At 43.6% G+C, this 72,089-nt stretch overlaps 1 protein-coding gene across 1 annotated transcript; it reads right to left on the bottom strand.

The window, feature by feature from the left end:
- Positions 1-37,671: 37,671 nt before the first annotated feature.
- Positions 37,672-69,937, bottom strand: LOC137342738 (YTH domain-containing family protein 2-like). Its single transcript, XM_068006904.1, has 5 exons — positions 69,516-69,937; positions 69,265-69,289; positions 66,149-66,228; positions 58,520-60,082; positions 37,672-38,572 (listed from the first exon to the last, which is right to left on the bottom strand). The coding sequence occupies exons 1-5, from the start codon at positions 69,540-69,542 to the stop codon at positions 38,549-38,551; spliced, it is 1,719 nt and encodes a 572-aa protein (XP_067863005.1). The 5' UTR covers positions 69,543-69,937; the 3' UTR covers positions 37,672-38,548.
- Between the last annotated feature and the right edge of the window lie 2,152 nt (positions 69,938-72,089).

Raw genomic sequence — 72,089 nt, 5'->3', positions numbered from 1 at the left:
TACTGCACATATGTGATGCATGCCCTGTGGCTGCAGCACAGGTGGTGGCAGGTTGAGTGAGGCTGGCCGTGAGGGAGATGCACGAGAGGGTGAGTATGGGATGGAGCAATGAGATTGTATGAGGATTGGGTTGCGTGTTAGTGGCAGGATGAGTACTGGCGAGGTGAGTAGGTGGAGGTAAGATGAGGATGGGGTTTGAGTGGGTATGAAGGGTGATATTACAGAATAGTGTTGGCGGTGCCGAAGGAGATGTGGGGTGGGGGCAGTGTTGTGGCAGACGGAGTGTAGGGGAAAGACTTCGTGTTCTCACTGCGGCTGACCTACTGTGGTCATTGCAGCGCCTCCTGCACTGTAAGCAGGTGGGCCATATGTTGGTGGCGCAGGTGACCCCCTCTGCCACCTCGAGCCAGGCCTTCTTGGTGGCAGAGGCAGGCCGCTTCCTCCCGCCTGCCGGGTGGAAGATCTGTGTCCTCCCCCTCCTCCTCACCCCATCTGATGATACCTGGGGTGAGGCATCATTAAACTGGGAGCAGCCTTCCCCCTGGGCTGCTCCATGCTGCAATTTGTTCCATTGGTTGCAGCATCTGTCAGTGGAGGACTGCCCCTTTAACTAGAGAGCCTCCAGCTGACAGATCGTACTGCGCATGCGCAGCCCGACCGACGCGCAGACCAGCGCCGTGGACCCCGGAGGAGCAGGTAATTGATTCCTATTAGTGGGTTGCCTGCTACGATCGCGCGGGCAACCCACTAATTTCGCCGAGCGTGTTGACCACGCTCCCGGAGGACCACCCGCTGGGAACCCGCAGGCCTGCTAAATTCGAGCCCTATGTGACTGGAATCTGTTGTTACAGTAAAGTGACAAAAAAAAACACAGCTCATCTCTTCCAAACAAAAACACAATTTGCCAAATTCAGAGACCCACCATGTATGTAGATCACCAAATGTTCACCTCAATGACAGTCATTACGGATTAATGAGAAAAAACAACCAGCAAAGTGGTTTTTATTTTTAATGAAAGGCACCCCCTCCTAATAAAAGAAAATGTATGTTTCAGATAGTTTCAGTAAATAACTCTTACCCTCCCCTCTAGGCTAGGGATAATGTTCATTGCCCTCAGTACCGGGTTAGGGAGGGGAAAATAGGCTGGGATTCCTACATCTGATCACTATGTTATTCCCTGTTGGCAAGTGCCAGTGTGTGGTTGTTGGGATCCTGCTGGGCTCCAATGCCCATGGTTGAATAGCCTACCAATACTCACTGTCTTGATTCCCATATGAAGACTGGCCTCTTGGGTGAGGCAGGGGGAGATGGCTGTCTATGTTAGTAGCACCAGTAACCAGCAAGAGTCAGCATCGCTGGTGGAGGAAAAATATTCTAAATGATTTTTCTGATTTTCCAGTAACAGTGAATTGATGGAATGTAGAAAGTGTTTCGTGACAGGTCATTTCACAACACACCCAGCCTTAAAAATGTAATGTAGGACTGAAACACGAGTTATTTGGCAGCGTGAGGGGGGAGAGAACATTAAACCGGTTGGGGAAGCTAGAAAGAAAATGGGAAAAGCAGAAGAAACACTTTTTGAACGGATCCGTACAGCAGACAGATCAATCAGAGATTTACACACAAAAAACTGAGAGGATTTAAAAATATCTCGTATACTTTAAAACACATTTCAATTACCCTAGATTGTATTTCTTTCTTTTTTCTCTCTGTTTTCTTTTAAAACTCTGCTGACATCAACAGAATGGCTTTGGGGAATTGCTCACAGAGCCTTCTCTATACTGGGCTTTGCACCATAACGAGCGGCCCAGCCCGATTCTCCCTGTTCCTGGTCAGAATTGCCCGGTGATTGCCTTTAATGCAAAGACTATTTCACCTCTTTCGTCAATAAGAACATAACACGATTTTAAACATTATAAAGAATTTCAGAGCTGCAAAGGAAGTGTCTTCATTTACCACTATATGTGAAAAAATGCAGTGTGGATTTTATTTCCGGGCAGAAGGGATGCTCCGAGTGTGGCTGCAGGAGGGAAACGCCAGGCTAGTTTTAAGTCTCGCATTCCTGAGCTCTATATTTTTTTCATTATTAATCTTTAACGATTATTTCTGTAAATTCCTCTGCAGTCCGTATATTTACTGACCCAGATCAACACATTCCCGTGAATCCAGACACCTTCTAACATCTCCGGGCGAGCAATGGATGAAAGTTAGAATCTAATGAGGTTCTAAAGGATTTATAGCCGCCTATATTTTAATCCTGTTTACATTCGTACCTCTCGTCTCTTCTTAAAACACCTGACATCTCGATCTAGTCAAACTGAATGCGAGTCAGGTGAGGTACCAGGAATAAGCGCGATTCTTCTAAACACAGGGAATGGACCAGTTTTTTTTAACATAAAAATCGAGTATAGTGCACAAGGAATTGAAAGGGTTAATTATAAACACGTTGCCCCCACCTCTGGGGAGTGGGAGAAAACAAAAAAAGGGAAATAAAGATTGTGGGACTGAGCTCGCCTATTTAATCATCGCCTCTCCCACAACCCCCTCTCTGTTTCTCTCCCTCTGCCCCCCGCCCCGTCTTTGTTCTGCGCTGAATCATTTCCTCTCTGCTCCTATCCTGACTCCAAAAAAAATGTTAAAGCTTTTACAATGCAAAAAAAAAATAAATAATTAAACCAGACCTTCGGAGCCTGGTCCCGTGCAATGCACTGCGGATAAACTGTCCGATTGTTAAAATAGCAGTTTAAAAAAATACTCCAAATGACGCCTTTTAGCCTGAAAGAACTTCGCCTCGTTTGCTTCAGATCCTGGCTGTAAGTAACATAAGTCTATTAAATATAAAAACGTTAAACTCTGGGATCGATAACGAACCCTCTTCTATGGAAGGTTTTTCTCTGCCTATAATCTACATTGTATGACTGTATTCCATCCTAAAGCAGTTAAGATTTGTAATAATCTAATCAACTCAGCCCCCTACTAAAAAAATCAGAAATTACCATAAGAAATGTTTTTTTGCAGATTTAACCAATTCATCGAAAAAGATTTTACAATGAGGGTTGTTTTTTTGCAAACCTAAAAAAAGGGAGATTTTTGGCTTAGAACTGATTTTTTTGTTTTAATTTTCTATATTTTCTTTTAAAGGCGAGAACCCAGCGGGGTTAAAGCCTGCGATGGAAAAATGCAGGAACTGAGCACCTTCTGTCGCAGTGGGAATACTTACCATTCAAAACAGATCGAGGTGCCTTTTGTCAGCTTGCAGTTGCTCATTTATTGCTCTGTATATTTAAGAAAGTTTTTAGGTTTCCTGAGCAGGCGAACAGTTGAAGGGAGAAACCGTCTCAATAACCCCCTCCCTCCCCCCAATAAAAAACTAGTTAATTTTTCCCAAAAAATGACGATATATGTGATAATTCCATCTTGTCCTTTTAATTCCATTCGCTCCTCGATCGAATTCGCTGGTGCGGTACAAGGTTTATCAGTTAAACCTTCGTTGATTTTGTTTAAATTCAGCGGTAGGATTCACTTTTCTTGGCTAAAGACCTGGATGACAGGCCAGGTTATAACAGGGAAAACATTTGTTTTACATATTCTGCCTTTGGGCCGAGTTTTAATCCCTTGCGGTCCGTCTCAAAACACCAAATCCAGTAAAAAAATATTCAATGCTTTATTTTTCCAAATTGTTTTGAAACTTCTCATCAGAATTTGGGCACTGAAATAATTTGAATGTGGATCAGGATACTTAAAAAGAGGGAAAATGTATTTTATTGTGTAAAAGTGTAACAGGATCCCATTATTCGGATGTAATTGTAACTGCGCCGCTTCCCGATGTTATAACTCAAACATTCTTCTAAATTTCCCCCCTTTCGGTTAGCATAGAATTTGCATCTGAAGGGATTCATCGACTCAACTCATTGGCGTTGACATCTTTTGATATAAAAGACAGACAACAATCTGAATCTGTAGGTCTGATTTTCATTATTTAGTACTGCTAGTTTTAAAACATAACCCAAAATATTGAACATAAAGTACATTCAAATACTGAAATCTTTAGGAATTTAAAGTTAGAGTGTTAAATAGAACGAATCACTATAAAGTATCTCATAAACTATTTGTTTTAATTTGTCCTTCTGATTTTGCGTCGTGATCTTATTTTCGTGAATTTATCAATAAGAGAAATATTTATACAGTTGGTGATTAAATAATTATTTGAATTATCTTCCTCCGATAAAATTAATATTGCCCAGTTCCCGGCTGAACAACAACCTATTTGCTGCAATTTCTTGTATGGTAAACAGGCGAAGCTGAGAAACGAGCAGAGATCTGCAGGTCCAGTACAACAGTCCTGCACGGCAGCGCTAGGAAAACCCTTGTCCTGCCAAAGAGGTGGAGGAGTTTGTGCCAGTTCTGCTGCAGCCCCACAAAGGCCATTCGGGGCACATTTTGGGAGATGAGGGGAAGGGAGGGGGCGCGGAGGAAATTTGGAACTCAGGAGTTGGACCATCTGGTGTCCCGGTGTCAGATTTGTAGAGGGCACGCGCCAGGCAGCTGACTGCAATTATCAGTCTTGTCTGAACAACTCCCCGCTCTTCCAGCAGTGAAAAGACCCTCAACCACCCAACCATTAACACCCCCCCTCCCATCACACACACACACATCAGACTTCTGACCCGAGCTCAACGCATCAATTTATGCAGATGGTGAGAGCAGGCGAAAGAATAAAAATAGGAACAAAAGCACAGTGGGGAGGTTGATAAGAGTGGAATAATTCAAAGAGGCCGCCCCATTGCTATGACCCGCAACAGACCGGACTGTAATCTCTGTTCCACCTCATCTGGACCGGGATCAGTGAAATGTCGAGAAAGAGAATAATAATAATAATCATAAATATTTGAATTTGGTGCATTTGAATGTCACCGTGGGCTGTTCCTCGTGAGGACATCGTGGGAAGTAAAAGGTCAGGTTTTCAATGTTTGAACTGTTCGATTTCTCAATTGGAAAATCTCGCTGTTTCTCCTTTTGATTATGCCCGGCAGCTCCCGGTAAAGTCTGCAGCCGCCTCCACTGCCGGTTAAAACGGGTTGAAAGGACTGCGCCGTTTGTAACTAAATGTTCTTTCTATTGAGCTCATGTAAGTTGGAGAAACTGTAATGTGACATTACTGAAATGAGAGGTCAGTGAGTCGCCCTTCAGTATCTCCATCAGACGATATAGAATCGTTAACCCGACCTCGGCCCGTGCTACTTTAAAACTGTACACTGGTGACATTTGGAGGAGGAAATGTCTTTCTTATATGGGTAGATTTAAAGGCACACAAGTTTAATCGAGACTCACCCTCATATTTTGAAAATATAGAATTATTGCTGTTCAGGAATATTCTACTTTGTTTTTTGCTAGATTTTTCATTTTTTAGATCTGTTTTGTGTGTTTAATGTCATACTGGTTAAAAATTTGTTGGACTTCTTTTAAGTATTTTTAAAATTCATTCTCGGGATGTGGGTGTCGCTGGCAAGGCCGGCAGTTATTGCCCACCCCGCCTTGCCCTGACAAGGTGGTGGTATCAAAGTTCTGTTTTTTTTAAATGATCCCGTTAATGATTCTGGTCCATAAGCTCCCAGTTGCAGGGAGAGTTTTATTGTACAGCAATTCTCTCTATCCACTTGGTACCGCTCAGTACCACGGACAGCGCACCGAGCCTCTCATAATTGGGACTCGGCTCTAATAATAATATAAATAGAACAAGTCCCGGGCAATCTGATCTATGGTCCTTCACGGGATTATACACTTAGGACTAAAAGCGGGGAAATGATACATTTGATAATCAAGTCGGAATGATGGATGTCTCTTCAGCACGAGAATAGAGTTAAAGAAATTAATTGTATCTATCGATCCCGCTTCATCTGCCTTTCTGAAAACCTCTCAAGGGCCGCGGGATAGATAGTTAATTTATAAAATTAATTGGCGTCAAGTCTATTCTGATTCCAATCAATCAAGATCCTGACACTTTGGTATATATCTATATATCCGATAGTGTACACACACATACACACACATGCGTGTACGGGGAGACAAGGATGCATGCGCAGTCTGTAGCTGCGAGGTGTTGGGCCCTTAAATGCTTAGTTGGAGGATTAAAGATAATCGTTTTTGTTTAAACCCCTTGGCTAAAAATTTCCTTTTAATTCTTCGTTAAAAATTGCAAAAGCAAATCTTTTCCAGCATCTTGCAGTTAAACCTTAAACAACAGAATATCTAAATTAGGGGTGTGCGTCCAAATCTGATTCTATACATCAACTGGATGGAAATATGTAAGGAACCTTACAACATCAGGTTATTTTACTATAATCTGGTGGTGTAAGAGTCCTTACATTTGTCCACCCCAGTCCATCACCATCATGGATGGGAATAAGTAGAACCGATCAGATAACGGGACATAAATCCCGAAGGAAGAGGGATATAACAGATTTTTAAAAGCAGTTTATATATAGGACTGATTTGCTTCCTAACCCCACTTAACTGGATAGATAGATATGTATATAAATAGATGGGACACCAAAGGAACAAACTCCTAAATATCCCAGTCAGAAACATCAGTCCCACCTATTTGTTCAGGGTGCGGTGATAACAACTGTTGGTTTTTTTGTCCCGCTGAATCCCTAACAATATTTGACCCTTTTTTGAGGGGTGAGGGGGGACATTATGATATTAGAAGCGACCAGACACTTTGAAAATTGTTGATGTGATGAGGAATTAGTTGCGGTGGGCTTTCAAAGGCGCCTTCTTATAGGTTAACCAAAAAAAAAAAATCTGGTGTTACTTAGTGTTAGTTGATTATTAAGACTGGCTCTGAACCCGCCGCAGTCCCGGGATAGAGAGGAAACAGTTTCTGTTAGGTTAGACTGGCCCTGCAAGAGGCAGCATTGGTGCTGACGTCAGGAGAGCCCAATAATCGGTTGGGGTAGAGTCCGATCCCACCAGCTGTGGTCCTGAGGCTAGGAATCAGGTTGCAGTGGGGCTGCGGTGCACAAACTGTGTCAAACCAGAGTGTGAGTGTGAGTGTGAGCTTAGTGTAAAGAGGACGCGTGCGACGGATGCTGAGGTCATAAGCTCTCCCCCCTTCCCTCCCGAAAAACAAAAATCCCCCAAAATATTACTCTTTAAATCCACATTTTTCACGCCGCCCGTTTAAACAGCAAATCAAAAATACCCCCTCGGCGCTTTGGATTGTTATCGATTTGGGAAAAGGCGCATTTTGGGGGCGGTTGTGGACTGAGGGGGAAATGGTGCATTTCTTAGCTCAACTTTTGGAGCGGGGGTTGGGGGGCGAGCGGCCGCCTGCCCTGGACCCAGTAATCGGTAACCGACAGAGTCACCGCCAGTTACTCTCCAATCTTTTGTTTGGTGTGTGTGTGTGTGTTTCTCTCTAGGATTTTGCGGATCCTATAAGACCAGATGGACCCGGGAGCCACCTGGGACGCTGCCCTAGTTTTAACGCCCTCCCTTTAAAGAGAGACGCACAGGAGGACAAGCACCCGAATATAGAGCTCCTCTCCCCGGAACGGAAAAGTCGTTCACCCGGATTTTTTTTTAAAAAAAGACATCGAAATCCGACTCGTTAGCAGCCGATTGATGTAAACCATCCCAAAGTGGGAGAGGCGCTTACAGCGAGAATGTGAAAGGAAAGGTCTCCGGCTGGTCATCAGCGAACAGGTAACAAAACAGGCAGACAAAACGGAGCAAAGAAGCGCAATATTTACAGCACTCGCGGACACAGAGCGGTTCACCGAGGGTGAGGGGGAAGGAGAAACAGAGAAATCGGTTCTCACTCTCCGTGTTCACGGCGGACCTTGATTTTAATATCATACAATTAAGGCACGCGGTGAATGCCAAGGGAGGAATCGAAAACCGACCTTGAAATAACACATTACTCTAAATAAAACAACTCTAAACTGCTGTCGCATCCGGTAAGGACATTATATGCAAAATATTATTCCCCAAAAGTATTATATTTTTATAGAATAGAGTGGAGACTGTTAGGCGTTAATTGTATTTGTGCATGAATAGCGAAAATGAATACATTGTAGATAAATATGCCCTGCCCTTGGTGAACTTTTAATCATATTAATTAATGCATTTTCTATACGGTTTGCAACCTTCTTGTGAGTGGATACAGGTTAGACTGAGTGCCCCAACACGCCTGCCTGAGGTACCAGGGTGCACTTCTGAGAGCACAGCGTAAAAGAGCAGATTCCCGAGGTTCAGTTGCCGGGCTGGGTCTGTTTGATATAAAGCGCTGTGTGGTAATCGGTGCCTCTCTGTATCCCTTTGGCTTTCCTTGAAGGAAGACGGAGCATGTTTTGCGGCCGGGATGGAGGCGCAGATCCGGGAGGGTAAAATCTCCCCACAGCCCCAGCCGGTTACACGGGATCTGCTCGGGAATTCTCAGACCAACAGCCGCAAGAGTCTGGCGATTTTAAGTGGAAATATTTATTAATGTAATAACTCTATTTAAATTACATACATGTAAAGAGAGATTTCATTAATGTACACCAAACATCTTTATATGGTCAGCCAGGGTTTATAATTAAAACAGTGCAGTAAAATAGAGAATTAATTTTGAAATCATGTCCTATATATATTAGTGCGGGTTTTATGTCTCAGGTAAAATGAACCGGGAAAATATTCGGCGGCTGCGCTCCTTCAAAGTTAATTTATCTGAAGGGATTTTGTTCCCGTGTGTTTAGAATTCATCCTGGGTCAGTGACAGACGGAAGCGCATCAATGACACACACACAGATACAGACACACACACACAGACACACACACACAGGTACAGACACACACACACACACACACAGATACAGACACACACACACACAGATACAGACACACACAGATACAGACACACAGCTACAGATACAGACACACACACAGATACAGACACACACACACAGATACAGACACACACACACACAGCTACAGATACAGACACACACAGACAGATACACACACACAGCTACAGATACAGACACACACACAGATACAGACACACAGCTACAGATACAGACACACACACAGATATAGACACACACACAGACAGATACACACACACAGCTACAGATACAGACACACAGCTACAGATACAGACACACACACAGATACAGACACACACACACAGATACAGACACACACACACACACACACAGATACAGACACACACACAGACAGATACACACACACAGATACAGACACACACACAGATACAGACACACACACACACAGATACAGACACACACACAGACACACACACACAGATACAGACACACACACACACAGATACAGACACACACACACACACACACTGAGTCAACTGCCAAAACAATGTCCACTTCACAATCTGAGTGCAGTTATTAAATGCATTTGTTAAATTCTCGGCCCAGGATCACTGCCCCGCCGCTCTGTTCACATATCTCCACACGCCAATTCATCACAACTTAACATTGTGAGTTAAGAAAATGGATTTGAATCGGATTTGCAATAATAATATTTTTAAATAATTTAAACCTGAAACAGAGAGGCTTGAATCGGTCACATGGTGGCGGGAGACCCTGGGGTCGTGGGTTTTTATTTCTATTTATTTCTATCCTCACACACACACACTGCACTGCACTGGCCAGATAATCAGACAAAACTAAAAGGAATCATTTAACAGGGAGATTATTTCCGTCCCAGATCAAGGATGGTTGTGAGCTAGTCACAGACATTTTCGAATTGTTAACGCTGTGTTTATAGAAATTTCTGAATAAACCTGGTGCAAATATTCTCAAATATACAAATTGAATCGTCACACAGTGGATACAAAGCGGCCCAAGTACAGCCGGGTCTGGCTCAGATTGGTACTGGGACAGAATCAGTGTCGGCAGACAGAGTATTGGGGGGGGGGGTGGAGAATTCCCATCTTCAAAATTACCTTATAATTTCGATTATGTTAAATGTATTTATGATTAAAATAATTGTACATGTCATTAATGTATAAATACCATATCCTGACTTGTCCTGGACGGACTGTGCCGGGTCCAGTCAAATCTCAGAACCAATTCATACAAGAATGAGATGTCCCGGGGCGAGGTTTTGCCTTCAGTGAGTGGATTTAAGTACAAGGAGGAAATTAGCATCGAACGAGGTATTAATATAGAGAATTTTGTCGATATACATGGAAAATGGCCTTGTACATATACTGTTTATTTGTTAATATTCAGTTATATTTTTGGAACGCTGTTGAATGGATTGGTCAGCCGGACCCGGGCGTAAATCGTTTCCGCTGGTTTCAAGTGTCCTTCAGAACCGCCTTCAATGACAAATCAAAGTTGAAGCTTTTGCGGCGGAATTATCCGACCTGAAATTTTTTATCTCATCGCACAGCGCAATTGGAGTTTTAACTCAAGAAGAGTTTACAGGATTTCCTCTATTGTGCACGGTTACATTCGTCGCAATATTAAATATCCATATACAGAGGAGCTTTACTAAAGTGAGCACGCGGGTAAGGACAACACCCAGCGCAAGAATAGGATGGTACAGGTTCCATCCTGGGATTGCTATTTGCTTTGACTGGGGTTTTGATTATTTTACAATTTGCCTCAAATTTAGCCCTAACCTTAACCCTAACCAGAGGTTTCACTTTCTACTAACCCCAACTCATCAGTAACTCCAGGTCAATCACTAACCTCAATCCAGTTAACATTCTTACTCTCACCACTAACCTCAATCCCACCATTAACCCAACCCCTTCACCTGCCCCAACCCCATCACTAACCCTAACCCCATCACTAACCCTAACCCCTTCACCTGCCCCGACCCCATCACTAACCCTAACCCCATCACTAACCCTAACCCCATCACTAGCCCCAATTCCGTCACTAACCCTAATTCCATTACTAACTCTTAACTCCATCATTAATCGCAATCCCATCACTAACCCTAACCCATTCAGTAATCTAAACCCTGATCCTCGCACAAATCCTAACACTGTTCCTCTAATCAAATGTTGGCCTATACTCCATATTATGTGGCTCTATATACAGAGTCCTGGTGAAACCTGCAGACTTGAACTGCTTATTGCGATTCACATTTTTTTTCAGGGAAAAAAATGCTACTTTAACACGCATAGCCCTGTTTACAAATCTTCTACATTTATCACTTTAATTTTATAGATCCCGACAAAAGCGGCGCCCAAACACCATTTCACACACTTTCCAGGTTGGACTCATCAATCCGGCCTCGCGATAAACCGACCTTCCATCTAAAGTGTGAGATCGGCCCCGCCAATCCAGTGACGCCCCCGGTTCATGGAAAAGCAACACGAGCAGGAAAAGTGTTATTTCTATTGAGCCGTGTTTGCAGACTGCTCCCGGATACAGCCAGATTGGAAGTTCTTTTTTTTTAGCGGAAACCCACACTATTTTGCGCAAGTGTTGCGCGCGGATCTCTGAGCTTTCGATACCCATTCATTATCCCAAACCATTTCAATACACTCCAGTATCTCGGGGTTACCGGACCCACCCCCATGCACTCAGCATACTTCTCTCTACATTTCACTACTGGAGTTTATCTGTACACTGACCGGTGTATTTCGGGATGTGTATTCCTTGTATCTGATCCACTTGGTTTCTCTTGGCTGTCACCTTTACGGCAATTACCCCAAAGACTCTCAGTACAGGGGTCGCCTCTCTATTCTGTTCCACCCGCTCCTCAGTCCCGACTTTCCCGCAAAAAGACCAGATCCGGACACCGTTCTACTCTGAGAGAAAAGGGAACGCAAATTACTATTTTATCAACAACAAAAAAATTCTAAACTCTAAGCATTGTTTCTTCAAACTGCCCTCCCCACTAAGGCGGGCCCCACCCAATGTGAATCTGATCGCCTTCATTCAGGGTTTTACAAAAATATTTTTTTGGGGTGGGGGAAGTAATGGTTTCAATAAATAGAGAAGGAGGGCAGCATAGAACCAGGAGGCATCAGAAACAAGCGACAGAAAAAAAATCAAATCAACGCATGACTGGGATTCTAGCGTCAGTTTTATGTTATAATCACAGGACATTCAGTGTGGCTGGTCTTACTGCAAGTTCCAATTTGTACAGAGCCTTCTCTAGGGAGTTATATTGGGAATCTTTGCTATTCTTGCGGCATAAGATTTCTTTCAGAACACAAAGAGTGAAAGGGGTACAGTAATGGATTTGGTTTAAATAAGATATTGAAGGGGTTCGTTTGTTTCTGGTGGAATGTTACCACAGGGGCGATTTCTGTACAGTTACATCACTAAAACTGGAACACAGGAACAGGAGGAGGCCATTCAGCCCCTCGAGCCTGTTCCGCCATTCAATCAGATTATGGCTGATCTGTATCTTAACTCCATTTACCCGCCTTTGCTCCATATCCCTTAATACCATCACCTAGCAAAATCTATCGACCTCAGTCTTGAAATTGAAACTGCACAGGAAGATTTCCTCCAGGGAAGTGCAAAGTTTCGCCAGAAATACCAGCAGAAAAAAAATCTTTACAAGTGCAATTCTCATGCTCCTAACACACACTGACTAGAGGAATTCTTCCATATGTTCTTTCAGAACACTTTTACAGTTTCGCTAGAAATAGACTACGGTGCCATGTTTCCAGCCATTAGTGAGTAAAGCTCTCCGCCAGCAGTTCCCACTGACCCAGGACCACAGGTATTAAAATACTTTACCCAAATATACCGAGTACTGATGGAAACAGATTATTAAAGCAATTCTGTGACTTTTTTCTTGGAGCCTCCCTAGACTGGAGTGTGTGTGTGTGTGTGTGTCAGAGGTTGGGTTATAACACTCTAGGCTGGCTCTGCAATCTTATCTAGTGAGGCTTCACGTCGCGAGAGGAGCCTGTTGGAATGATCTCGCATAGGACAAGGTTGGGCTAATGCCCATAATAGCTCCGTTATCACGTAGACCATGCAGAACAGGGTCTGTAGTATATCTTGATATATTTAGAAATGTTTAGTTCATAGATTACTAAATACAGGGCCACATACAGCAACTGGAATATATATCTATATTGTATATATATAGCATGCACTTATGTAACTGTCACATTTACTTCCTGTAGTACCTTTTGTGTAACACTTTCTTCATCACAAGTTATTGATAACACCCTTAATTGTTATAAGGGAGCCTACCCGTTGAGATCTGTGCATATCTACTAATATACTGGGCACATTTCCTGTCAAATTTCTCCATTATAAATTATAATGCTCCTATTTATAATGGAAACGGCCTATGTAAATTTGTCAAACTGCAATTACACCGTCCTGCCAGCAGCGGCACTGCAGCAGCACTACTGGTGGGAGGGTGTAATGACAGCGTGATGTTTACATAGGCAGTTTCCATTATAAAGGCATTTCCACACCATTCACCTGAGGAAGGAGGAAGCCTCGGAAAGCTTGTGGAATTTAAAATAAATTTGTTGGACTATAACTTGGTGTTGTAAAATTGTTTACAATTGTCAACCCCAGTCCATCACCGGCATCTCCACATCATTATAACGGTGGACATAGGGATTTATAATGGAAATATAAAAGTAAAGATGGAATGTATGACTTTAAAATGGGGACTGGTCCAACTATCTCCAGCCTCTAACCTTCCTTTACTTGAATATATATTGTACATATACAGAGAAAATGCTAATAAATAAACTATGAAAACCACGTTGCACATTCTGCTGCAGTTTCCTAGATACTTTTGTGCACTATATATCATAGTGTGAGGTAAATTCTTTTGTGTGGTACCAGATAAACGGAATGGCCAAGTATACATTTCTAAGTATAAATGTTAAATACTTTCGGTTGCCAAATAAAAGTCAGCGCATGCAGTTTTGTTACTTCTGTGTATTTTATTTCTGTTCTCTCCCTTGTTTTTGGATGTCAACTTCCATCAGTAACTGAATAAATGCATAAATATATGGCACTCGTGATGGAAAAGGGCTCCCGGAGGGTTCAAGCAGTCAAAGTCAGTTCACAGTCTGAGAATATCTGACTCGTTTATTTTTTTACATTTGCACATCCATCAATCGGGACGCGGGGGGGAGCGCTATTTTTCTCTCTCTTTTTTCCCTCTAGATTCACGTTTTATTCTACACCGTTCGGGTCCAAAGGGATCGCTGTTATTTTTTTATACACACAGAAACAGGTGCAGACAACAAACGCCAGGCGTTTCGCAATTCCCTCTCAAAGCTTTATTCGCCACGCTGGGTTATCCATATTTATAACGGCGGATGTGTCCTGGGGTTTCATGGACCATATCTGTGCTCATTCTCCGGGGAAGTGTCTGTCCCGTGGGATCAGTTTGAGCTTTGAGCTCAGAATCACATCAGAAACAGCTGCGTTTGAGCCGCAGTTAATTAAAATATATAACGTCGTCTTGAAAGTATATAATTTTTTTTATCATCAATAATCCTCCATTTCAAATTTTACTATTTTGTGGGAATAAAGCTTTAAAGCACTTTCTGAATGCTCCAGTCACCGGTGTGTGCTCGCGTTTGTTTGATTCCACATTTCAGGTTTTCATACTGTAATAAAGGACATTATAGGGACAGCTATAGAATCATAGAATGATACAACACAGAGGGAGGCCATTCGGCCCATCATGCCTGTGCTGGCTCTTTGAGACAGCAATCCAATTAGTCCCATTCCCCTGCTCTTTCCCCATTGCCCTGCAATTTTTCCCCCATTAAGTATTTATCCAATTCCCTTTTGAAAGTTATTATTGAATCTGCTTCCACCGCCCTTTCAGGCAGTGAATTCCAGATCAGAACAACTCGCTGCCTAAATAACTGTCTCCTCATCTCCCCTCTGGTTCTTTTGCCAATTACTTTCAATCTGTGTCCTCCGGTTACCGACCCACCAACAGGGGAAACAGTTTCTCCTTATTTACTCTATCAAAACCCCTCATGATTTTGAACACCTCTATTAAATCTCCTCTGAACCTTCTCTATTCTAAGGAGAACAACCCCAGCTTCTCCAATCTTTCCATATAACTGAATAGAAGGGTATTTCAGGAGAATGCACTGTCCTTTTCACAACACAGTGACAGGACTATCACCTATTGCCAACTCCTAAACCCAGCAGGTGTGATCAGGAATGGGATCGCGGTTGCAATTTTTGAAATTTGCCTTTCTGCTGATGAAAGTTCATGGAAAATTTTAAGAATTTATCTCTCTCCATTTCATAAGAACATAAGAACATAAGAAATAGGAGCAGGAGTAGGCCAATAGGCCCCTCGAGCCTGCTCCGCCATTCAATAAGATCATGGCTGATCTGATCCTAACCTCAAATCTAAATTCATGTCCAATTTCCTGCCCGCTCCCCGTAACCCCTAATTCCCTTTACTTCTAGGAAACTGTCTATTTCTGTTTTAAATTTATTTCATGGGACATTGAAGCAAATGGGATCAAATTGACTTCTGGTACTCATTGCGGCTTTGTGGAAATTCGCAGTGAAACACTGAACGGTCCTATCCTAAAACTGGATGGGTGGCAGCTCCAGACACTGGTGTTGCAAAACCCTCCCGGATTGTCCTGGAGTCTCCTGGAATTAAAGATTAATCTCCCGGACACTCCTGCGTGCAATCTGGGTGTAAAATCATCGAGACATTGTCTTGTCCTGTTTTGCTCCAGCCGGACTTGCAACAAACAACAGGGCTGCAACACTCCCGGGATGCAATGCAGCACTGGCCCATGTGCACCCTGGTAAAACCACGCAGTGGATAGAGTGGCTTCTGGAACGCAGAGGACTGTGGGTATTGTAGCCACCATTATTGACCGATTGCCATGCCAGCCAACCAATAGCGGGAGCATGGGGGCTCTGCACATGGAGGCTGGAGGTCATGTGATGAAACCTCCTGGAATACAATCCTACCAGAGCTGGTAACCCTATCTGGACACCAAGTGGGTCATGCAATGCCTGCTTATTTATCTAATGTTTCTGCATCTAGCTCACATGCATCACACTCTGGACCTCACACTCCGGACCTCACATTTTGTTACAGATGCAAAACAATCTTCAAAACAGAAGAGAAATCCAGTCATTGACCTGAAGCCTGAAATTAACCAGCACCTTCAAATCTGCAATCAAACTCTAATTGACCTTACCCTGTGTTTACTTAACGGCAATTAGTATTTGTGGCCTTAAGGGGACAAAACACCATCTTAGCTGAGGAAAAATACAGTGTGCATTTTATGGCATAACACACCTGTCCTTATATAACAGTTTAACCTCCAACTTATCTCAAGCCACACCAACCAAGATCCACTAGTAACACAGGAAAATACTCTGCAGATTACATTTAAACGTGAGATTGTTCCGTTAATAGTTCTGCAGCCATATTTTCCATGTATCTATATGCAAAGGGCAGCCAGCACTGAAAACTAGCTGAACTCCAAAGATATAGTTTCATGTATTTGACAATTTAGACTATGACTGCTATTATTTCACAGGTACCTGCTGGGTGATGTACCGGCTCACTTCGAGCAACAGGCAGCAGACTTGAGATATACTGGGGAAAGCAGAATCATAGGGTATGGCCATGTAGTGGGTATGTTGCTGAACTAGTAATCCAGAGGCCTGGGTTAATAATCCAGAGAACGTGAGTGCAAATCCCACCATGGCAGTTTGATAATTTTAATTCAGTTTTTAAAATTTGGCAATAAAAAAGCTGGCCTCAGTAAAAGTGACCATGAAACTGTCAGATTGTTGTAAAAAAAACCTGATACATTAATGTCCTTTAGGGAAGGAAACCTGCCGTCCTTACCCGGTCTGGGCCTATAGGTGACTCCAATCCCACACCAACGTGGTTGACTCTTAACTGCCCTCTGAAGTGACCCAGTAACCCACCCACCACATGGGACTGCAGCGGTTCAAGAAGAAGGCCCACCACCACCTTCTCAAGGGGCAACTAGGGATGGGCAATAAATGCCGGCCTTGCCAGTGACACCCACATCCCCAGAATGTATGTTAAAAAAAATCCTTTCTTAATCATACAGTGTAAAACTGAAATAAAGCAAATCTCCTTAACCAGGCCTCACTAGTCTTATTAAAATGCGAAGTGCCATCAATATGCTGACTTTGCACCCTTGTTATATGAAACATTCTGCCTCAATGTGAAGACCAAATTGCTTTGCTCTGGCACAAAATGTATAGCATAACAAGAGTGCATGAATGAGTCAGATAATATTTTTTTTAAAACTTAACAAGTTATGCTAAACCTTTATAAAACACTGGTTAGGCCCCAGCTGGAGTATTGTGGCCAATTCTGGGCACCACATTTTAGGAAGGATGTCAAGGCCTTAGACAGGGTGCAGAGGAGATTTACTAGAATGGTGCCACGGTTGAGGGACTTCAGTTATGTGGAGAGACTGGAGAAGCTGGGGTTGTTCTCCTTAGAGTAGAGAAGGTTAAGGGAAGATTTGATAGAGGTGTTCAAAATCACGAAGGGTTTTGATAGAGTAAATAAAGAGAAACTGTTTCCAGTGGCAGAAGGGTCAGTAACCAGAGGACACAGATTTAAGATAATTGGCAAAAGAACCAGAGGGGAGATGAGGGAAAAAATATTTGCGCAGCGAGTTGTTATGATCTGGAATGCGCTGCCTGAAAGGGCGGTGGAAGTAGATTCAATAATAACTTTCAAAAGGGAATTCAATAAACACTTGAAGGGGAAAATTTTGCAGGGCTATGGGGAAAGAGCAGGGGAGTGGGACTAATTGGATAGCTCTTTCAAAGACCCAGCATCGGCACGATGGGCTGAATGGCCTCCTTCTGTGCTGTATCATTCCATGATTCTAATTTCTGATGAAGGTACCCACCCAAAATATGAATCTGTCCTTTTTCTTTCAGATGCTCACTGATCTGCTGTGTAGTTCCAGCAATTTCTGCTTTTAGCTTAGATTTTAGTTTCTCTTTCTCCCGATCTGTAACAAGAGAGTTTACAAGGGGAGTTTTACCATTGAGAACTTTATCCTACAATTCCCCACTTCCTGTTCTTCCCTGAAGGTGTTGATTTATCCTGCTCCGCGGTTCTATGAGTACAAGGCCTCCCTGGTACCTCAGCTAATTGGCCATTCTTCCTGTGTGATCTTGCACAGCGAGTGTTGGTCTTGAGATAGGAAGCTATTTGTAAATAGAGGGCGTCACAGGCAAACTCAATCTTGTTCTCACCCGACACATGTGCACTTTCCACTGGTGAGGAGGGTCACTGGATCATTTACTCCTCCCTATCCCAGGGCTACTGAGACCCATTGTAGGGCCATTCTAGTCACACAGTTGGTCAGCTAACGCAACACAGATCAACACAAACCTCAAGCCTACCTGTATCACACTGGGCAGTGAATAACAATTTATTTTTATGAGATATTTAAGATCACCCTTGTTTCAGGAGTACTGAGGGGTGAGACTTACTGTTTAAGGGATACCAAGGGGACACTCGCTGGTTATACGTTACTGAGGAGGGACATTTTCTGTTTAAGGGGTACTAAGGGGGCACTCACTGGTTACAGGGTACGGGGGGGACACTTTCTGTTTAGAGGTCATCGAGGGCCACACTCGTTCTTTATGGGGTACCGATGGGCACACTCCCTCTCTCCTGGGTCTGTAAAGGGTCCTGATGGGAACATAGGAACAGGAGTTCGTTGAGACTGCTCCACCATTTTATTAGCCATGGCAGCTAATGGAAACACTTCAACCGTGCAAACAGCTGAGTGCAACATCTGCATTAATGTCAACACTCCCCATGGGTCAGCGGAATATCATAACAAGGACAGGCCGTCCATACACCCCAATACAAGTAAACTGCAAATATTCTATGATCAGATTCTACACACTGGCTAAGATATTATTCTAGTTGTTGCAAGAATTTCATAATCCAAAAACGTTTTGCAATAACACAAATAAAAGCACCTACTCTATCCCATCAGTGGAATCGGGCATTTTCTCTCCAAGTGCAGAATGGGCGGAATCTGTAATATAACAGGACCCAGGTGAAGCCAATCATGCAATAAACTTAAATGAGAAGATTAATATTCATAAAGCAGCAAGGCACAGCCTATTGGAATGCAATATTTATCCCCCAACCAACATCACTAAAACAGATTATCTGGTCATTATCACATTGCTGTTTGTGGGATCTTGCTGTGCGCAAATTGGCTGCTGCGTTTCCTACATTACAACAGTGACTACACTTCAAAAAGTACTTCATTGACTGTAAAGTGCTTTTGAGGTCACAGGTGCTATAGAAATGCAAGTCCTTTCGTTCTTTTACATTGACATATACTTCAATAATGAACTCAACAAACAGCCTAGCAACTGATACTGAACAAGTGCACTTTTTGCAAAATATATTCATGCATCAGTATGTTTTCTGTCTGTGTCATTTTACACTTGATATTTGTGCTGGGGAATGAGGGACTTTCCATTTCAAGCACTCCCAGTTCAGATCTAGCAGAGGTTAAGTGTGGAGTAAAGATCCCTCCACTCTGCCTCAAACTCAGAAGACGTCCCCACCACCCACACCCCTCCCCCACACAGTGCACTAGTGTAACAACAACTTGCATTTTTATAGCGTTCTTAACTTAGAAAATCATCCCAAAGTGCTTCATAGGGGCATAATCAAAAAACAGACACTGAGCCAGAAAGGATATTGGGAGAGGCAACCAAAAGTTTGGTCAAAGAGGGTTCTTTTTAGCAAAAACTTAAAGAAGGCGAGGAAGATTGAGAGGCAGAAGGGTTTAGGGAGAGAATTCCAGAGCATGGCAGCTGAAGGCACGGCCGCCAGTGGTGGGGTAAAGAGGATGGGGGATGCACAAGAGGTCAGAGTCAGAGGAATGGAGAGTTTGGTGGCGGGGGCAGGGGGGTGTTTTAGGGCTGAAGGAGGTTACAGAGATAGGGAGAGGTGAGGCCATGGAGGAATTTAAACACGAGGAAGAGAATTTTAAATTTAAGGCACTGGGGGACCGAGAGCCAATGGGCGGGGGTGATGGGTAAGCAGGACGGTGCGACATTGGATACAGGCAGCAGAGTTTAGGATGAGCTGAAATTCATGGAGGATGGGAGGCCGGCCTGGAGAGCAGTGGAATAGGTGCATCTGCAGCTATGATGAAGGTTTCAGCAGCAGAGGGGGTGAGGTAGAGACAGTGGCGGGTGAGGTGGAAGTAGGGGGTCTTTGTGACAGAGAAGACATGCATCACGTCAGTCCAGACTGGATGTGAACCTAGGTTACAGAGGTGAAATTTCCTGCAGCAACTTCACATTTAGAGCACTATATGGAAAAAAAGCCAAATAAACTCAGATAACACCTTGTAATTTACTCTGCGTCAATGCCACTTGTTGGTCAGGCAAGAATGGAGTTTGGGATGACGCCCTGTATCAAGGAGGGAATTGCCCCAGGAATCAACAGAAGCACAAAAAGGTGAGAGATGACCTGAGATAGGAACTCGTAGGGAGCCACAAGCACAGATATACCCTGGCACTGATTCCTACTTAAAAGGTGCTCCATTGGATTGACGCATGAGGTGCTCCCATGAGTCCCACTCTCAACGATTAGTTACTAATCTCAGCCGAGTCATTCCGTACAGATACCAAGTAAAGCCCAGCTACCAGCTCCAAGGAGGTAAAACAAAATCAGCTTGCAAGTTACCCTAAGTTGGCCTCGCCGAGAACCCATGATGGCATCCAGTTACTTTGGGCTGGGAGCAGATACCATGTTGGATGCCTTTTCCTTTGTTCCGCCCTAACGTTCTCCCCTTGTCTCCTGGAGGCGCTGACTTTTGTTGGGATATAGTTCCTCAGGCACCAAGTGAACTTTCTTCAGACACTTACCACCACTGGTTGCTGCATAGCAATTAGAAGCAGGAGCCCTGGAAGGTTTTGCTCCCCTTCTTGCCCAGTGGCAGCCATGTCCTGGCTGAGATGAGCTAATTCAAACCGTAGGATCATAGAAGCAGAAGGAGGCCATTCAGCCCCTCGAGCCTGTTCCGACATTCAATTAGATCATGGCTGATCTCACCTCAACAGCTTTTTTTGGTGGGGGAGAGAGTTCCAGATTTCCACTCCCCTTTGTGTGAAGAAACATTTCCTGACATCACCCCTGAACGGCCGAGCTGTAATTTTAAGGTTATGCCCCCTTTTTCTGGACTCCCCCCACCAGAGGAAATAGTTTCCCTTTATCGACCCTATCAAATCCATGAATCATCTTAAATGCTCCTAATCTTTTATTCTCGAGGGAATGCCAGCCTAGTCTATGCAACCCCTTCTCATAATTTAACCCTTTTAGCCCCAGTATCATGCTGGTGAATCTGCACTGCGCCAATATATCCTTCCTGAGGTGCGGTGCCCAGAACTGAACGCGGTACTCCAGATGTGGTCTAACCAGAGTTCTATACAGTTATAATATAACTTCCACCCCTTTGTATTCCAGCCCCCTTGAGATGAAGGCTCAACGGGGATTGAGTTGTACACCTTCTGGTCTGGAGGCTTCCCAATGAGAGGAGAGCATGGTCTGCGTTTATACAAGTAGTCGGTACCGGCAGAGATTGAGCCCACAGAAAGCCGGGAGTTGATTTCAGTGAAATTACTTCAAAATCAAAGCTACACCGTGATGTTTCCTGACTGCCGCAGTAAGTTTGCCGATTTTTGTATCCCGTGTCTGCAAAACGCTGCAATATGTGAAGACCAGGGCAACATAGGGTTAAAATGTGATTAAATTCACCCCTAGACTGCATTATGGTGGCATCAAAAGACACAGTACCTCTCCTGAAGGTGCTGTCTGATGCTGGATCCGCATTTCCATCACCCACTGACCATTCAGCCTAGACAGTGAGCGGGGGTGGGCCATTCCACTATTGAGGCGTCACAACCCGGTCCCATCCCGCACCCCCCACTCTCCAGCAGCTATCACTGGGTGACAATTAGGAGCTGACTTCCCCCTTCCTAGCCCAAGGGATTGAGCCCAAATTGCAACCCCTCCTGCCCGAGGTCAGACGACAGACACTCCTTTAGAGAATAACTATGACCTATTTAATTTTAATAAAGGGGGTGATTTTGACTGGAGAGCCCCTGTAATTGTCCCCCAGCTCGCATTGGCCCCTGTGCATGTTTCCAGTTTGCCCCCTTGTATTTCTACGAAATAGGGACAGCGATCCTCTCTGTTGGTTAAAATTACGACTAAAATGTTTAAAATGTTGAACTATTCGTGCGCTGCTCGATTGCACAGATTATTAGAAATATCAGAAGCGAGTGTGGACAACGCGACATTATGTGCAGGGGGAGGGAGGGTAAAACCAAGGCTCTGGGAGGGAATAAAATTAATACCTAGATTTTAAAAATTGCAAGCGACTAGACGGCCTCTGATTGTTTTGTTTCAGACAGTCTGGGCCCCAGGAATAATGAGGGAGATGGCATTTTACTCCTAGTCTCTAACTCGCGCTTTCTCGTTGCGTCTGCGGTTCTCGGGAAACTTTAAGCTTCGCCTTTTATCCGCAGTTTGCAACAGAGTCTCTCGACCTTACCTCCGAGGAGTTTCAGCTCTTTTCTCAATGTCGGCTGCGTTGTTCGTGCTGTTTCTCTCCATACTCTGCTTGTTGAGGGGATTTGGGCAGAGGGTGGTGGGATCTGTCCCCCAACTCCCCCACCCGCGGGGTTTGTTCCGCAAAAGGCGAGATGTCTGCAATTTTTTAAAACAAAAATCTTTCAAACGCTATCTACAAAACAAAAAGTTTCCCCGCAAACTTTTCTCTCTCCCTTCCCTTCCAGGGAATGAATGGATGGATGGATGCTTCGTTGCGATCGCCAGGACAACGGCGAGTACAGTCTGCACTGCGAATGTCTGACTTTGAAAACAAAAGGGAATAATTACTGGACTTCTTAAAAAAAATGACCATTTTTTCAAAAAAAAACTATTTTGCTTTCCGCGTTGTTGCAGATTCCTCATTCCTCCCAACAATTCAGGCGCTCCCATCAGCTGTAACCTCCCTCCTAGGTCAGAGAAGGAATTAAAGTGAGAATTTCAAGGAGTAGAATCAAGGTCCATTGCTGCCGGACATCACAGGGAAAGACTGGCCTTCAGACAGCGCCTTCCAGCTCCCTCGGAATGTCCCAAAAGTGCATCCGGTGCAATGGAAAACTTTGAATTACTGTACAAAGCTTGGAAAAGCTGAGACCACCCAAAAAACAAACAACTCAATAAACAATGTACAATTTCCCCTTCCTCCACACCAACCCCCCTCCCTAGTCTCCCAACCAATCTAGCCCTGAAATCTCAGCACTTTGCATTTTCTCTCACATTTTCCCTTCATCCTTTCCAAACTCATCTTCCTCCATGAGACCCATCTCACGCTCCATTGATGGTGAGGGTTGAACACGTCAGCGGCAAATCGGCAACAGCCAGGTGCACTCACAGGTGTACCGAGCTCTCTCACCCCTACATCACCGCACTCCCCAGATAATGTCCCTGCTCCATGTATGTAACAGCATCACTAAAACAGATTATCTGGTCATTTATCTGGGATCTTGCTGTGCCCAAATTGGATGCTGCCTTTCCTACATTACAACAGTGATTACACTTCAATAGTACTTCATTGGCTGTAAAGTGCTTTTGGGACGACCTGAGGTCATGAAAGGTGCTCTATAAATGCCAGGGGGAGATTTATATAATGTCTTTCACGACCTCAGGACAAGATCCGGGGAGAACCGGGGAGAACTCCCCTGTTCTTCCAATAGTGTCATGCGATCTTTTACATCCACCTGAGAGGGCAGACCGGGCTCAGTTTAACAACTCATCCAAAAGACGGCACCTCCAACAGTGCAGCACTCCCTCAGTACTGCACTGGGAGTGTCAGCCTAGATTTTGCACTCAAGTCTCCGGAATGGGACGTGAACACTTGATCATCTGACTCAGAAGCCAGAGTGTTACCACTGAACCACAGATGACACCTTATGAAGCCAAGAATGTCAATAGATGAACAGAATCCAAGGGTCGAGCCTCAAAGGGAGGGAGTGGAATCTGTCAGTTAGACTTGCGAGAGACATAAAGAAACTTTCTTTCAAGAACTGAATGAGGAAAGATTCTCATTGGTCCATTAAAGATCACGGAGGCAATGAAGGTGCAGTATTAGAGACATTGCACCGAGAGAGGTCTGTAGGGTGATAATACCAGGAATGTGCGACCTCATGGAGGGCGTTGAATGCAGAATGGAATCATCAGTAAAAGAGTTGGCTGGGGGGGGGGTGTGAGTGGAGGGGGGCCATTGATAGGAACAGGAGGAACAGAGTGGGAATGAGGGTCGAGCCCCGGGGCTCTCCTGCATTACTTGTGGAGGATAGAGTGGATCTGTGATGTCACACCCTCTTTGTGTAGTTGGATCTGTGATGTCACACCCTCTTTGTGTAGTTGGATCTGTGATGTCAGACGATCTACGTGTAGTAGGATCTGTGATGTCACACCCTCTTTGTGTAGTTGGATCTGTGATGTCACACCTGGGCAATCCACTTCCTCCCATACAAAATTAGCAACAGAGGGAATAAAATATCTGTGGACCAATCCCTTTCCATTTGAGCATCGTGGCCCATGGAAGATTACTGGGTACAGCGAACATTTTCATGTTAATACGGTACGTGAAGGGGAATTAACTCTAATGTGCAGCTCATTATAATGCAATAAATGTTTGTCTTCTGAGGACTCTGTTATAATGAGAGCAGAACATATCACCAAAGATAATAGACAGGTACAGAATTAATTAGAAAGGTGCATGGTGGGTGTCCCTTATTGATTGCAGGCTTGCATGTGCGTGTAGAGATGTACATTTAACGACGTAAAGTCAGCATTATTTTCTAATGCTACTCCACAATAGTGTTGGTTGGATCCATGGCCCTACTGCACCATTCTTTCTGCCACACTCCCCTTGAAAAAAAAATTGCTGGACTATAACTTGGTGTTGTAAAATTGTTTACAATTGTCAACCCCAGTCCATCACCGGCATCTCCACATCATGACTACCATCGACACCACAAACTGCCGGCTCACAGTGGAAAGGATATCCAAGAAGATCGCGCATTTAGACACAGACATCAAGTTTTTACAGAGCTGCAAGAAAGCAGACAAGATCCCGAAAGGACTCCAGATCACGAACCCACTCAAGTCCACATACAACTCGGATTACGCTGAGAGACTCTGCCGCCGTACCTCTCGCACACTCCGCAACCATCTCATACACCAACTCTACAGCAGACGCCACAACCTCGAAACCAAGATAGAGTCCATACTCTCAACCTGTACTCAGGACACAGCAGACCAGCTACGTTATACCGCCAAACAGACAAGGCAACGGAACTACGCTGCCTACATGAAAACCAAGAGCAGGAAGCTTGAGAAACTCGGCATCACCACCAGCAACGACCAAGCTTCCCCTGGTACCACGGTTGCAACCACAGGGAAGTCTATTGTCAATTTATCCGACCACACCCTTCAACCAGACGAAATCGAAGTTCTCAGCCGAGGGCTCAATTTCTGCCCCACTACCAAAATGGACCCCACTAGTCTCGCGGCGGACACAGAGGAATTCATCAGGAGAATGAGGCTCCGGGAATTCTACCACAAACCCCAAGATTTCAGCAGCGAACCCAATGAGACAATCGACGATCCGGAACAGCAGACAGAGGGATCCGCGGTACAGCAACCGAAGAGGAAAGAGTCAAACTGGACTCCTCCGGAGGGTCGCTGCCCTCAGCTGGACATGTATGCTCAAGCTGTCAGGAAATGCGTCAATGCCAGATTCATCAGCCGCACTCAGAAGACAGTCCAGAATGTCACCCGAGCACAACGCAACGCCATCAACGCTCTCAAGACCAACCGCAACATCGTCATCAAACCAGCGGACAAAGGAGGAGCCATAGTCATACAGAACAGAACAGACTATTGCAAAGAAGCATACCGACAACTGGACAACCAGGAACACTACAGACGGTTACCCGCAGATCCGACCAAAGAACACACCCACCAGCTCAACAAACTGATCAAGACCTTCGATCCAGACCTTCAAAGCATCCTACGCATTCTCATCCCACGTAATCCCCGCGTGGGAGACTTCTACTGCCTCCCAAAGATACACAAAGCCAACACACCCGGACGTCCCATCGTATCAGGCAACGGAACCCTGTGTGAGAACCTCTCTGGATACATCGAGGGCATCCTGAAACCCATCGTACAGGGAACCCCCAGCTTCTGTCGCGACACTACAGACTTCCTACAAAAACTCAGTACCCACGGACCAGTTGAACCAGGAACACTTCTCACCACGATGGACGTCTCGGCACTATACACCAGTATCCCCCACTATGACGGCATCGCTGCGACAGCATCAATACTCAACACCAACAACAGCCAATCTCCGGAAGCCATCCTACAACTCATCCGCTTCATCCTGGATCACAATGTCTTCACCTTCGATAACCAGTTCTTTACCCAAACACACGGAACAGCCATGGGGACCAAATTCGCACCCCAATACGCCAACATTTTCATGCACAAGTTCGAGCAGGACTTCTTCACTGCACAAGACCTCCAACCAACACTATACACCAGATACATCGACGACATTTTCTTTCTATGGACCCACGGCAAGGAATCACTAAAGAGACTACACGATAACATCAACAAGTTCCATCCCACCATCAAGCTCACCATGGACTACTCCTCAGAATCAGTTTCTTTCTTGGACACACGAATCTCCATCAAAGACGGGCACCTCAGCACCTCACTCTACCGCAAGCCCACGGACAACCTCACGATGCTCCACTTTTCCAGCTTCCACCCTAACCACGTCAAAGAGGCCATCCCCTATGGACAGGCCCTGCGAATACACAGGGTCTGCTCAGACGAGGAGGAACGCGATGGACACCTACAGACGCTGAAAGACGCCCTAGTAAGAACGGGATATGACGCTCGACTCATCGATCGACAGTTCCGACGGGCCACAGCAAAAAATCGCATAGACCTCCTCAGGAGACTAACACGGGACGCAACCAACAGAGTACCCTTTGTCGTCCAGTACTTCCCCGGAGCGGAGAAACTACGCCATGTTCTCCGCAGCCTTCAACATGTCATCAATGAGGACAAACACCTCGCTATGGCCATCCCCACACCTCCACTACTCGCCTTTAAACAGCCACCCAACCTCAAACAGACCATCGTTCGCAGCAAACTACCCAGCTTTCAAGAGAACAGCGTCCACGACGCCACACAACCCTGCCACGGTAACCTCTGCAAGACATGCCAGATCATCGACACAGATACCACCATCACACGAGATGACACCACCCACCAGGTGCATGGTTCATACTCCTGTGACTCGGCCAACGTTGTCTACCTCATACGTTGCAGGAAAGGATGCCCCAGAGCATGGTACATTGGCGAGACCATGCAGACGCTGCGACAACGGATGAACGGACACCGCGCAACAATCGCCAAACAGGAGGGTTCCCTCCCAGTCGGGGAACACTTCAGCAGTCATGGACATTCATCCACCGACCTTCGGGTAAGCGTACTCCAAGGCGGCCTTCGAGACACACGACAACGCAAAATCGTCGAGCAGAAATTGATAGCCAAGTTCCGCACCCATGAGGACGGCCTCAACCGGGATCTTGGGTTCATGTCACGCTACACGTTACCCCACCAGCGAACAAATGTTATCTGTTTTTAATATAATGGGTCATTTGCTGGCTCTCTCTGCCTTCCGGATGTTTCTGCCTCTCTCTGTGTTTTTTTTTTCTCTGTTTTTTTTCCCTGTTTGTTTTTTTGTTGAATGTGTATTCGGGGGTTCTGCAGATGACACCTCTCTGTCTGAACACGGTGATTGCCTTGGCAACGGGCAGTTGCAGGGGCAGTCTGTAAACACCATGTATTATTCAATATGTATAAATGCGTAGGCTTCAAGGAGATCTTGAAACATTTACCTGAGGAAGGAGAAAATCTCCGAAAGCTTGTGAATTTAAAATAAAATTGCTGGACTATAACTTGGTGTTGTAAAATTGTTTACAATTGAAAAAAGAACAGCAGAGAGCCAGGAGAAGTTAGAGTCAGAGACAAGTTTAACACACACCAGAAAGGTGGAGTTTGGCTCCCTCTGGTGACAGAAATAAAGGACTTCAAACTGCCTGAGTTCTTTTATTGTAAACAAAGATCTAGCAGGAGTCGAACTGGACAAGAAGCTATTAACCGGTACGACCAAAGCCAATGTTTTATATTGGTATTAGTTTCAAACCGTTGGTATGCCATTTAGAACCGAGATGAGGAGAAATTTCTTCACTCAGAGGGTGGTGAACCTGTGGAATTCTCTACCACAGAAGGCAGTGGAGGCCAAGTCATTAGATGTATTCAAGAAGGAGATAGATATATTTCCTAATGCTAAAGGGATCAAGGGATATGGGGAAAAAGCGGGAACAGGGTACTGAGTTAGACGATCAGCCATGATCATTTTGAATGGCAGAGCAGGCCCGAAGGGCCGAATGGCCTACACTTGCTCCTATTTTCTATGTTCCTATGTTAAATTCTCCAGTCCTGGCAACATCCTCGTAAATCTCCTCTGTACCCTCTCTAGTGCAATCACACCTTTCCTGTAATGTGGTGACCAGAACTGTACGCAGTGCTCAAGCTGTGGCCTAACTAGTGTTTTATACAGTTCTAGTATAACCTCCCTGCTCTTGTATTCTATGCCTCCGCTAATAAAGGAAAGTATCCCATATGCCTTCTTAACCACCTTATCTACCCGCCCTGCTACCTTCAGGGATCTGTGGACATGCACTCCCAGGTCCCTCTCTTCCTCTACATCCTACAATATCCTCCCATTTATTGTGTACTCCCTTGCCTTGTTTGCCCTCCCCAAATGCATTACCTTACACGTCTCCAGATTGAATTCCATTTGCCACTTTTCTGCCCACCCGACCAGTCCATTGATATCTTCCTGCAGTCTACGGCTTTCCTCCTCACTATCAACCACACGGCCAATTTTTGTATCATCTGCAGACTTCTTAATCATGCCCCCTACATTTAAGTCTAAATCATTGATATATACCACAAAAAGCAGGGGACCTAGTACTGATCCCTGTGGAACCCCACTGGAAACATCCTTCCAGTCACAAAAACACCAGTCAATCATTACCCTTTGCTTCCTGCCACTGAGCCAATTTTGGATCCAATTTGCCACTTGCCCTTGGATATCCATGGGCTTGTACTTTTTTGAGCAGTCTGCCATGTGGGACCTTGTCAAAAGCCCTTGCTAAAATCCATGTAGACTACATCAAATGCACTACCCTCATCGACTCTCCATGTTACTTCCACAAAAAATTCAATCAAGTTAGTCAGTCAGACACAATTTTCCCTTAACAAATCCATGCTGACTGTCCTTGATCAATCCATGCCTTTCTAAATGACGAATCTTACAGCACGGGAGGCCATTCTACGCATCGTGCCAGTGTTGGGTCCCTGAAACAGCTATCCAATTAGTCCCACTCCCCCGTTCTTTTCCCATAGCCCTGCAAATTTTTGCTTTGAGTATTTGTCCAATTCCCTTTTGCAAGTTTCGATTGAATCTGCTTCCACCGCCCTTTCAGGCAGTGAATTCCAGATCATAACAACTCGCTGAGTAAAAAATGTCTCTTGAACTCCCCTCTGGCTCTTTTGCAAATTATCTTAAATCTATGTCCCCTGGTTACTGACCCTCCTGCCATTGGAAACATATAAAAGATTGATGAATAATCGAGGGATGTCTCACCCAATCACTGGTAATTTGTTTGATCACCTTCAGGGATCAGAGGGGAATTTCCCGAGAGTTTTTTTTCCTAAAGGGGCCAAAGGTTTTTTTTGGTGCCTCTCCCAGAAGACTGGATGGGTTGAGGGGTGGAATTATGTGCAAAAGTTAGACCGTAATAGTACAAGACAGGCTCGCTAGAACAGCTCATCACCTGTTGTGTGTTTTATATATTTGTATTTAAGTTGGTTTCTTCTTAGCACTGAGTGCTGCTGCTGTTTCTGTGCCACTCTTTCCATCGCAGAGTGAAGGATCAAAGGCCACTCCTGTCTGGGCAGAAATATATTTCATGGTACAAGTATTTTGAAATTTATTCCTTTTTAATAATCAGCTCCTTCGATGCAATAGCATCAAGGAGGAAAGGCACTAGCTGGGAATGACAGAGATGTCAGCTTCTAATAGCAACTGACGGACATGGAGAGTAATTGGATTGGGTAGCAGGCCTAGCAGAGGAACAATTGCAAGGCATGATTCATAAAGCACGTATTATCCAGAAAATTAAGGGTCTGTATAACAGGAAGGCTAACTCTAAGATACAACTTTGCTTCCAGAATTGGTTAGAAATAATTTTATCCTGTCAAAATGCAGATTTTTGCAGCTTCCAAACTAAAATCCTGAAGCCCAAGCTGCACAGTGATGTCTTAGAATCATACAGCACAGGAGGCCATTCAACCCACCATGCCTGTGCTGGATCTTTGAAAGAGCTATCCAATTAGTCCCACTCCTCCGTTCTTTCCCACAGTCCTGCAGATTTTTCCTTTTCAAGTATTTATCCAATTCCCTTTTGAAAGTTACTATTGAATCTGTTTCCACCGCCCTTTCAGGCAGCGCATTCCAGATCTTAACTCGCTGTGTAAAAAAAATTCTCATCTCCCCCTGGATTTTTTGCCAATTATCTTAAATCTGTGTCCGCTGGTTACCGACCCTCCTGCCTGTGAAAACAGTTTCTTATTCATTAGTTTGTCCTATTTAAAGTTCACAGGCCTGGACATTTGTACAGGGCTATTGGCACACTGGTCAATACATCCTAAATCAAAACCCCAAACTCCTTTAGTATCAGCAACTTGTGATAAAAGGAAAATTAATGAGAATGGGATATAAACTGTGTGTGGTCCCCAAGACTCCAAACTACATGTCTAAACCTTGCACAAAGGCAGAAATCTAGGCCAGTCGCGTGCTGCAGAACACAGCTCCTGTATACCGATACTGTCTGCTACAGGTGAGAGCTGGTGCATCTGTGCCAAGGGCAGCCTCTGGCTGACATGCAGTGTGGAAGTGTACAAACTTGCACAAGCCATTAGAGTGAGCCAAAAAACAAAAATTCCCATCCGCTACTCTGGAGCGAGCAACAAGGCAGAACGTTCACAGAGACAAATTTTTTATTCCTGGTTTCCCATTTCTTCCTCCTCTTGTGTTCATCCCCTTCGTGTGCTCTCAATGATCACAAACCACCTGTATATTTTAGCAATTGCTAGTTAGATACTGAAACCACCTAGGCAACAAATTTAGAATTGTGGAGAGTTTCAAAAACCGTCCCAATCCACTTGAGAAATCTTTGAGTGCTTGGATATAACAGAAGTGCTACAGGAATACTTTGGATCGTTTCTCACACTTGAAGGTGATGCTATGGTGTCAACAAGGGATGCTCTTAAAACCGATCCTTCATGCAGAAATGGTCTTAAATTAGTCTTAAGGCACTCAAGGGCTGCTGCAACTAATGGCATTTACCAAATATCAACCCCCACCCCACGGACAGCTACCTCGTCTCAGCTGAGATCTGAGGCTTTCTCACTAGTTTTATATGCCGATGAAACAGTTGCAAACTCAGCACAGATACAAAGCTGCACATGTAAACTATAGGTTTATACATAGAATTACATAGTATGTACAGGAAAGAACAAGCCATTCAGGCCAACTGGTCTGTGCGTGTTTATGCTCTAGACAAACCTCCTCCCACTCTACTTCATCTCACCCGATCAGCATATCCTTCTATTCCTTTCTCCCTCATTTGTTTATCTAGCTTCCCCTTAAATGCATCTATGTTATTCGCCTCAACTATTCCTTGTGGTAGCGAGTTCCACATTCCAACAATCACTGGGTAAAGAAGTTTCTCCTGGATTCCTTATGGGATTTATTAGTGACTATCTTATATTTATGACCCCTAATTTTGGTCTCCCCCATCTTCTCTACGTCTATCCTATCAAACCCTTTCATAATCTTAAAAGACCTCTATGTCCCCTCTTATCCTTCTCTTTTCTAAGAGAGACAAAAAGAGACCTAGCCTGTTCAGTCTTTCCTGACAGTTATAATCTCTCAGTTCTGGTATCACGCATGTAAATCTTTTTTATAATATGGAACTGGTTTCAAACGGGGGTCCATGAATTGATCAGATTTCTGTCCATACTTTATGCAGCTAGTAGTGTCTCAGGGAGTCTGCTTTTTATATTTTTTCTGTACTGGTTGAAAATGTAAGTGGCCATGACCATCTAGACCCCTTTGGTAAGATATCGAAGGTTCAGTAGCACCCAGCACGGCTTAGCGCCTTCAGGAGAGGAAAGAAATGCTCACTGGTGTTAAACTGGAAAAATCATAATACAAAAGTGTGTGAAGCCCAGAGGATACAAGACAAAAAGGGAAGGGGAGATTCTAAAAAGTGTCTCTTGCGTACATCCCAGCTAGCCTTGTACAGACATGTTGCTTAGAGAATAAAGGGGTTGCAGTAGAAAAGTTTGGATTTTTTTCTCTCCTGAAGGTGCTGACTCTTGCTGGACTACAATCCCACAAGCACTGGCCACCCTCAGATACCTTGCTTAACCTGCCACGGAGTCATTGCTCGAGAGTGGATATGCTAACTGGACTGCCAGGGAGGGGGACATCACAGCCAAGCACGATCTTGTTTTTACAGGCACTTCCAGCAGGGACCACTGGGTAACCATCAGGAGCAGGAATCTTGGGCAGTTTGCCCCTTCTTATTTTACAGGTTATGAGGCTAATGGAAGGCCTCACTGGTTAAGATCATTACAGACACAGCTTTGAACTTGTGGAGTCTTCCTAGCCCATACAAGCCAGGTACTCACTCAGTCAATAGTGATGCAGTTAAACCGAGCTAGTCACTTGTTTAAGCTTTGGTGCTGTGACGAGAGGTGTTTGCCAGAACAAATAGCCCAGGGCTTTTAATGCCAATTTCACAATGTACCAATCCTTACCACAATTGCCTCTGGCTGCAGCCAATTAAGCAACCTATCAAAAAGTGAAAGATTGCAGGGTTTTTTTTAAAATCAGTTTCTTGTAGCACTTCCCATTTCCCCACCAGTCAACAGAAAATAAAATGCAAACACTCACGTCATTCTTCATTTCACTAGGTTTTGTTCACAAAGTTAATAAAACCACAGCTAACGCAAAATTCAAAATAGCCACCCACCTTAAAGATTATTTACATATACCTGTTGCTTCAAGACTTCCATTTGCTTCCGTTTTATAACTCCTCAGCCAATGCTTCACTAAGTTTACTGCTTGAGAAAGTCCAAGGCAATCCAAGGCTGGTCTTTAATAATGTTACAACAACTTGCATTTATATAGCACCTTTAACGTAGTAAAACGTCCAAAGGCACAGGAGTGTTACCAAACAAAATTTGACACCGAGCCACATCAGGAGATATTAGAACAGGTGACAAGAAGCTTGGTCAAAGAGGCAGGTTTTAAACCAAGTCTTAAAAGGAAAGAGACAGAGCTTAGGGCCTAGGCACGGCCGCCAATGGCGGAGTGATGAAAATCAGGGATTCGCAAGAGGTCAAAATGGGAGGAAAGCAGTGATCTCGGAGGGTCATAGGTTACACAGATAGGGAGAGGCAATGCCATGGAGGGATTTGAAAATAAGGATGAGAATTTTAAAATCAAGGAGTTGCTGGACCGGGAGCCAATGTAGGTCAGAGAGCACAGGGTGAATGGGACTTGGTGCGAGTTAGGATATGGGCAGCAGAGTTTTGAATGAGCTCAAGTTTATAAAGGATGATGGTGGGAGGCCAGCCAAGAGAGGATTGGAATACAGGGTTTACTATCCAGGGATGTCAGTGACCTCAAATAAAATGACCACCAGACCAATTCCTCTCTGTCCTTGTCTCCCTTCTGTATTGCTCAACACACTGAGCCACTGATGTGTGATGGAGCAGGGTACCACGTGTTCCAAAATCAAGATTCTTCATCATCTGCCAATTTACCTACCTCAAACCATGAGGCAGTCTCTTCAGAGCCAAGAAGGATCATTAGGGCTGCCCTTTCACATCAATCAACAAGAAAAAAATTTTCCTCAGCTCGCTGCCAACGGAATGCCAAGAATCAGACTCATTTAATCTCTTCCCCCACCACCCCCCAAACTCAAATGACCTAGTGGGTAAATGAGATGATCCTACGGTTTGTGCTGAGGTAGCTTGATTTCAGCACGGGTTGTGGGGGTACTCAGTGTCTCTAGGCTGTAGTGGGGGGTAAAGGAAAGGACAGAAAGAACAGTCTAGGTTCCTGATCATTATCCAGTAACCCCTGCACAGTCCTGGCAGGGCTCCCAACACATTCAGACCAGGTTCACATATGAAAAATGGGCCCATTGTGAAGGAGACATCATACGCCAGCATGAATTGGCCCAGGTTCAACAGAGTTGGGAGGAAGACATTTGTTTTTAAGACATGAGTTTTACTTCAAAAGCAAATTCTTCATATTTGTAAATGGTAATTGCACCTTTGAAGCAAACCAACCGATCCACAACTGCCCCCAACTCTTTTAAACAGAATGTAGAACCAAGGACAAGCATGCAAAACTTTCAACGTTGTGTGCATCTTACACTCACTCATCATTTTATTTCCACAAATCCAGGTTACCGAAGTTCATTACAGTTCGATTGCATTTGATATTCTTAATATAAATCTATTATTCCTGTAATAATTTTTAAGATTTCATTAATTTGTTTTGTCAAATCCCAGCTCAAGGAGAAAGCAATGTTCTACAAGGATGGTACCAGAACTGAGGGGTTATAACTATCAGGAAACATTGAACAGGCTGGGGCTATTTTCGCTAGAAAAGGCGGCTGAGGAGTGGCCTAATACAGGTCTTTAAAATTATGATAGTGTTTGATAGGGTGGACTTAGAGATGGTGTTTCCACTTATGGGGGAGTCCACAACTAGGGGTCATTAATAAATCCAATAAAGAATTCAGGAGAAACTTCTTTACCCAGAGAGTGGTGAGAAGGTGAAACTTGCTACCATGTGGAGTAGTTGAGGCGAATAGCATAGATGCATTTAGGGGGAAGCTAGATAAGCACATGAGGGAGAAAGGAATAGAAGGATATGCTGATAGGGTGAGATGAAGTAGGGTGGAAGGAGGCTCATGTGGAGCATAAACACCGGCATAGACCAGATGGGCCAAATGGCCTGTTTCTGTTCTGTACATTCTAACCAGGAACTGGGTGGTTTATTCGGAAATCAAAAGGTGACACGCATTATAAATTCAGTGCGCTTTATAATCGACAGACCTGGGAAGAAAGCAAGACTTGCAGAGTGATTTTTTAAAAAAATTCAACCTTATGGGTGCAACATTTACATTGGTGTGGCAGTAACTGATGTTGCAGTGTAAGTAGCCATTATTGGACTGTTAGTAAGTGAGCACTTAGGTAACAATAGAGAAAAATTGCCCAAAAATCTTGCTAGAGTAACACACAGCAGGTGAAAATATAGTACCTCCAGCTTTCAAAAGCACATGGAGACCCACAGCACTAAATAAACCGAGGGGCAGGCTGAGATTGAGAAAATTGACAACTGCATTTTGTTGGTCTATTTAAGTAGCGATAACTAGTCCATCTCCCGTGCCATTGCATTAGGGGATTCAAGACCAAATGTAGGCTTCAGGTGAATTGGAGTTGAAGGGCAAGAAATAATTAGATCAGCGTGCACAGACAGAATTCAGTACCCATTTTAAAATGACACACTCTCCTTACTCTCCTGTAACACTTTAACTATAAATACAATGTAAAATCCAACAGCAAAACTTATAGCAGTTTGCGAAGCACAGTAGAGTTGGTTGGAGCACGGGCATGTTCAGCAATACAGGCTGAGGGGCTGGGAGTCACAAAATTGAGGGGCTACAGCATCACCAATGGTAGGACAACGCAATTACAGCATCACAAGTTTACATAGGCCGTTCCTATTATAAATGTGGACATAGGAATTTATAATGGAAGTGCCTAGAGACATGAGATTTTTAATATATTATAGAGGGACAGTTATCCGATTGAATTCCTGCCCTTGATTTACAGCCACAGCAGTTCGATGACATACCAGCAGAGTTTGATCTTGCAAAAGCTGATAAGCAACTTTTCGCAAAGGCCCCAAATTGAACCGACGAATCAGTACAATACAAAGCATCAGGGTTGCTTCCCAGTTTCAGCAGAGACACCATATGAACCCCAAAAGCTTGAAAAATCTCCATACTGGAGCTTCACCGCACACAAAAACAGTTATGGGGCAAAAGAAGTGGCCTTCTAACCACACAGCTGAGTGGCCTGTTTCCGATCCACAATTCCCTGCACCATGAGTTTCAATGCTTAGTTATCTCCGCTGTGGGCAAGATACTGGGCTGAGGCTGGGTATCTCCCCACCGAGGAATGCACAAAATACCAGGGGCAATTCTCAATGGGTCTTTCTCCAAACACCAGTCTGTTACAAAGCATCTATACGAGATTGTGGATCAAATTTTCTGCTTCACAGCTACAGTAGGGGTGGGAGCAGGGACAAGTATTTGATCAATAGAACAGTATACTGTGCCACAGCAAGTGGAATTAAAAGAAACATTATGGGCTCACATAACATGCACCCCTCTCCTCACCAAAGATATTGTTACCGTAAATACTCACATAAGGTGACCCCCTCAAATTCCAAGATAAATGGAAATGCATTACTCCCAAGCATCAACATTGCATAACTTTTATCCATCAAAATTCTCGACATATTGGCCTGTGTTCAGACGCATCTTCTCTCTCCTTTCTCATTTCAGCTGGTACATTGCTCTGTTCCTCTATCATCTCGATACTGAAATAGCAACTCTCCCTCTCAACTTCAACCCGCACTCCCCACCGGTGCTAATTTTAAGTCTCCTCTCCCTATATCTACCCCACTTGGCCATCTCCTCACCCAATGGTCTTCCCTGTTGGGCTGTCTCAGATTTAAAATCAGAAGTGAAGCGAGAAGTTGGAACAAAGAATTGCCATTTAAGTATCGTGATGCCAAAAAGCGCAGGAGAACCACTGACAACAATGCAATCGCATGGTGCTGCTGGGTCAATCACCATCGCAGAAATTGCTCCACTGGGAGGGAGGATGTGACCTATGTATAAAGCATTACATTTAGCCCCAAAAAGACATGCAGATTTCACCACTTACGTGCATGTTTACGCAATATTTTGCTCACCGCAGGTGGTGCAGAGGGATTTTAGTGTAAAGATTGTACCTCCCTAGATGGACAGTTGCAGATGGTTACCAACACAAAAAATAAATTTAATCCCAACACTAAAGAAACCAACTGCTCATGATTGTAACCCTCATGATTTTTCTTCCCTGAATCTGTGTGCTCAAAATGAGGGATTACTCGCCCATTTCAGCACCTAGTGTTAGCACCAAACATTACCAGCAGGAGACAGATTTCAGAGTACAGCTCCCTGTAATCTTCCCCAACAGCAGACCACCAACCTGTTATTGCACCAGTTTGAAAACAAACAGGGAAAGGAGGGAAGACAAAAAATAAAGCATCAAACGCAATCATTCTGCTGAACAGGATATCACATTTATTACTGAGAAGTGATTAATAATGAAGAAAGGGTAAATTCCCAGCTTTTCATTGTTGATGAGGGCTGAAAAAAGATTCTAAGCAGTTTTTGTTTCTCAAAGTTCAGTGTCCAAAAAATTCTTTACAGTATTCCTTTAGTCCAGTCTTTTTTTTAATTAGGTGGATTTAAACTTAATTGGCGGCAATTTAAAAAAAACTTGCTCACTAACTTTTGTGAGCAGTAACCAGTTTTTTTTTTGCAACAAAAAGGGACAAACAGAAAAGTAACCGCTCTTTCCTTGAGCGTTTTTTGAAACGAAACGAGCAGCATTTTCGGGAAAAGGTGGGGCGGGTCTCAAAAGGGGCCTGCATGAAACAATTTGGGCTCCATAAATTGAACCTCGAGTTGGAGAAGGAATCTGTCCACGTGCTGACCCAGCTGTGCGACGACAATTCAGATGCTTTGTGGCGGCTGGCTTCTTCCCAAGGAAATGCATTTAAACGTAGCTCGCGGGCCATAAAAATCAAAAAATGATTTACTTTTTTTAATAAAAATTTTTTGTTTTTTTTTAAACAGAAGGAAAACAAGTTGTACCACTTTATAAAGTCACAACCAATAGTTGAGAAAGGATTTTTAAACATTTTTCCCCACCTAGTTCTTGCTATCATTACCATAGTTCTATAGAAGAGGTTTAAGTTTGACAACTACAAGTCTGAAAGTCGTAGAATTCACTGAAAATGAAAGAGGAGGGTGGGAAAGGAGGAACGGGAAAGGGAGGGATGGGGGTGGAGATCTTCATTATCACTCAATTTCTTGAAGAAAAATCAGGACACGACATTTAAGTCGACGTCACATTTCCAGAGAATACACCGTTACTTGACACGACCTTGACGTTCCTGTAAGGAAAAGGAAAAAGTTCAGTACACATTTCCAAAAGCTGCTCAAGTTTCAATGACAACAAAATACAATCGCACAATTTTTTTTTAAAAAAGAGAAATTAGAAAAATATCCTTTACATAGAGGGCAGATAGAATATGATTTTTTTGCCAAAAAATGTTATTGAATCATCGTCTGTAAATTCTTTTGAAGGGGAAGATAGCCATTTGAAAAAAAGAAATATTAAAGGATATGGGAAGTGAGCAGGAGAGGGGGTTTGGACTAGGTAACTCGTGGAGAATACCAACAGACTCGATGGCCTGCGTCTGTTGGAACAATCTTTGATTCTATTAATTATCAATCAGGTCTCGATAAACCAAGAATCTATTTTCACCCATCTGTGGCAATCAATTAAAATCTGCTGATGGCTCAGTTGGTAAAACAAGTACGTAAAACTAAGATATAGAGACCAGAAATGTCTGAGGTTCAACACCTAGTATGTATGTATTATCTACTGGCAAGGTGAGAAACGAAGAACAAAGTTGCATTTACACAATGTCTGGCGTCCTGAACACCCCAAAACACTTCACAACCAATTAATGACTTCTGAAATTATGCCATCTTTGTAGGAAAACGTGGAGTTAATTTGCACATAGCATATTCTCACAAACAAACGAGATCAATGCCCAATTCATCTGCTTTTTGGTGGTCCCAACTGAGAAAGAAATGTTGACCAGGACAACACGGATACAATAACTACCCTCAGTGCTCTGGGCTTGTTGGGGGGAGGTCAGCGGAGATGGAGAATAGGGCATGAAGATGAGAGTTGGGAAAAATCAGCTAGGGCTAAAAATCCTAATTGCTATCAATGACCCTGGCTGCAAAGTGCGCGAGTGTTGATGAGTATAGATCTAACTATAATGCTCCCACAGTAGGATAACTTGGCACTCATTGCCTAATTCGACTGAATAGGTTAGTGAGGGCCAGGGGTCACTCTTACAAGTTATGTAAGGGCAGAACTAGGTTAGATGTCACTCCAAAATCCTAATTTTCTAATTATTTCTTAAAACTGGTGGATTCAGGAAAATTCCAGTCTTGCTAACAATGAAAAAGCTTTTATAGTAATATAGCCATCCCTATCAGAAATAAACTTTCTACATTAACCTCAGTTGTAAATATTTTAAACAATTTTACAACACCAAGTTATAGTCCAGCAATTTTATTTTAAATTCACAAGCTTTCGGAGGCTTCCTCCTTCGTCAGGTGAACGATGTTCCTCCTTCAGGTGTCACATCGTTGACCTGACGAAGGAGGAAGCCTCCGAAAGCTTGTGAATTTAAAATAAAATTGCTGGACTATAACTTGGTGTTGTAAAATTGTTTACAATTGTCAACCCCAGTCCATCACCGGCATCTCCACATCGTAAATATTTTAGATAAATTAACGTTTCAGCTCACCCTATGGTCACTTTTTTTTAAACCTGCTGTTCCATTCATTCCCCAATGTCATTTAAACTTCAATGTTACTTCAATTTTTTAAAATTAAAAAGTGGCTTTAAAAATTGTAACATTTACTTCTGTTCTTCTGCCCCTCTCTTCCACCATCCATGAGGGGTGGGGGCAGAAGACAGAGATGGCAGAAACAACCTGGGGACTATTTTGCATCACCAAAATACCAATTATCTTTCAACAGCCAAAAAGCAAAACTCTATATTAGGGACAAATCACAGCCAGAACCATGCTAATCTTTGACAAGTTTATCCATCCGGAACAGGGATTGTTGGCAAAATATGAGTAAACTCAGACCCTGGGATGACAAGTTTATTCTGGGCTGAACTAAAATCAATCATTTACTTTGTTTTATTGAGGTTCATTTCACACTTACACAACTCCAACAGTGCTGACATATTATGCCTTGAAACCTTTATAAGAGGCCAATCACACACAGGGCAGAGTGTGCATACACTGATACTGGTCATTCAGACCCGACTGCTTAGAAACCCTGAATTTTAGTTACATTCAAAACTAAAGAATTCTTTTGCAATTGGCATTTACTGACACACTGTGACTGAGGAATTCTAGCTTGGCGTGAGTTTACAAAACACTACCTGCAGATTTGTTTTAATTTTTACATTCATATATATGCACCTCATACTGTTTTGTACTTGTATATCGCACCAGGATAGATACGACGTTAGTGTGTGCACTTGCACCCTTGGGTGATGGGGGAAGGGCGAAAAAGGACGGGTGCCCTCAAACTGCACCCCAGATAAGAGTCAACACCTTCAGGAGGAGAAGGGAGAGCGCCGATGAGAAAGAGATTGATTACATAAACATTGGTAAAAGATTCTTACATATATCTTTTTAAAACTGTTCTCTTATGCTCAAAAAATACCCAAAGATTAATACCATAGATCATTTTTATTCCAAAGTTATATCAAGTTTGAGAACTAACTACTGCAAGTTACAATGGCAAAATACAGCTGCGATTAAGCCAACAATCACGTCTCTCCTGTTATCTCAAGTCCCGAGGACGTATCCCTCTTGGTTCGTTTTTTCGTCGTCTTAGCTCACTTACGCGTTTTAACTTTTCTCACTACTTATCATTTTTCAAATCTGCACTGCAGCCGATTCAACACAGCTCCAGACATCCCAGAATTGCAAAATATCAGTTTCCCAGGATGTGAAACCCACAAGCTACTGGTGATGTAACAGTGGTATCACCATTTCAAGCAGGCAGCTCAGCAGAGGAACATTTATACTTCACTTACAATCCACGGCGTACACCAGAACTCCTTATTTGGACAAAATGCAAATTCCAGAACAGCCATTCCAAACTGGCCAAGATTAGAATATCATGCTAATTTTATAGGCATTCTATCACAGTTCAACAGCAAACTAACTAGTTTGAGAGCCCAGACTGCATGCTGCAGAATGCATCTCATGTGATGATGCACATGTCAAGTTGATTGGCAATTGTGACTTATTAAAATAGGGTCTTGCAAGGCCAGTGCAACTGGTAATTACAAAATATCCCCATGGTGCACGGACAGAAATGGGGACAAAAAAAAAATAATGGATTCTGGACATCAAGTCATTACTTAATGAGAATGCCAGGTGGGTTTACTAGTGTCGCAAAACCAGACAAGTGCTAGGCAATTACCATCACCAACAAGAGAGTCTAACCACCTCCCCTTGACATTCAACGGCATTACCATCGCCGAATCCCCCACAATCAACATCCTGAGGGTCACCATTGACCAGAAACTTAACTGGACCAGCCACATAAATACTGTGGCTACAAGAGCAGGTCAGCGGCTGGGTATTCTCCGGCAAGTGACTCACCTCCTGACTCCCCAAAGCCTTTCCACCATATACAAGTCACAAGTCAGGAGTGTGATGGAATAGTCTCCACTTGCCTGGATGAGTGCAGCTCCAACAACACTCAAGAAGCTCGACACCATCCAGGACAAAGCAGCCCACTTGAATGGCATCCCATCCACCACCCTAAACATTCACTCCCTTCACCACCGGCACACTGCAGCAACTCAACAAGGCTTCTTCAACAGCATCTCACAAACCAGTGACCTCTACCACCTAACAAGGGCAGCAGGCACATGGGAACACCACCTGCACGTTCCCCTCTAAGTCACATACCGTCCCAACTTCGAAATATATCGCCGTTCCTTCATCGTCGCTGGGTCAAAATCCTGGAACTCCCTTCCTAACAGCACTGTGGGAGAACCTCCACCACACGGACTGCAGCGGTTCAAGGCGGCGGCTCACCACCTTCTCCAGGGCAATTAGGGATGGGCAATAAATGCTGGCCTCGCCAGCGACGCCCACATCCCATGAACGAATAAAAAAACCATAACATTTCTCGTCTTGCACAGATCCGTAAAGCAAGAAGAAATTAATGGTTGGAAACTCAAAAGCTTTTCCCCATTTACAAAACTTGGCCCCCTCAGTCTTAATGGTATTGCAGAGTATTTATTTCACACTATAAGCATTTAAAATGTTTAACAGCCTTTGGTGAATTAACAGTTTTAATTATGTGTGCAGTTTACAAAAAAGGCACTCAGTTTTTTTTGCAATAAACAGATTTCTTATAGATACAGGGGACACCTCTACAGAAGTATAGATGTTAACTGAGATGTCCACTGTATGATTTACTTTATCCTTATTTAAAAACACAATAGCTGTGCAATTCCAAGAGTTTGGGTTTCTTGAACCCTCACGTAACCTAATAAATGGCATCATGCTGAACAGATTTGCAAAAAATTCAAATAAATCTCAAGACTGCCTGAACTTTCAGGACCAATTCAAAACCCAGATGATCTCATTTTCATTCCAAGAAGTCTCTGAATCAAATATTTTGATTCTTCAATTTCTGTAACAAGTTTAGAAACTAATCCTCTCATTTGATAACGGTGAAATTCAGAGATCAAAATATTTTTGGCACAAGGGCTAATGTACCATGGACATTTAATTTGAGAAAAACCTCAAATATATCTGGTTTGTATAACCCTTGCAATTTTGGATGGGTATATTGCAACTTCAGTAGATGGTAGTTACTATTTGCCAGTGATTAATTAGCATGTACAGCCCATAGGGAAAGAGGTTAAAAAAAACTGCTTTGTATCCTCGCTCATGTTAAACCTCTCACACCCATGAATGCACATTACTGTCACCACACCAGTGACATTCGCTGTTTCTCTACTTTTGCAATGGTGAGTGTATGCACTACACAACAGAAATATGCATCAGCTAAAACAAAGAGCAAAATCCTCACACCTCGAAAAATTGAAACAAGGGATCAGTATGTCAGCCAAACCAAAAGCTGGGGTACTTCAACTGGCCTCAGTATCTCACTAAGAGGGGACGGATGGGGAGCAAAGAAAGCCAGGGTTCCTAATCTTGACCACCTCATAGTGACTCCTATGAGAGTGCGAGCGAGAGAACAAGATCAGGTCCAGCTGCGCTACCCTTCCAGTAAAACATTGTGCTAACACTCATTATCCAGACATGCACGTGAGAAATGACCACTTACACATGGTACAAGCAGCCTGTTGCTGGTGTCCGTGGAACAGTATTCCAGCCAGTCCTAACCTTCAGAAGAGAAGGTAGAAAAAAAGGATTGAGGAAATGAAAGACTGACCTTCAATGTCCTTTGGGATTTTTTTATCGATTTGAATATTTGTTTAATCTGAGCACTGACGATATCTGGGGACTGGAGGAGTTACTGGGGGTGATTTTAAACCAGAACGGGTGGGTTGGGGGTGAAAATAGTTGTTTTTTGGGTCGCAACCGAAAATTTCTCGGACTTTGCATTCCCAGTGAGAAGCTTGTACTTTTACACGCCAACATTAAACCTGGAAATAAAGCCGGGTTGCAGTCGCGACCCAAAAAAGTATTTTCAACTCCCACCCACCCGTTCTTGGGGTTTAAAATCATCCCCACTGACTCCATCAGTGCAATGGAGTTCAATATGGTGGAAAGGTTTTAACTGCACAATGTTTGGTGTCAACAATTCAGGTCCTTCACACCAGGGCTGCTCAGCCTTCAGTCCTGCTGCTACCCTCAGCCCCCGAGCCACGTGACTACTATTTGTGCTTCAATTTCTGATTTGCTGGTTTGTCCTGTTTGAATTTTATGGGCTTGGAAAGTTAGAAAGGGCTGCTTTTGGTATTGTTGCCTCATTGGTGGATAAATCCTAATTCAGTAACCCTCTGAGATAAAAGCAAATTCACAAGAATGTTGGATTTAAACTTTTTATGTAGCCCCATGAATTGCATCCAGGGAATAATCGACCTGCTTTACAACTAGGCTCTTGAAGCTATCAGTTCTCTGTAACAACTTGACTTGCATAAGGGAGACTGACAGGATGGTTCCTTTTTTAAAAAAGAGATAGCATCAGGTGCAATTTGTTTCAGCGGGAGAAATCTAACTCCAATACATAAAATTTTAATTAAGAGGTAATTGATTCACAGCAGTTAAAGTTCCTGCTCCTGATCACCATCGATTGACTTGAGCTTGATGACAGGTGAAGACGGGGTTATGCTCAGCTATGATAGCCCCAACACATCAGTAGAACAGCCTGTTAAGACTCACCCATGAAGAATGGCCACTTGGTTAGTATATCAGAGTGCAATCATTAAGCCAGACCCCTGCAAGAGTCAATGTCTTCAGGAGACATTGAGGGGTGCAAAAGAGGAAAAGTGTTTTTTTTTAAAAACTGGCACAATTTGTATAAAATGCCTTGGGCTTCATAGGCTTGAACATTTGGAACAAAGTCAAACCTCCGTGGCAGGCTCAGTAATCCAATATCCAAGCCAGGCAGGTCAGCAGCACTTCAGAATACCACTGACAATTGGCCAGCTTGCCTGACTGACTGACTAAAGGAACCAGGAGGGGGTAGATCATTCACTGAGGGCCGGAATTATTCCCTTTCAGCTCCCGATAACCCTATAAGCCAATGATAACTCTGCAAACCAATGTGGTACTGGCTGAACAAGCAGCTAGAAGCCTGCCAATGCTGCGTGCGCTTTTAGCTTGTTAAACTCCAGCAGCACTGCTGCACGCAATTGATCACCCCTAGGCCTTGGTTCTACCAACCTCACCTAAACTCTGGACTATGAAAGTGGTTGTGCCTCTTTGGGAGTAGACAGCATGCATTCTATCAGGAGCACCATGGTGTGGAGTTCTCTGTAGTTTGTTTTGGAGACTTAAATGGTGATGGGTTTCCGTGCATATCAGACACCTGGCCGGCAAAAAAGACCAAGTTGCCTTAATCTCGCCGTTACTTTATCGAAAAGGTAATGTGGTATTTGTTATTTTCCATTATCTAAATGTGCCAAATGTTTACTGCAAGAGCTAATTTGGGGTTCCATGTAGCGACCTTCTGAAACGCACACACCAATACAAAATGTTGCCAGCTGCTCCCATTGGAAGACTAGCGAAAATTCAGTATTAATTTGAATACATACTGTGCAATACAGACACAAGCATTTACTGCCATTAGCAATGATGTTAGTGAATGATCTAAAGTAAACTATCATTTGAAAATTCAGTTCATTTGTGCACAAGTATACTCACTGCACACTCAGAATTACACTCTGCAAAGAACAGTCTATCGGCTGGACTTTTCTTCCTTTCTTGATATTATAAGCTTCTGATGATTTTACAAGACTTACCAACCTCATGCTCAAAACGGTTCATTATTCCCCAAGAGGGAACAATCACAGCTACTAGTCTGAATCAAGCGTGTGTGTAAAAACAAAATCGATTGCGTGCATATAATATACACACACAAAACTACAGGTTGGGGGGAGATACTGACAACTGTAGAAAATTGGGCAAAAGGAAGGAAATGGAGCAGTATAACCTGAATAAGAGGTTATTTCTATTAATAGTCTCCCTATTCAATGTTACTGCTACAATGCACAGCAACCAAACTGGATATCTGGAACGAACAGAGGTAATGGCATTTCTTTGACTATTTTCTGAGCCAAGTAGTTCCTTTCTCACATGGTACTGACTATTTCCTTAACCGCATCATACAACTTGTGGCTCAATTTTCTTTTCCTCTCTATTTAGATGTAGTCTTTCCCTATTAAAATAGCACACACCTTCTGTAAAATCCATCAAGTACTGACATACTTCATATCTTCTATCCCTCTTCTTGGCCACTGTCTGAGGCTGAACCAGACCGCTCGCAACCTTGACATCGAACTAGAGAGGAGCTTCCGACCACATATCCGCTCCATCACCAAGACCGCCTACTTCCACCTCTAACATCGCCCGCCTCAGCTCATCTGCTGCTGAAACCCTCATCCGTGCCTTTGTTACCTCTAGACTCGACTATTCCAATGCTCTCCTGGCTGGCCTCCCATCTTCCATCCTCCATAAACTTGAGCTAATCCAAAACTCTGCTGCCCGTATCCTCACTTGCACCAAGTCCTGTTCACCTATTACTCCTGTGCTCGCTGACTTACACTGGCTCCCAGTCCAGGAACACCTCTATTTTAAAATTCTCATCCTTGTTTTCAAATCCCTCCATGGCCTCGCCCCTCCCTACCTCTGTAACCTCCTCCAGCCCTACAACCCTCCGAGATCTCTGCGCTCCTCCAATTCTGGCCTCTTGCGCATCCCGATTTTAATTGCTCCACCATTGGCGGCCATGCCTTCAGCTGCCTGGGCCCCAAGTTTTGGAATTATCTCCTTAAACCTCTCTGCCTCTCTCCCCTACTTTGAGACGCTCCTTAAAACCTACCTCTTTGACCAAGCTTTTGGTCACCTGTCCTAATCTAGTTATGTCTCTTGGTGTCAAATTTTGTTTGACAACGCTCCAGTGAAGCGCCTTGGGGTGTTTTACTACGATAAATGCAAGTTGTTGTACATATCATCTCCACCCTTAAGCAAAAGCCATTTTTCTTTTCTGGGTCTCTCAATGACTCTGAGCTTAGTCAGTAAGCCATCCAGATCAAGGAGAGGCTGAGCAAAAACAGGACAGCATCAGGGGTGAATCAACAAGCCTCAGCATCTTGGGTTAGGGAAGAGGAACCCAACATTTGCTTTTCAAGACCAGGCCGTGTATTTACGTTATTTATCCCAGTGTGGACAATTAGTAGACTTCCTTCCAGAACATTTCCACAACCGGCTACCTTCTCCATAAGGTCACTCACCCAAATGCTTAAAGACTAAATTTCATAATTTACATTATATGCTTCGCTCATTTAATCCACGAACAGATAAACCTTCCCGCTCGAGAGTTTACAGTGGATCAAAGGTTCTACAGATTTTTAGAAAAAAATTATATTTAAGACTGCCAAATCATAAGTGTTGAATACAAGCTTTTTCAATAATAGTGATGAAGCATTTTGGATTGCACTTTTAAATTTGAGCTATGTCCAAGAGATGCTGGTAACACTGTTTAATAGGCACTCAGCAGGCTAGTTCCAACTTATCTGCAGCATAAGAGTATGCTTAAGTCTCAACTGTTCAAAGGACAGTTGTATTTAAAAGTGATCTTGCATTTACTCTGGGTCTTGTGACAGCAAAATCAGCCTATATGCATCATGCTTCCAATATTAGTCTTTCAGATGAGACGTTAAACCAAGGCCCCCATCCGGGCTCAGGTGGAATAAAAGATCCCATAGCAATATTTCAAAGAGCAGGGGAGTTCTCCCCGTTGTCCTGCCCAACATTTATCCTTAACCAACATCACAAAGAGATTATCTTATGTTGCTGTTTGTGGGAGATTGCTGTGGGCAAATTGGCTGCCGTGTTTCTTACATTACAACGGTAACTCAATGGCTGTCTACTTTTGACCAAGCTTTTGGTCACCTGTCCTAATCATACTAGTAGAATCATAGGAAGATACAGAACAGGAGGCAGCCATTCGGCCCATCGTGCCTGTTCTTTACTCATAGCCCTGTAAATTTTTTCCCTTCAAGTATTTATCTAATTCCCTTTTGAAAGTTATTATTGAATCTGCTTGCACCACCCTTTCAGGCAGCGCATTCCAGATCATAACAACTCACTGCGTAAAAAAATGTTTCCTCATATTGCCTAACACTTTTGCTGGTCTATGTCCTCCTGAAATCTGTTAGTGTCCTCCTCATTGTTTCCTACATTTCCAAGTTTTGTGTCATCTGCCCTCAATTATACCCTCGATACCCAAGTCCAGGTTGTTAATATATATCAAAATGGGTAGTGGTCCCAATACTGACCCCTGGGGAACACCATGTATACTTCCCTCCAGTCTACAAAACCGTTCGCCTCTACTCTCTGCTTTCTGACCCCGAGCCAATTCTGTATCCACGCTGCCACTGTCCCTTTAATCCCATGGGCTTTAATTTTGCTAACAAGTCTATTATGCGGTACTTTAACAAATGCCTTCGAAAATCCAGATACACATCAACCCTCTCCATTACTCCATCAGAGAACTCAATCAAGTTGGTCAAACACGATTTTCCTTTAACAAATCCGTGCTGACCTTCATTTATCAGCCCATACTTTTCCAAGTGCCAATTAATTTTGTCCCAGATTACTGTCTCTAAAAGTTTCCCCACCACTGACGTTGGGTGACTGGCCTGTAATTGCCGTGTTTATCCCTGTCCCCTTTTTTGAACAGGGATGTAACATTTGCAATCCTCTGGCACTGTCCCCATATCTAATAGCTCCTTATGTGGCTTGGTGTCAAATTTTGTTTGATAATCGCCTTGGATGTTTTACTACGTTAAAGGCGCTATATAAATGCAAGTAGTTGTTGTAAAGCGCTTTGGAATGTCGTGAGGTCATGAAAGGTGCTATATAAATACAAGTCTTTCCTTTTTCTTTAGACTCAAAGCAAACAACAAAATTAGAGACATTCTAATCCATGGAGATACAGCCAGTCATGATGCACACAGTGGACCTATTTCTTATGTTCTTATAAAGTGGAGTTGAGGTCAAAGATCAGCCATGATCTTTCTGAATGGCGGAGCAGGTTCGAGGGACCATATGGCCTACTCCTGCTCCTATTTCTTATGTTCTTTTGGACATGAACTGCATCGTGCTATTTGCCATCAGGGCTCAAGCTCGGTGACACAATGAACCATGCGTTTAACAGGTCACAGGAAGAGATCAGGGCAGATCACTAGATCCACAAAAAGTGGTATCTGGCTGTAGCCATCGGTCATTTATATGTGCGGACCTTCCTATTGATATTTTGCTCAGTACTGTCTAGCTTAAACTTGAAGAACAGCTACTCTGGCGAGAAACCAGAAGGTTGGCAGTCTATGGACCCATACTTCAGCAAAGTCAGCATCTTCAGGAGAGGAGGGGAGAAAAGTAAATTGATTGTGGGGAGGGGAAAAGGAGGGGGAAAATTGGCAAAGAGATGGTAAATGCTCAAAAGTACACATCAGGTGCATTAGCATGTGAACAGAACAGGGTGTTCCAATAAAGGATCTTTGCTCATTGCATTAACCAGGTACTGACAGACCTGCTGTATATTTCCAGCACTTTGGTTAGTGATTACCAACACAATTATGTACTTTTATCTCGCGTTTTCTCACTACATCCATTTCCCAACACTTAATTCACAAAACACTTCTGCTTTGCCGCACACAAAAGATACTTTTATACCTTTGGGAGCATTACACATAGTTCCTAAAGTTTTATTTACAGCAATGAATACATTAATGCCTCTTAAGAGATCCTGCCTTTTACAACTTGGCGTTTACTAGTCTACGCAAAGATTGTTTATGGTCCAAAAAGCACAGTACTTTCTCTCTCCTGGTAGTAGCTCACTCAAATACAACAAAATTTACTTTTCAATGAATCACTTCAGTTGAAGTATGTGTTCCTGTCAGGCTGACTTCAGCCTGGATCAGGTTTGCCTCCTCACCCACAAATGGTGAGGAGAGACTCAACTGGAGGTGAGAAAATAACCTAGCCGCTTCAAAAATCACCCCTCCTCCAAGGCATTGACACATGCTGGGCCTAGTTCCATGGATGCCAACAATCATCTAAATGGCCAATCTTCACGCGAGAGCCTTGGCATTGAGTGTCACCTTCTTATCTGATCTCACGTACTACCTTTGGACTCCCTAGTTATTAATTTTATTAGAAGTCCAAAACCTGGTCAATAGCGTTTTGAAATTAAAAATAAACTATATCTTGCAAAGAGTGCTATTATCTACCTTATTTGCAACATGCTCAAAGCAAAAATTAGAAGTTTGTAAATCAGGGCCTTCTCTTAAATCCATGTTGTTTTTTATTGATCTGTTGTTTTAAGTGTACTCCTCCAGCCTAATCCTTTGTGAAGTTTTACCGCAATCAATGTTGCTGAGGCTTAAGCTTGTCGTTTCCTGAGTCAGATCTGTCCTGTTTTAAATGTAGGTGCTGCGATTGCACCTACAGAACCTCACTGCAGCAGAGTGATTTTCTTTCCATGACTACAGCCAATGCCCCATGAAAATTACCTCCCAAATCTCTGTTAGCACCCTTGGATATATGGCATCTGTCCCAGGGTTTACATGTCCCTTTAAATCTAACAACCATCAGCTCTACACCAATTTCAAAATTCTGAGCTGTTCAACATACTACAGTAATTGGTTAGCAAGTCAGCATTTTCTTTTGCAAGGAACACAGAAAATAATCATTAATTGTTAATTGTACTGTCTCCATTCAATGGCTTAATTGAGCTCAGGAGTGCAGGATGCACAATACAAATTTTTTTTTAAAAGGTCATGCCATCAACTGATTTTAAAACAACAAGAGGATAGTATTTCTCAGTTGCGGCAGAAATATTCCTCATACTGTTCACCTGTTTGTATCTTTACAGTATTTAGACAATGCATGCATTATTTGATTTTGCATTGGGGAAGTCAACGCAGCAGCTGAATTTTCACAGCCTTCTGCAGGCTTGGTGCCCAACTTTCCATGGTTAGTATTCAACTTGATTTTTTAAATATATAAGATATATATATATATATATATATATATATATATGTGTATAGTGTAAGTACTTCAAGACCCATGAACATCTGCAATGCCTGGGGAATTCTAGAGGTCCTGTAATTTTATATTTAGGAGCATCAATGGAGGAACACTCCTTTAAAGTAAAAGCGTCGTTAGAGCATAATTAATCACAGTGATTGGGAAAGAGGCTCCATTCACAACTATAAGTTACCTTATATTGGCAACATTTTAGTTTGGATCCCAGGCAACTGCCATCTACACTAGTAAATCCAGCTCCTTTATCCTAGTGGCAAATTCTCAGACCCTTAGGAAAACTGGACCTACAAGTCTGCTGCCAGAACCAGAGAACCAGATTTAGTAGCTTAAACACTAGAAGTCAGCTCACAGGTGCCAGTCTCCCAGAATCTGCACTCTGTATAAAAGCAGTTTGTCGCAGAGAAGCACCTTTTTTAACGTGCTCCACAACGACTGAATAAATTCCATCAATAAATATGAAGCAAAGATAAAGCAAGAGTTCACTAAATGTTAAGTTTCAATTAAGATTTAATACAAACCAATGTTTTCAGAATCTTTACTTTCTGACCCTCGACAATGTTCTCACTGAACACATGCTCACTGGGAGCACAATTGCAGCAATGTTTAACAGAACTCCTAGCAATGTCACTAAGTTCACCAGAGAGAAGGCAAAAATGTAAAGTGATAGTAAAACAGAGTTTAGCCCTTGCGAATGTGGCACGAGAGCTCAGCATACAAAATTTAGAGATAAAATGTCAGCCTAATTATGGTTACATTTCAATAGAAGCTAGCCAGTTATATTATTGACATATTTTGTTAAAATGTAAGTATTCAAGTAAAATTTTCTTTGGCCAATTTGGAATTGCTCAATCTTTTTCCTTCCTCAATGTCAGGTGTCAGACATTTACCTACAGAACAGTGTCCACAATTCTGAAGTAATTCATTTGACGTGCAGTGTTTTGGGATGTCCCCAAGACATGGTAGGGCACTATATAAATGCAGTTTCTCAGTTTTTCTATCCAAGAGGGTAAGCAAGTGACTCACAACAGTGCTCTCAAGCAGCCCAAAGGGCAGGGTGGGAGACGTCGGACAAATTTCACACAGGGAAGCACCTGGCTCTTGCCTAATGGGACAGCCACAATCATGCATTTGTTAAGGAATTAGTCAAGAATCCATGTCCAATTTTGATAAGCTTTACAGATTTTCATGCAGCCAAGTAATGGAACACAGTTCACAATTTGTTATCCCACCTACTTCCAGTATTCCTGGGAACAATGCCCATTAGATAACAGTTTTCTTATCATGCCAAGCAATATTTTGATGTATGCAAAGTGACAAAATAAAAATTCGAGCACTTCAGACTACTGGAATGTTTCATTTGTGGCACATTTTACAAATCAGACAGCACCTAGTCTAACATTTGGATCTATAGCAATTTCTACTGTTCCAAGTGCTATTCTAAACACCCTTACAGATAATACAAAGTTGCATTTATATAGCAACTTTAATGTAGAAAGTTTCCAATGGTCCTTCATAGGAGGAGAAACCGACCACAAGCATTAGAAGAGTTAGAAAAGATAATCAAAAGCATAGCTGGGGCTTTGTGGCCTTTGAAGGCAGGGAGAATAGCAAGACAGCTTGTTTTGGGAATAGTGCACCAAAGAGCAGGGCTGAGATCCGTTCAAACGTTTCCACTGACAGTGGAGTGGAGGATGCACAGAAGGCCAGTCAGGAGGACTAAAAGTCATAGTCCAAAGACTAGCATTTATATTGCACCTTCCACAACCTCAGGACATCCCAACACTCTTTACAGCCAATGAAGTGCTTTCAAAGTGTAGTCACTGTTGCAATGTAGGAAATGCCGCAGCCAATTTACACACAGCAAGGTCCCGTAAACAGCAATAATAATGACCAGAAAATCTGTTTTACTGATGTTGGTTGAGGGATAAATATTGACCAGGACACAAAACTCCCCTGCTCCTCTTCAAAATAGTGTCACCGGATCTTTTACATCCACCTGAAAGGGCAGACGGGGCCTCAGTTTAACATCTCACCTGAAAGACGGCACCTCCGACAATGCAACACTCCCTCAGTACTGCACTGAAGTGTCAGCCTGGGATAAAGAGCTGGAGAGATTGCCCAAGGACTTGCAAATGAGGACAATTCTATGCATGCCTGAAAATTTAAACTTATCTGTCTAAATTGAATTTCAGGTTAAGGATGCAAGTTGGTTACCACAAAATAAAATTTAGACATATAGTCTCCCACCTTTCCAAATCGTAGATGGGCACACAGATTTACAGCACAAAATACTTTTAAAATTTTGTTGTTTCTTAAAAAAAAAATGCTCCATACAACTCTACTGAGCTTCCCAAAGCTGCACTGTTATGAGGAGGCACCAAACAGGAATCTGTTGTTTCCCCAAATGAAGGGGATGCAGAGAAATCAGAGTGAAACAGCAGCATGACTTTAATGCATCCACTCAAGACCAGCTTGACTAGCATGACCAGGTGTGTTCAGGCCAAGTACGTGACCTGTTCACCAGCCATGCGACTCTTGGGCCTGCCGCACGTAGATGGAAGGCAACATTTAAAAAGTACATAATCTTCATCTTTGGGCTCGAATCCCACCCAGACCGGTGGATTAAAGTCTCCCCTCTCTGAGGGAGACAGCCAGGTGAAAGTAGTTTCAACCCAGTTCCTATTTAGTGCACAAAACTACCCACATTTTCACACCATGATATTCTCACTCAAAAGATGGGTTGTACGGCAAATGGCTCTCGCACCGCTGCACAGAAACACTTGTAGCTCGGCTCCAAGTATATAAGCTGAACGTGCAAAGTCAGCTTTAGTCTGCATAAATTCATGCTGTACATCAGACAAAAATAGGAAAGTGTTCTATTCTTAAACAGCCCCCTCAACATTACAGGTTTATTAACTTTTTTTGACGTTTCCAGTGTTCATATGATGGTGAATACACGGCCACAAAGTGGCAAATTCAATAACTGGAAAGGTCCAGTAAAACAGCATTGGTTATAAATCCAAACAGTCAAGTGAAGCGAGGGCACATGTTAGATCATTTGCTTGTTCAAGTGCCTGAAACAGTGTCGATGTCTGCCTTGAAAAGCAGACGTCACGATTAAAGAGAAGTTAAAGCTTTTATCAGCCATTTCAGACAGCTATCACAAAATGCTTTCTAAATTTGACTTCACCTTCACAGAAATATCACACCATTTACAGATTGATGATTTATGCTGGATAATTCTTGGGGGAAATTGTGTTGACAGTGTGATAAAGAAGATAAATACTTACATTTAGACAGCACCATTGCACATCAAAGTACTGAACAAAATTTTTTTTTTTTAATGTGCCGATTGTTACATAGAATTTACTGCACATTCACCCCAGCAGGTCTATGCCAGTGTTTATGCTCCACACGTGCCTCCTCCCATTCTACTTCATCTCATCCGATCAACATAACCTTCTATTCCTTTCTCCCTCATGTGTATATCTAGCTTCCCCTTAAAGGCATCTATGCTACTCGCCTCAACTACTTCTTGTGGTAGCGAATTCCACATTCTAACCATTTACTGGGTAAAGAAGTTAGAATCATAGAAAGGTTGCAGTAGGGAAGGCGGCCATTCAGCCCATCGAGTCCGTGCCAGCTCTATGCAAGAGCAATCCAGCTAGTCCCACGCCCCGCCCTATCCCCATAGCCCTGCAAATTTTTTTTCCTTTCAAGTACTTATCCAGTTCCCTTTTGAAAGCCATGATTGAATCTGCCTCTACCACCACCCCCCGGTTGTGCATTCTAGATCCTAACCACTCATTGCGTAAAAAAGTTTTTCCTCATGTCACCTTTGGTTCTTTTACCAATCACCTTAAATCTCTGTCCTCTGGTTTCTGACCCTTCCACCAATGGGAACAGTTTCTCTCTCTATTCTGCCTAGGTCCTTCATGATTTTGAATACCTCGATCAAATCTCCTCTCAACCTTCCGTTCCAAGGAGAACAACCCCAACTTCTCCAATCTGTCCACGTAACTGAAGTCCCTCATCCCTGGAATCATTCTAGTATATCTTTTCTGCACCACCTCTAATGCCTTCACGTCTTTCCTAAAATGTGGTGCCCAGAACTGGACATACTACTCCAGTTATGGTCGAACCAGCATTTTATAAAAGGTTCATCATGACTTCCTTACTTTTGTACTCTATGCCTCTATTTATAAAGCCCAGGAGCCCGTATGCTTTTTTAACCACTTACTCAACCTGCCCTGCCACCTTCAATGATTTGTGCACATATGCCCCTAGATCTCTCTGTTCCTGCACCCCTTTCAGAATTGTGCCCTCTAGTTTATATTGCCTCTCCTCGTTCTTCCTACCAAATGTATCACTTTGCATTTTTCTGTGTTAAATTTCATCTGCCACGTGTCCGCCCATTCCACCAGCCTGTCTATATCCTCTTGAAGTCTATCACTATCCTCCTTAGTTCACTACCCTTCCAAGTTTTGTGTCAACTGCAAATTTGGAAATTGTGCCCCGCACACCCAAGTCCAAGTCATTAATATATATCAAGAAAAGCAGTGGTCCTAGTACTGACCCCTGGGGAACACCACTGTACACTTCCCTCCAGTCTGAAAAACCGTTCAACACTACTCTCTGCTTCCTGTTTCTTAGCCAATTTTGTATCCATACTGCTACTGCCCCCTTTATTCCATGGGCTTCAATCTTGATGACAAGCCTATTGTGCGGCACGTTATCAAACACGTTTTGAAAGTCCATATACACCACATCAACTGCATTGCCCTCAATGACCCTCTGTTACCGCATCAAAAAACTCGACACGATTTGCCTTTAACAAATACGTGCTGGCTTTCCTTATTCAATCCACACTTGTCCAAGTGACTGCTAATTCTGTCCCGGATTATTGTTTCTAAAAGTTTCCCCACCACCGAGGTTAAACTGACTGGCCTCTAGTTGCTGGGTTTATCCTTGCACCCTTTTTTGAACAAGGGTGTAACATTTGCAATTCTCCAGTCCTCTGACACCACCCCCATATCAAAGGATGTTTGGACGATTATAGCCAGTATTGCCGCAATTTCCACCCTTACTTCCCTCAGCAACCAAATTCCTCCTGAATTTCCTACTGGATTTATTAATGACTATCTTATATTTATGGCCCCTAGTTTGTTACATAGGCAACATCTCACAAACAGCAATGGCCAGTTAATCTGTTTTTCTGGTGATGCAGCTGAAGCAATCCTGGCCATAAAAGACTTGTATTTATATAAGGCCTTTCCCATCTTCAGGATGCCCCAAGGCACTTCACAGCCAATTCATTAATTACCACAGCAAAGTCCCACAAACAGCAATGAGATAAATATCCTACACTTCAAATAGTGCCATGGGATCTTCAGCATCCACCCAAAAAAGGCACACAGGATCTCATCCCAAAGGGAGGTGTCTCGGACAATGCAGCACTCCCTCATTAATGACACTCAAGTGTCAGCCAAGATTATGCACGCAGGACTTGGTGCAAGGACTAAATCTACAATCTTCTGACCACAAGGCAATGTTAGCACTGGGAAAGGACACATTTTCAGCACCTAGTCTCAACATCAAGTATTTTTCAAATCAGATACAGCAAGGGTTAGATATATAGTAAAGACCCTCCTCCCCCACCCCAACAAACTTTGGAAGAGCAACTTCCAGTGCATCCGTTTGAAATTTTTCATTTCCCAAACCAACAATCCTGAAACTAGGATCTATTTGACTAAAGGTGTGGGCAGTTTTTATTTTGCTGTGAACTTGGATCTACCTGAAACTGCCTAACCTCATTCCTCCAACAAACCCTGCAGCCAGAGAAAAAGTGCTTTTATGTCAGATTTTAACCCAGGACCAAAGCATGCTACTCCACCCAGAACACCAGTGAGTATTTTATCAGAGGCAGTTCAAAATCCTTCAGTCAAATGGATTTTCCAAAACAATTCTCCTTTAGTGGTTACTTAATAATTTTGAATTGGACTATGATAATTTTTTAATCATTCACTGGCTGGCAAGGCTGGAATTTATTACCCATCCGTAGTTGCCCTTGAGAAGGTGGCACTGGGCCTTCTTGAACCGCTGCAGTCCACACGGTGAGGGTACTCCTACAGTGTGGTGAGGTAGGGAGTTCCAGGATTTTGACCCAGCAACAATGAAGGGACGGTGATATACGTCCAAGTCAGGATGGTGTGTGACTTGGAGGTGGTAGTAGTGTTCCCATCAACCTGCCTGCTGCCCTTGTCCTTCTAGGTGATGGTGGTCACAGGTATGGGAGGTGCTGTCAAAGAAGCCTTGGCGAGTTGGTTTGTCCTGGATAGTACATGTCATTCGCTGTGCAGTATTTTTTACATAGTTTAATATGAAGGTAACAATCTACAATATCTGTATCTGACTGCCTGAACAGCACCAGGTCTGCACTGTTGCCATAACACACACACATTACTGTGCCCCAACTTCAGTTAAAGTACCCTTGTAGTTGAAATGACATTTTGCCATTTACGACACCAGCCACCCACTGTCGTTGTCTCACACTGCCAACACAATCCCAAATTAGGGGCAATTGTGCACTATGGATCCATGTACAATAGAAATGGGGCTGAGACAGCCACAAAATCATTTCACACACGAACTCTACATTTAGAAAAAAGGGCTTTCAGCCCATCAGTCTGTGCTGGACTTGGATCCAAGTCCCAGTGGCGAAAATCCAGAGAATAACTCACTGCACCAACTCCCACCGCTCCCCGCCCCAGATTTCAGAGGGTCTTTATGGCTATTTGGTACATTTTTCTGGTCGCTATAAATGGCAGCAGAGCAAAATGCACACTAGCATTAGTGGGGAAATATCTGCGGGCAATGTATCTTTAAGCTAGGGCAGGAGTAGCATCCCAAATCTTTAAACCAATTTACCCACAGCATTCATTAAACTGTGCAAGTGACCAGGCTCAAATCCCAAATTAGTTTGGCCAGTGTTGTCACTAGCCTTATGTTGCAAACTATTATAGTGAAAAGAAAAAATCACATTCAAGCCAATACACTTTATTGTACGATAAAACTTCTTGTGCGACACTCTGAATTCATCGCCTTAAATTTCTCTCAACGCTTCATTCTACTGTCACAACTCCAAATGCTTTCCAGTCTCTACCCAAGTTTGGAAGGTCAAAATCTATAATGGCACTGCTGGGGAGAGGAGTCACAGTTCAAGTGGACACTGGAAATTTTGCATCCCTCCCATAATGTTTACTGAAATTCTATTCTTAGATCAATCTAATTCTAGACGCCATCAATTCAGACTGAATTAGGATCAACAGGGTTTAAGTGAACAGGATTTTGTATATATATGGGGAAAAAAAACACACTGTACTCAAAAATTTGCAGGGACTTTTCAAGTTGGACAATTTTCAGCATATTACAATCTTCCAATTAACATTTTTTAGTGTGACCAACCTTTTTAACACACTCCTCCTCCTCTTGACGTTTTTCGTAATGAGAAAAGTCATCAAAGATGGAGGTCGTATGCTTGTAACTGGCAATAATTTTCAGAACCTGCTTGGCTTTTTCCAAGGGCACCTCCTGAGTGTCTCGGGAGTTGGTGACAGGTTTATTCTCATTGTTTTCCAGGCGAATGTGCCGCAGTTGACTATTGGGCACGTCCTTCACAAATATCCACCTCACGTCGAACCGTCCCTTCCACTTGTCCTGAGACCACACCCCAGCACAAGTGTTGTAGTCCACAGTTGACTTCATCTCGGCGACACCACAGAAGTGGCCACTCCCGTTGACGCTGAACAAGAGGTAAACGGGGCCTTTGCCGTTCATGGTACGGTAGGCCCCGTCCAGTCTCTTGTTGCCATGCTCGGTACTACACCAAATGGAATATTTTATAGAGCGATGGATGTCATCCTCGGAGTAGCTCTTAATGATGAAAACTCGTCCGTGTTTGGGGTTCCAGTCAAAATCCTTAGGGTTATAGTTGTTGACGGACCTCAATTTCTCCAAGACTGGATGTGCTTCAGCGGAGGCAGAATTTGAATTCCCATGCACCAGCCCAACACCTCCAGCATCCACTCCATTTTGGCCAAAGCCAGCTGCGCGGTTGCGGGGTGCGACCCAGCGGTTTGGTTGAGGCTGTTGCTGCACCGGCTGCGGCTGCACCTGTTGCTGCCCCGAGGACACCTGCTGAGGCTGCATGTTCACCACCTGTTGGTTCACTGGCTGCGGAGGTGGCTGGCCTTGTTGCTGGCCGGTGGCTTGAGTTGGCGGCTGGGGAGCACTTTTGGCCACAGTCCCCTTGTTATCCCAGGTACCAATATCCATATTATGCTTAATCGGAGGTGGTGGAAGGGATGGCCCACTAGACCCACCTTTTGCCTTCTTGGGTTGGGGTTTCGCTGGCTTGCTTGCAATGTCCGCCCATGAAGTTGGTTTTGGGGGAGCGATAGTGGTTGGTGGCATGGGATTAGAAGGTATCGCATTATTTGAAATAGTCGATATAGGATTGCTCCCAACAGCAGAACCTACCATTTTAGATACGTTACTAGCGACCTCACCGCCGCTTATCTTCAGTCCTGCCATACCTTGGTCAATACTATTCATACCTGGTGCTTTATTCAGCGTCTCGTTGGCAAAAGCTGACTGTCCCTCCATCATAGCTCCACCCAGAGAGCTAGGAGGGTAGGCGTAGCTGCTGGGGCTATAGCCTGAGCTTTGAGTGGACTGTCCCTGAGAACTGCTGGTCCCCCAAGCTGAGAAGTCCACACCACTAGGAAAGAAGTTAAACCCATGCTGGCTCAGGAAAGGAGTGTTCCCCAAAGTCCCTGGCTGCCCAAACATTGCATCCGGTAGAAAGTGATGCTCTCCGTTACTCAGCTGTCCATACGATGTCAGATAGGGCATAGGTGGATCCCCTCCTGTAGACCAGGCAGCCTCACTTAATGAATACTGGAACCCTATAGATGGACTATAGTAACTTGGCAGGTAGGAGTCAGACATGGCAGTGTAGGTATTGTTCTGTAAATAAAATTAAAAATTCAGTAATGAAAGAAGTGGCATAGAGTTCAAGTACTGAGTACCATAAAAGTCTAAATAAACTTCCAAAATTCAGCCCACAACTGCCAGAAAGCAACTGAAGTGTTCAGTGCTGTCACCAGGATTTTCACAATGCATTAAGGTAGGTGTGTGACGTTTTCACATGTATCCACTTAACTGTCAACACTACTATCCCCTGGCCACAATTGGATTTTTTGTGGAGGAAGCATTTTTGGCTGAATGTCAAGGTGAAGTACTGCTGGTTATAGGCCTGTCACTGGTTATGGAAACAATTTGAGCTGATATATTAATACTGCAAATATTAAGGCTTCTCTGACGTACTGGTAACGATATGATGTAGGAAAAATGGCACCAAGGCCAATAGATGGAGAGAGTGATACAGTTCTTATGATACTCAGCTCAAATTGCTCTTACCCACACTGGACATTTGCTATGTTCATAAGTAAATACAAAATTCACACACTTGCCAATATACTTTATCAAGCTCCCAGTGACATCATGAAGAACTTTCAGAATTTTTCAACATATTAGCAGTGGATTTCTGATTTATATTTAAATCCCAGGACTGTACCACAGTTACCCCTTAATGCTGAATCTTGGGCTTTTCTCTCAAAATCAGTTTAAAAAATGATTAAATTGAACTTTAACATTTTATTCAAATACGCTAACAACATGGTGCAATTATACCAGATGAAAAATAAATTTGACTACAATTATAATGCAAAGGACATATATTAGCAGTGGAGATTTAACATTCAGACCATTAGTGGTATCAATCTGAATTAAAACTTACAATGACACTGCAACAAAGATTTAGTCAGTCCTCGTAAAAACATATTTATAAGACAAGCAATTATATTGACAAGCTATACCTAGCCTGAAAGTTCCATCAGGTTACTGGATGGTGCATTGGGCTAAACACTGCGTAGACCGATAGGATTAAAATCTCTTCTGTCTGCACCTGTCCGTTGCGAAGTGAAGGTGGCCACTCAATAGTCACTAATTAAGCACTAATTGTCAATCTTACTCCGTCTGTAGAATGGCTGGTGCAGCAAATAGGAAAAACTTCACCAGTACATTAGGGGATACTCTTCTGAGGTAGGAGCTGAACTACGTTGTTGAGGCAGAGTTGAGGGAACTTTACATCTGGCTGTGCTATACCCAAGCTGAGAGCATTGGATGTTGACAATGGGTGCCTGATTTAGGAAAAGTTCCATTCCTTTGCACTAATATCCCTCATCTAGACAAACACGAACACTTATTAAAGAAGTTAAATTCTTTCTTCACCCCCCCCCCCCCCACACACAATATTGAGACCACATAAACCCAATTAATTGCGAGAAATGACAGATAAACGGAAGCAAATATTGCAGAACATACAAAAGGTTTTTTAAAAAATCACTTTACAATGAATGGCTCAGCATGAGACAAAGGGAACAAAGATTCATCTAACTACAAAGAACCTAATTTTTTTTATAAATAGCTTAAAAGGACTTTGCTTGACTAAGTAGTTTTAAAATTCTGTAATGTAATTTGGCTATAAATGTCTCCATAGAAGTACACAAATGTAGTCTTTGTTCAATTGCTGAAGCCCAAACTATATGCACAATTATACTGCATTATAATTACAAGACTGTAATAGAGAAATGGCACAACCCTTCTATTCAATCCTGCTGCCACAACTCCCAGTAAGTGTTCATTTGAAAAATTGAGAATCAAAAGGAGGAATCATTGCACCAGTTGCTGGCAAAACAGAACAAAGAACTGCTACTTTATTTGGAGGGAAAAAAATATAGCTTGGGATTTCCAATTTTGTCCCACTAATAACTGAAGGATTGAATAGTCATCAACTTCCCAACAAATGAAATTGTCAAACATTTAAACAAAAATGGACTCCTATAAACTCGTCTTTCATCTGGTGCCTCTATTATCCCACTCCACCCACTCCCAGATAACTGACCGGGAAGGGGCATCGGTACACCCATGCTTATCCCCCTTTCCTCTCAAAGGCATCAAAAAAGTACAACATGAGGGCCAGAAAGTGACCAGTCATTTTGTGCGAGTCCAATGAGTGTTGGCAAGCTATTCAACGATGTGCGGCATCAACAACTTCCATTTACACAGGGCCTTTAACAAAGAACGCCCCAGGGTACTTCATAGAAAACCGACAACGAGCCAGTGTCACATCTCGGGATTTTTGATTGTTTAGCAATCATGGAAAGGATTTTGGGATTGAGCTATGTTTAAGTGTCATGTTTTAAAACAAAGTGAATATGCACTGGTTTAGAAAAAATGGTAACAGGCTGCTTGCATTTGGAGAATGCGTATTAAAGCCAGGCATTGAAACTGCTACCCATGATCAGAAGCAGTTATTATCTCACCTCACGTGCTCCCTGCAAACATTCACACCTGGAAGGGGGGGGGGGGGGGGTGGAATGTCCCTTCCTGATGAGCTTTGCAACAAGCCAGCTTCAGGGAAGGCGGTAGCAGACCTGATTCGCTGAAGTACTGCTAATCACTGGACAGGTGGACCAGTCAGAAACCAAGACCCTACTCCTCAAGGGACAGGTAGCAACAGAAGACACACCCATATTTTGGCAGTCAGGTCCAGCAAAGATTGCAAAACCAGTCAAGTTTTAAACAGGAATCTGGAAGGGCAGGCTATGATCAGAAGAAGAATGCAGCATTGTAGTTAGTAGTCCAAGACGACAATCCACTGATGTGGAGAAATGTAGCAGATCCACTATTTTGTATTATTACACTAAGATAAATTATAGTGATTGAATTAAGTGAATCCACTATATGTTCACTGGCTGTGAAATAAAACAGCTTAAAAATGCATATCTGGTCTCATCTTCCTGACATTTTCTCAGTCCAGCTCCGAAAAGACTGGGGTACGTGTATAAGCCACGAAGATCACACGTGGATATTTACCATTGCAGCACTGGGTTATACTATTATATAGGTACATATTGGGCTGTGCACGTCTACAGCGGCATACAAGAGGCATGGGGAACGCTTACAAGTGCGACTAACCCAAAGTGTCTATAACAAACCCAAAACTTAGGGCAGTCCAGAAGGGAGGAGTGATCAAAACATTGATTGAAAAGATGGGAGAAGCTTTTTAAAAGGAGAGATGGAAAGGATTACGGAGAGAATTCCGAAGAAAAGGAACCAGGCAGTCGAAGGCTCTGCTACCAATGGTGGTACAAAGGGGGCGGGCAGATGTACAAAAGGCCAGAGTCAGAGTGATGGGTGAGGTGTGGGGGGCGGAATTTAGGGCTGGAGGAGGTTGCAGGGATAGCGTGACATGAGGCCGTGGAGGGATTCAAGGATGAGGACCTCAAATTGAATACCATTGAGGACAGGGAGCCAAAGTAGGTTGGTGAGGGCAGCAGTAATGAGTGAGTGGGTCAGGATGCTTGCAGCCAGCTTTTAGACAACCTAGAAGTTATGATGGGTGGAGAAAGGGAGGCCAGTAAAGAGACTGTTGGAGTAGTCAGTTTTGGAAGAGACTAAAGCACATGAGGCTTTCAGCAATTAAGAGACTGGGGTAAGGACAAAGGCAATGTTGTGGAGGTGAAATTCAGTGGTCTTTGTGACATAGGATATGGGTCTGAAGCGGATCACGAGGTTGAGCAGGACACCGAGGCTCCAATTGTCTAGTTGAGCCCGAAACAGTGGCCAGGGAGGGCCACAGGGACAGAGAATCAGTGGCATGCAAGCTGAGTTTGTGGTGGGAGCTAAAGATGATGACTTTGGTCTTCCTGATTTTGAGCTTGGGGGAAGCTGTGAATCATCCAAGACTAGATATCAGACCAGCAGCCCAAGAACAGAGAGTGATGGAAAGCAGCAGAGAGGCAGGGACATAGGTTATCGACATATATGGAAGCTGACTCCACACCTGATGATCAGAACTGAACCCAATCCAATCCTCACTGAATGTCCACACAACCAGCAGGGGGTCACTAGAAAGGAGTGGGAACCTCAGCAGATTCTTCCTATCCCTAGCCTAGGAATTGTAGCCCCTTTTGTGCTGCTAAGATCAGCTAACTCAGCGCAGTCCCACAATTGAACTATAGCCATTATGGTCTGGGTGGCTAAGTGAGTTTACCGACTAGGCTACTGGGGAGGGGAGCTTTCAGAAAACATTTCAGAAATGGAATAACCAGCCTTTGTAACAGACTCTACATCTTTCTAATCTACCCTCCTTAAGTTTCTCTGTCTCAGCATCCAACACACAGGAGCTTGTTGAAATATAGACAAATAAGCTTTAATCTTAAGACCTGCCAGCACTCTTGCCCTTTGTTTGCATTTTAATTCCTCTCATTCCAGGTAACCACAACCTCATTAGCATGTCTCTCAAACATTGAGGCACACGTTTCAAATATCTGGGTGGGGATTTTTTGTTGTTGATATAGTCATATCTTTTATACACACTGAAGACTCTGCTTAAATGCACAGGTTAGAAAACCAAAATTAGTTTAATCAGTTTTAGCTTCTTCTCATTGGGAGAAGTTTCCATAAGTTACAATGACAAGGACAGGGAGGGAAAAATGCACCCAACAATGAGAGCCACCACTTCTCATCCTGCCACTCCTCTATTTGTTTAGATATAACTAAACTGGTATGCCTCAACAGCGCTTTGTCCCTCCTCAGTGTTTGATTAGCTCTGCGGTGCTTCCACCGTCTAACAGATCACCTATTCCTCCTCTCTAACATCAAATCGCTAAAGACCATTAATGGCGGAGAGAGGCAGAGAAATTGGTTTTCTAGATAAATCACAGAACTGGACTTCCCAAAGACACAGCTAAATATGCCTGGATGGGTACTAAATCCTCAGGTTTTTACACCAAGGGTTTGTACGCACTACCATGTAAAAATTAGCTCTTCTGCTTACTGAGCTCTCATATTCTAGAACTGGTTAGAACTTCAAAACAAATGGGCAGCTCTGAATTCATCAGCAAAGCTTCTGGAAAGCAGACAAGGAAATGGGATACTGAAGGATACAATCACTCAAGGAGACTATCAAGGCTCAATACAAACTTCATCAGACCAGTGAAGTATCTGTCCTCAACATGGTTTGACTCCATTAGTAGCACCCTTGCTTCTGATCAGAAAAACATAGGTTCAAACCTCACTCCTGGATTTAAGTAGCCATTCCAGTGCAGTACTGAGAGTGCTGCATTGCTGGAGATGCCGTCTCTCAGACTAAACTAAAAGCTTGGTCAAAGAGGTAGGTTTTAAGGAGCATGTTAAAAGGAGGTAGAGAGGCGGAGAGGTTTAGGGAGGGAATTCCAGAGGTTTGAGCCTAGGCAGCTGAAGGCACGGCCGCCAATGGTGGAACGATTAAAATATCAGGGATGCACAAGAGACAAGAATTGGAGGAGCGCAGAGATCTTGGAGCGTTGTAGGGCTGGAGGAGGTTACAGAGATAGGGAGGGGAGAGGCCATGGAGGTATTTGAAAATTGGGAACGAGGAGGGGAGCCAATGTAGGTCAGCGAGCACAGGAAAATGACAAGTTACCAATCTCAGCTGCTTAAGTGGAACTGAGCAGAGGCCAGGTTGTAGATGAAACGTTGAAGGGAAATGAAAAAGAGCACGGAAGGGGGACCGATCTACCATAACCCCTAGCAACAAATCCAGGAACATTGAAAATACCCATAGACAGCCCAGACAATGCAAACACTTCCAACTCTGTAGTGAATACCAGAGTGCACATGACAGTTGCAAAAAAAAACTGGAGGGAAAAAACCATGCTGTGAAAATTGGCACTATTCACCCCTATTTGCCCTACAAGTCCTAGCAAATTCTCACCTAACTGAGGAAACCCTGTTCCCCCAAAAAAATTAAATTCACCATTAGTGCTGGGGTATTGGCAATTTTATTCTGTAAGATCATAGAGAATTCCCCTCCTCCCGTCACAGCCTCCAGTGTTTCAGGCTGTAAAACCGATCGATTATTATCCTCTTCCTTCCTCTCGACCCCTGCCGCATGAATTGCTAATAAATTTCTCGCACACTCACCTGCCTGGTCTGAGTGCTCAGATAAGGCTCAAAATCGTCATCGTTTAGTGCATCCTTTTGATGAACTGCTCCATTTTGCACTATAATAGAATTGGGAAAAAAAAATTGAATGCAAACTGGAAATTTTATTAGGTCGTTACAACAGCTGCCCTTCAACAGCAGACTGGGGAGTAGTGTCAGCCTCAAAGACTAAATGGAAGCTGGATCTGGTAACATGTAATATAATCAAGAGCTGAAATAGAATCAGGTGAAGAAAAAACCCAACACATCTCTATCTCTCTCTCTTTCCTCCCCCCCCCATTGTATCCTCTCCTGAAGTCATGAGCCTGTCAGCAGGTAGGGAATCACCACAGCCGATCCCCATCCTACCCTCACTGGACATCTGCACTTTCCACCAAGGGTCCGGTCAGTATGACTCACTAGCTCACCATGCAGTGTATTTACTCAGTGGGCTAGACAAACACGTGGTGTAACCATTCGAAGATATGGCTTTCCTGCCAAGATAACAAGCTGAAGGACTATGAATAGTAGCTTGGTTTTCCTGTCACAAGCTTTCGTTAACTAGACATATTCCCAGTTACCAAACCCAGGCAACCTTTCAGTAATAAATGCCTCAACCAGCTCTTTAAATATAGAATATATCGGTTGCATTAATAGGGGGCACCATAACACGTATGCCTTCACAACATGAATTGCCAACAGGCCCAGGTTCATGCCTGGGGCTTTTCATCTTGCGTTCCACACAATGCTTCATGCAGGGGATTTTGTACAATTTTGGAAAGGGGAAAGAGGACCTGCAGATTAGCAGACTCCAAAAAAGAAAATGCAATAAGACTCTTCACTGGGTCAGCTGATAAATGCACTGCCTAGCATGGTATTTAGCCACAGAGGCCAGAAAGTCCCAATTTGGTCCCTGATCTGGGTTAAATTACCCAATCTGCAATAATGCAGTGAGGGGGTTCTACAATTTGCCTCAGCAGCCCTGGACTTGGAAGGGACAAATCAGCCAAAGTTGCTGCTCCTAATCACTTATCCAGTGACCCCCCGCTGGAAAGTGTACAGTCCCAGGCACCAGCCAAGTACAGGATTTGGCCCAGTTGTGATGACCCCCACAGTTGAAAAGCATGCCAACACAACATCTAGGCTTCCACACGAGGAGCAGCCAATACTCATGGAATTGTACCCCAGCATGAGTCAGCAACTTAAGAGGAGCGGAGAAAATTTGGGGGGGGGGGGAAGAGAGGGAGGAGCAGGATAGAGAGAGAAAACTAAACTGGAAACAGAGCAAAAAAACATTTAAAAGTTTTAGCTTAGCCATCTCCCAATACATACACGGTCACTGTTTGAATCAAACTCTAAAATCTGACCCAAAAAGCTACTATTTTAATTGGAAATTGTAAATCATTGCAAGTTTTTTTTAAAAATAAACCAATGACTGCAACAAGCCCTGTAGCAAACAGAAGGTGATGTGACCCATAGATGAACATAGACATAAACCAATAGAAACATGTGAGACTATCTGCTGGCCTTGTGTTTATAGTTCATACAGCAAAGCTGGCAGAGCAGAGAATCCTGAAGGATTTTTCCATCAACTGGATACCAAAGACAGTATTAATTTACCAGACACAAATCAGAGAATGTGGTATGATCATTCTAACAGGCCTTTTATTTTCATTCACTACAAGAGTATAGTCGCCTATACATTAAGAGTTTCCTCAGTCACTATGTATATTTAAACTGTGTTTGGGCTTGCAGCCAGGTTAGTATTTCGATAGAGCAAAACACAGAAGCAAAAGATGGATGCTTTCGGAATGGCCTGACAGGAGAATGTTGCAAAATTGTCTGGGAGGTCAAAATGATTAACGCTTAAGTAATGAATTTGTGACGGGCAGGGGACACATGCTGTACAGTCGAAGATCAGTTACCTCACAAGTGGGCAGTAGCAGGGAAACTTTTAGAGTCGTAAACAAGGTGACATTATAATTGTAAACACATTTACATACGGAGTGGTATTTATTTTTCCAGAAATGCATCACAATAGGTTACATCTTTAAACTGTTATGAATGATCGCGCTCCAAATGAATGAAAGACAAGTCAGTGGCTCCTAGTTAAGACATGACCACATGAAGACAAAAGCTGATAAGCAGGAAGATCTTTAACAGAAATAGAAACAAAGGATGGACAGCTCCAGGAGTTTGGTAGCAGGAAAGCACAATAGCAAGGATCTTTGGCCAGCCTGGCTATGATAAATGTCAAAACTATTAATTAAATCTTTACAAATGAACTCAATAGAATTTGTAATACAATTATGAGAAAGAATTGCAGCCCCAAAAAAAAAATCACAATAGATGTTTCCTGTGTTAATGAACTTACAAAATTTACTTGCAAAGAAGCAACCCTTTTATTGACAAATATGCTGGAAAACTTTGATTGCAAAACACAGGTACTAAAATCATTCAACAAAAATGGTGAAATGTTCTCCCATCCCCCTATCCAACAATTAAGGGAGTGTCTTGCAAATACTATAAGATGCACAATTCTTTATAAACCCTCGTCTAGTATTAAATGTGTATTTTTTTGGAATAAAAATTCTGAACCCTCCCCACATAACAAAAGAAAAAGTAGTTACAATTAACGATCCAGTTGTTTTGTAAGAAAATCTATAATGAAGATGGCAATGAAATGCATTAGTCATTCTTCCTGTTCATGGGGAAACGTGTATTTTATATCCTATATCCTTTTAAAATCAATTTCCCATCACAGATTCCCACCCCCCTTAACAGAGAATGGGGGAGTGGGGGAAAGAAGGGGAAGGAAATGAGGGGGAGCAGAGGCGGGGGAGGAAAGAGGTGGCGAGGGAGGGGAAAATTCAACACATCTATTTGAGGCTTGACCCAACTCGAGTCCCAGGCTTCGAGGCCTGTGCTGCTTCCCTTCCCCCAACGCCACCTAAACTCAAGAGCTTCCCTTATTCCGGGTGCGAACTAATTCTCTAAATAAAGCCCCTTCTCTGCCACCAGCACCGCCCGCGGCCTAGCCACCATTTTAAAATAAAACACACACGACAGCCCGAGGCTGCAGGGCCTTCCCTCCCGGGGAGGCCTCACTTTCTTACCTTTATTTCCTTGGCCTTTCGGTCTCTGGCGCCAGCCGATTTCCATAGAGGGAGAAGAGGAGGAGGAGGGAAAAAAAAAAGGGAAAAGCATTAATCGAGTGCCGAGGCTGCGGCCTAACCCCCCCCCACACACACCCCATGCAAAAGCGGAGCCGGGCCCGGGAGAGAGACACACACACACAGGCTCCAAAAACCACCCCCCGGGCCGGATTTACCGGGAGGCGGCGGGGGGAGTATATTTTCATCCTTACCTGGTCCAGGACGCTGGTGGCCGACATTTCTTCATGAACCGAGGCCGGGGAGGGGAGTAGGTACGCGAGTCCCGAGGCTGTGGACTGGGCTCTAGCGGCCTGCAGAGCGCGCTGGCTGAGGGCGGTGCGGGAGGGCGCCGTGCGGATTAATTTAAGTTTTTTTTTTCCTCTTCCCTGACCGACCGACCGACCGGGCGGGCGGGCGGCGGGCGGAGTCCCGGTGGATCGATCTGGGGTGGGGGTTTTTTTTTTCTCTTGACTCTCGCTCGGCCCCCGTCTCCGTGCGGCTTGCCGCCCGCTCTGATCGGCTACAACTCTCGCCGCTCTCTCCTTCACACAATGGCGGAGCCGCTCACATGGGCCGCAGCGGAAACCCAGAGCGCCGCCCGCCCACCGATGCCACTAAATCCCCATCCCACGCCCTCCCCTCGCAGCACAAACACACAAAAAACTCCCGCGGCCATCCGGCCACAGCGCCACCTGCCGCCCCGGAGGACTCCTCCACAAGACGAGCCAAAAAAAAAAGATCGACCTTCTTGCGAAAGGAAAAAAAATTACAAGCTGTGTAAAGATTGATAACCCCACCTCACCAACTACGTGTTTTCAAAAGGGAATTGGATTATATAGTTGAAAAGGAAAAATTTGCAGGGCTGCGGGGAAAGAGCTGTGGAGTGGGACTAATTGGATAGCTCTTTCAAACAGCCGGCACAGGCACGATGGGCCGATTGGCCTCCTTCCGTGCTGAGAGATTTTATGATTCTATACTATCAAAGATCTCCATGTGTACGAGCGTACGAAAATGGCGGACAAGACCCGCTGGTCCATCTAGCCTGTCCCACCCAGTAAACCTCTCCGCCTCTCTCTCCTCCTTTAAGACGCTCCTTAAAACCTACCCCTTTGACCAAGCTTTTGGTCACCTGTCCTAATATCTCCTTATGTGGCTCGGTGTCAAATTTTATTTGATGATCGCTCCTGCGAAGCGCCTTGGGGTGTTTTACTACGTTAAAAGCAAGCTGTTGTGGTTGTGACGCCTAGTGCATCGCAATACAGACACTCCCCACCCACCTGGAGCCATATAATCTCCCAAGAGAGGCGAAAAGCCAGCTAAAAACCCAAGCCAATTAGGGGAAGAAAAATCTGGAAAATTCCTCTTCAATCCCATTAGGCGATCACAACTAGTCCAAGAGATCACATAGATCCCTGTTTGGCAACACTCGAAGGTGGATGGCATTCACTTTGGTTTGGCAGAACTGTGTTAGGGATCCTGGGGATTGCCAGTACTAGGGTAGGGGTTCTAATGTTTGCAGTCATAGAGGGGAGTTTTGCTTTTTGGTACTATTGGGAAGGTTTTGGGGTTCAGCATCACTTTAGAGCAGGTGCCTTGGGCTTTGGTCACATTTTATTGGAATGTGGGATTTGGCAGCTCTAGGGTCGGGGGGGGGGGGGGTCCTAAGGGTTAGTAGCACTGGGGAGAATTACTGGGATACACTTGTAATAAAGACACTGTTCTGCCAGCTTGATTCAGTGGTAGCAGTCTTGCCTCTAAGTTAGAAGGTTCTGGTGTCAATGACTTGAGCGCATAATCTCAGTCTGTGCTTCAGTGCAGTACTGAGGGAGTGCTGCATTGTCGGTGGTGCTGCCTTTGAGTTCAAATAGAAAAGAAATTTTAAAAACTTGCATTTCTGTGAAAGCCACCAACCGGAGAAAAGGAGAAATTTGCAAGGTTATGGGAAAGAGCAGAGGAGTGGGACTGATTGGATAGCTCTTTCAAAGAGCCGGTACATACACGATGGGCCGAATGGCCTCCTTCTGCGCAGATCATTTTATGAACAGCGTTGTTGATTATTGCCTTTCATTCCTCAGCAATGCTGCAATCACTTGGAATCCCTGGAGGCCGCGACTTGGGAACAGTCAATGCATGAGCGTAAATCATCATCAGCAACTGATTTCACATTTCGCATTTTCAGGATATTGTCAGATATCAACATAATTAGGCATTTCTTCCTCAAATTTAATACATGTATCATTATTAATCAAAAATAATGCTGAGTTTTCAATCTCTACAAATTCATCTGGTCCAGCTTTCACTTATTCCATGCATCATCTGCATTTGTATGTCTCTGTGGGTAGTGGTGTTATTACCTGTTAGTGTAGGATGTCCAAGCCTTGTGTCGCATACATAATTTAAGTCCCTAGTCCCATTAATTATGACATAGCTGAAGTTACTAACGGATCTTGGGTATTTAATTTTAAAAAAAGACTTGCATCTTTCATAGCCTCAGGCTGTCCAAAAGCGCCTTTCAGCCAATGAAGTACTTTTGAAGTGTAGTCACTGTTGTAATGTAGGAAATGTGGCAGCCAATTTGCACACAGCAAGATCCCACAAATAGTAATGAGATAATCTGTTGTTGGTTGAGGGATAAATATTGGCCCAAACTCCCCTGCTCTTCTTCGAAATAGTGCTATAGGATCTTTTCCATCGACCTGAGAGGGCAGATGAAGCCTCATATTGAAAGACGGCACCATCCAACAGTGCTGCACACCCTCAGTACTGCTCTAAAGCGTCAGCCTGAA

This window comes from Heptranchias perlo, chromosome 26 (assembly GCF_035084215.1).
Source record: "Heptranchias perlo isolate sHepPer1 chromosome 26, sHepPer1.hap1, whole genome shotgun sequence".
NCBI classification, from domain to species: Eukaryota; Metazoa; Chordata; class Chondrichthyes; order Hexanchiformes; family Hexanchidae; genus Heptranchias; species Heptranchias perlo.
This window is presented reverse-complemented; position numbering and strand designations above follow the sequence as displayed.

What these genes read in the sequence shown, in the direction of transcription:
- LOC137342738 (XM_068006904.1), bottom strand. Translation starts at nt 69,542, where the DNA reads ATGTCGGCCACCAGCGTCCTGGACCAG. An exon ending in GAAAGGCCAAGGAAATAAAG is followed by an intron (nt 66,229 to 69,264) that starts GTAAGAAAGTGA and finishes ATTCTATTATAG; the next exon opens with TGCAAAATGGAGCAGTTCAT. An exon ending in TGAGCACTCAGACCAGGCAG is followed by an intron (nt 60,083 to 66,148) that starts GTGAGTGTGCGA and finishes TTTTATTTACAG; the next exon opens with AACAATACCTACACTGCCAT.